The sequence below is a fragment of the Hyalella azteca genome, unplaced genomic scaffold (assembly GCF_000764305.2).
Source record: "Hyalella azteca isolate HAZT.00-mixed unplaced genomic scaffold, Hazt_2.0.2 contig5628, whole genome shotgun sequence".
Lineage (NCBI taxonomy): Eukaryota > Metazoa > Arthropoda > Malacostraca > Amphipoda > Hyalellidae > Hyalella > Hyalella azteca.
This window is the reverse complement of record NW_025935811.1, coordinates 169,420-241,508: the sequence shown is the minus strand read 5'-3', so window position 1 is coordinate 241,508 and position 72,089 is coordinate 169,420. Positions and strand designations below refer to the sequence as shown.

At 37.3% G+C, this 72,089-nt stretch overlaps 3 protein-coding genes across 3 annotated transcripts; all 3 read left to right on the top strand.

The window, feature by feature from the left end:
- The first annotated feature begins 11,741 nt into the window (after positions 1 to 11,741).
- On the top strand, positions 11,742 to 49,982 carry LOC108682024 (paired box protein Pax-9). Its single transcript, XM_018171112.2, has 4 exons — positions 11,742 to 12,353; positions 47,458 to 47,638; positions 48,229 to 48,426; positions 49,271 to 49,982. The coding sequence occupies exons 1-4, from the start codon at positions 12,275 to 12,277 to the stop codon at positions 49,980 to 49,982; spliced, it is 1,170 nt and encodes a 389-aa protein (XP_018026601.1). The 5' UTR covers positions 11,742 to 12,274.
- A 4,837-nt stretch (positions 49,983 to 54,819) lies between these two features.
- On the top strand, positions 54,820 to 60,460 carry LOC108682023 (the record flags this gene model as incomplete). The annotated part of the gene is made up of 9 exons (XM_047880578.1): positions 54,820 to 54,929; positions 55,343 to 55,397; positions 56,043 to 56,213; positions 57,049 to 57,144; positions 57,472 to 57,621; positions 57,806 to 57,943; positions 57,987 to 58,027; positions 58,815 to 59,012; positions 59,959 to 60,460. Coding segments are annotated over exons 1-9 (1,461 nt in total), but the record flags the coding sequence as incomplete, so codon positions are not given.
- Positions 60,461 to 62,439: 1,979 nt separating this feature from the next.
- On the top strand, positions 62,440 to 66,443 carry LOC125177916 (galactose-3-O-sulfotransferase 3-like). Its single transcript, XM_047880583.1, has 5 exons — positions 62,440 to 62,535; positions 62,863 to 63,012; positions 63,197 to 63,334; positions 64,527 to 64,751; positions 66,103 to 66,443. Exons 1-5 carry the CDS (start codon positions 62,440 to 62,442, stop codon positions 66,292 to 66,294), a joined length of 801 nt encoding a protein of 266 aa, XP_047736539.1. The 3' UTR covers positions 66,295 to 66,443.
- Positions 66,444 to 72,089: the final 5,646 nt, after the last annotated feature.

The following is a 72,089-nucleotide window of genomic DNA, read 5'->3' as shown; positions in this document are numbered from 1 at the left end:
AGCGGTGTGGCTGAGTTGGGTGCATCTGTGTGACTGCGCCATGTGGCTGTTTTGAAGTTTGTGGCACGGATACTTTTTCATACATATGTATTTAATTTCGGTAATACAAAGAATTCCATACATGTATGCATAATTTATATGAATAATCCACATCTTCTCTGATATACGAATAAGAAAATTCGTAACTATCATCATTATGTTATTTACCTTTACACTGGAAGAATTCTTGAGACCGTCGACAGGCGTCGTATATCAGGGCCATATATAATTATATCGTACAATAATTATTTACTCCAAACTATGGAACTGGTGCGAACAATTTTTTTCCCCTTTTACTGGGGATGATAGTCTCAGAGAAGCGAATTAGAATCATAATATAGAAGTTCCGATGATAGTCACAGTTGTGCAGGTATGACAATCCTACTATGTAACAATCTTCAATATTTTTGATCTGTGGGTGGCGCGAAGTGACACTACACAATCAAAGATTAATGCATATGATCATCAGTCTAGTAGGAAATACCACTTTCAGGTCAGGGAAACCATGACAGTAACGTAGGGCATGAAATTACCATTCAATGTTGCTTATCCCTTCACGAACGCAACGAATACATTTTATATTTTTATAAATAAATTTTAGATTTTTTATCAATCTACGGTTGTTTATAAAAGTTGCAAATAACACAGGGCATTTTCTTTAACCATCAGTCATAAGATCTACCAGTTCCAGGATACTTTTCATTCCAGGAGAGTTCAAATTTAATTTAAAATTTCGCTATTTAAAATTGCAGTGCACAGATACTTGTTGACTTTGTGAGTGAGTGAGTGAGTATTTAGTCAATAGTACCAATTAAACAAATTAATAATAATTAATTTGAATAATAATAATATAATAATAATAAAATAAATAATAAATGAATAAAATAAATAATAAAATGAATAATACTTAATTAATAATAAAATTTGAACACTAACAAAGAGTTGTTCGTCAAATGTGATTGCCCAGAGAAATGACTGTTTGAGGTTAAATTTCTTGTATTATAATATATAATTTGACTTGCTTATAATTTATTAATATTTACGAATGAAATATTCAGAAATTATGGAATGAAAGTTGTCATATATTATTTTTTTAGGTGCGCTTTGCAGGTTAGAATCCAACCAGACCTTCTCAACCAGCGAGTGTTCAATCCACTGTTGGGAAAATTTACCAACCTGTCTACTTGTAAATTCCTACGAAGAAGCAGAGCTTACTCTGTCTATATAAGACAGAGGCGCAGCGCTCAACACTAGCTGCCTTTAATGTTCACATTTATTATAAAGTTTTCCGCTGTTGTAACTGTTCCCATTGTTCTTGGTTTTGCGCCATATTATCCTTGTCTTCTGTCGATGGTCTTATTTTGTTGTGCACAGCCCTTGCCGAGTTATTGTTTAATTTTGGGTGCATGCTCTTGTCACCTCCTTTCGAACACTTTGGCTGGCCCGTCAGGCTTTGTGACAATTACCTCTGAAAGAATTATCTGCTACACTCACAGCTAAAATTGACCAATATATTAAATTCCTACCTATTAAACTTTGCTTGGCGGGGTTCCGTTTAAATCTTTAACTTGACTCTAAGCTTTACTTTGATTGAAATACCAAAATGTTCACTCCTCGTGGTGCATATTAACTTGTGGAACAGGGGCTACCATTAAAATGGTTACCTCTTGCGGTTTGCGACCATTAATGCAGCCGCGTTTAAACTTACGAAGGCAAACAGCATGCTACTATTAAAACTGCACTTCTAAAATCACTCTACAAGTGCCCCAATTTTTGATTTAATAAGGTGAGCTATACCTTGAAATAAAATTCTTACATTGAATTTTATAAATGTTCAGAGCGACGTTCTAGAGTCAGCGAAGTTTAACCTTATGCGTTTCTCCTCCCAGTATAACTTCATCAAACTTCAAGTCCCGGCCCAATAAGCTGACCTGGACTCTACTTTTTCGGTGTGAATTACGTCCCCAGAAATAAATACCTGTTCTTTGAGAAGAAACTACAATAAATCTGTTTCAACGTAAATTGTCATTACTTGCTCAATCCTTGAAAATCTATTTCGATAGATTTCTAGAAAAGGGTTTACTCTGGCGTGGGGAGAAAAATTTCCCTACACCAAACTTGCTGGACATAGAAAAAAATTTTACTTTCGAACTTCATATAGAAGACACATATAAACATTACACATTTTCGATGAATTACATAATAATATCATATATTATCTTATAATATTCTGTGTGAAACCGTCTTGTTATATGCGAACAGAAACCATCACCGTCTCTTCCGTTGAACCCGAAGCCGCGGTCCGCCAGCGCGCTCGTCGTGCGAGTCAAGTTATCGGATCAAGATCTCAAATTATTCCAACGAAACCTAAATAAAATAAATGGAAAGTTACTACAAAATCCCGAAACATTGTTCCCGTCAGTCGGGAATTGGATCAGAAGCAGGAAGTCGGTGTTCATTTCTGCAGTGGGAATTGCCTCTGGGAATGGCTTTTAGGAACGGGTGTACGATTAGGAATGGGGACCACCGAGAGGGTTGCTCAGCAACCCGATAGATGAGAGGTCGGGTGTCGGGTGAGTTCGGGATGTCGGAGTCGTATACTGACCACGATTCATAGAAAATATCTGCGAATTTATTTGTTCTCTCGGTATTTGTGAACAGTTATTAATAGGATAGGACGTCGCAAATAGGATTTGGTTATAAATTGTGTGGTAAATTCATTTATAACGTAAATTTTGAACATTTTCAGTTTTCAAATCGCTGAATAAATTCGGAAATTTGCTTCGCGCTAGGTTAACACAAATACAGTTTATGTTCTCGCATTGGAGTTGTTTAATTAATTATTCATTGCATTTAAGAAGCGTTGTGTGTGAACTTTTATGCGGAATATTATTTTGAGTGGTAATATCATAATTCATCGCTGAGTTTGGTTTGATTTGCAATTCTACATAGCTTGAAATTTTAGTTGAATCCAACTCTGCTCAAAAATTCAATTAAAAAAAATAAAGTGCATCTCTCTTTCGACAAAGTATCACTCATATCTCTGAGTTCATTATATATTTTGATTTTTAATTATTTCTAATCTTCCCAAGTACGACCGCTGTTTGAAAAAACACCAAACTTCATTTTTGTAATTAAACATTCCAAAAATTATTACGCAGCCGATCGCACTCCAAATTATCTTTTTACTATATAAATTACGCAAAGTAAAAATTTTGTTCTTGTATATAATTCAGCCAAGTTTTGCACTATTGAGAGGCTAGAATCTCGATATGTACGTATTTTCTTATCCTGCACTGAATTATTCGTTTATCTCCATGGCGGCGAGCAAGGATGCTGAGATGCATTCTCAATCATGCGAAATGGACTCTAAGAAATCCATCTTAAATTCAACGAACAATCTCTATCATTTGATACTCTGACCTTAAACTGGTTAAAATTGTCGAAACATTGGAATAAGTCCAGAGCTGTAAGGTAACATTGCAACACGAGTGTTGGTAAAACTAGTGTCAGCGAGTGACACACGCGGACGTCAGTGTCAGGGAGTGACACACGCGGACGTTAGTGTCAGCGAGTGACACACGCGGACGTCATTGTCAGCAAGTGACACACGCGGACGTCATTGTCAGCAAGTGACACACGCGGACGTCAGTGTCAGCTCTATTTTGACAAAGTATCACTCATTTCTCTGAGTTCATTATGAACTTGCGATTTTGAGTTCATTATGAAATTATTAGGCAGCCGGTCGCACTCCAAATTATCTTTGTACTATAGAAATTCCGGAAAAAATTTCGCTCTTGTATATAATTGAACAAAGTTTTACATTAAACTATTGAGGGGCTAGAATATTGATGAATACTATTCATTTCTGCTGCATTTAATTATTCATTTTTCTTCATGGCGGCGAGAAAGGAAGCTGAAATAAATTTTCAATCACAAGGATGGCCTCTAAGAAATCCTTATTAAATTCAACGGACATTCGTCATCCAATTAATTTTCCGAATTTCCATCATGGTATCAAACGTAAGCTGACACACCGCCAGTCTTTGATATCTGTTTAGCATGCATAATAAGATAGGTTATATTAAGTCATGTATTTAATAACCAGACCTTAAATTGTTTAAAATTGTCGCAACATTGTAGTGGGAATTACCTCTGGGAATGGCTTTTAGGAACGGGTGTACGATTAGGTACCAACACTTGCATCGGTACCAACACACGAGTGTTGGTAAAATCAATGTCAGCGAGTGACACACGCGGACGTCAGTGTCAGCGAGTGACGCACGCGGACGTCAGTGTCGGCAAGTGACACACGCGTCACTCAAACGTCGTGTCCTGACTTGCCGCTGCCGTCATGTGTCGGCTCCGCGGTTGTGCTTCTCAGGTTGCAGGGACAGAAGAATTGGCCACACAAACCTGGAAATAATCCTATCTAGAGATTGCGGCAGGATTTTAGGTGGCCATCCGTCGGTTATCAAGAGGTCGCCGATATGGCGGAAAAGATTATGAATATTGAAAGGCATTAATGCTACCTTTGTCAACACTTCCGGGTCTGCTAGCTCATAGATAGGCTCTTGTTGCCTCCATATGTCAAAAGTTATGAAGTTTTTTCAAAATATTTATTTCTTAATATGCCATTTACAGTGACTGTACATTTGATCATTGTAATAGAAAGATAACTCGGAGATTAGCTGTTTAAGACCTGACAAAATTTCATAGGGATTTTGTTGGATGAAGATGATGGTATCAGAAAATTCGAGATTCTTACTTCCTATGCATTAAATTTATTTTTGTACACCACACATTTTGTAAAATTTGTGATTATAAGCAAGCATATTTTTCGAACTTGAATTATTCCGGTTGTTTTATGATTCCGAAATATATACTATTATTAATTTAATTTTAGCGTTCAAATCAACTGATTTATGATGTTAGTTTGATAAGTTCGCGGAGTTGGCAGGCTGAAAACCTACTGTCTAAACTGCACAAGTAGTCTCTGCAAAAATAAAAAAAGGCCAAAAACTCGTTTCAACAAAATTCACGCTGACTTTGGCTTGAGCTCACGCTTGTTCCATCTCATTCAATTAGACATCTTATAAATACCAACAAAGCTTACTGTTGAGATAATACACGTATTTTACAATCATTAATGAAAATTTCAGCTATAGTTTACTACACTCAATACTAATTAATATAATACTATTTGCTTTAACTTTCTCAGGTTATTAATCACATTTTGAAATTATATTGGATTGTTTGATACGTGAGAAAGAGCGAGTGGATGTTGAGAAGGAAGGCTGAGAGGAGTCTGAGACATCGAGGGTAGAGGGGGAAGCGGAAGGGAAGTGAGAGGGATACGAGATTGAGCCGAGAGGGTAAAGAGGGAAGCGGGAGGGAGGTGAGAGGGCTGAGTAACGAGGCTCTACATCACCACTCGACCATTAAATCTATTGACACAAAAACACCCTTCGTGACCGACCATCTCTGATCTCTAGCATGGGCAATATAAACGAAAAATCTCTGCCTTCTATCTGAAATAATCTCTAGCTTTTCTTCATCGAATAACGTACCACTAAAAGCTGTTATTTTCTCCTAGTAAAATACAATTGTACGTTGTTGCAAGCATGCGGAAATAGTTGATCCATCACCAATTATTCTAAAGAAATACTGGCTGGTAAATTTGCTGCTGCCGGGAAACGCTATATATTTTTTGCAGAGATACTCGTGCATCACATGAAATGGGGCGATGAGGGTGATGAATGAATGCTACACCACACCCACATCCTGCAGCTCTATAAACTCAGAAATATTGATGGGTCATCTCGTCCAAATAGTGACACACTTTCCGGTCGTAGCATTGATACGTCTTTTTGAAGAGCCAAAGTAGGTTAGGATGACCCACTTATGAGCAAAAAATTAGATCAGTGATCACTGCAGTAAGTGACAGAGAGTGCATTTTCTCACGTCCGTCCGTCCGTCACGGACGGACGGACGGACGGATATGACGAGCACAATAGTGCTTTTGTTACATAAAAAAGAAAATGCTCTAAAAATGCATCGGTATTTGGACACAGCCTTACTCATTTCTCTAACTGTAACCTTATTGACTCACCTTTATAACTAATCTTGATTGTCGTTTTGTTGGTCACTATAGTTGACTGATTGTTGGCCGTCGATCATTCTGCAAAAATATTTTACTGGTACCGATGCTTGTGATTGCTTCTTATAATAAATTACGAGACTGGCGGGGAAGTCACTAGGAATACAATTTTTCTTTTCAATAGCCATGAAAAAACTTTATGGTTTTTACTTAAAAAGAAATTTCGTGCATTGATGCTTGTGGAAAACGTACCCGAGAGATGAATGTGCATCTTCGTCTCTATGATATCAACATCATATTCCAACATTGCATCCGGGTTATTAGTTTACTTTGCAATAATACATTCTAAATGTCAACGTATATCCACCAAAATTTCGGTATTGAATGCTTCCTTTAACTTGAAAAGGAATGTTGTTGCATGCGAAGCGTTATTCATAAATTTAAATCTAAACTTTCTTAAACCTGCCTTTCGATCAGCTAACTTCATCTGAATAATTGTTCAACCCTGAAAATTAAATCAGTGAATTCTCTGGTCATTAATCGCACGTGTTTAAAATATTTAATGTTATTCGAAATTAAAATAATATACTAATACAATGAAAAATATTGCAATAATATGAAAAAATAACAATGAAATAGGTGCATAACATCATGAAAAATCGCCTGTAAGAACCAACGACCAATATCAATACAAATCAAGCCTCGAGCAGAATCACATCAACGAGTGAATTGAACTCGAGCAAGTCTGTACCCCTATGGCATAATAACGAATCCTAAAATAATTTTTTCAAAGTCACGTTCAAGATTACTTGAAGCTCCAAAAAGTGTTATAAATTGAGTCATCTGAACTGATTGCTGATGTTGCAATTTGAACCATCACAGTGTTTTCTCTCGAAACAAGCAGTGCGATTCCAATTCTTGTAGAGTTTCATTCTTTCCAAATAAGGGCCTTGCATACATTTGAACCATTATTTGTACGCGGATGAACCATTATTTGTACGGAACCACTGGGCAGGGTGGCCCAGTGGTTACATGCAGTTCAGAGTACCAGGATTGGCGCAGAGAGGCGCGGGTTCGATCCCAGCTCTGTGCGCCAGTTTCTGGTCAGAATCGGCAATGAGGCCGGGCGGTTAAACACAGCAAAATTGTAGCAGTGAGTTGCAAGTTCGAGACCGCAAAATGCTGTAAATGTTCTGCGATGTTAAGAATCGACGACAGGCCTATACGGCCTAATAAACGCTGCAACCTCTATTATATATTATATTATATACGCAGACGAATCTCTGAGAACCTACGGTCTTACCTGGAAAATAATTTGAAAACGTTTGACTTTTCCAAGCCAATCGCTTCATAAAATAAAAATTAAAGTCCCCCCCCCCTCCAAAAAAAAATTACTAGAATTAATAATAATCTTGTAAGACTTTCGAAGAGCTTCATTTTCGATTCTTTTCGAAACGTTATGCTAACTTTCATTCAAGTTAACCAGAATTTGCAAAAAAAGAGTCCGGATGATGTTGGGCACAAGTCGACGAAATTTGACGTCAATTAACGTCACAAGGCACTTAAATCATTAAATGATTAGGGATAATTGTAAAAATTCACAAGCAACAAAGGTTAAGTTGAAAGTTGGAAATCATATTATTGCTTGAATATTCCATGGAAAGTTGAGACAATACTATTATTGCTTAGTAAAAATCCAGGAATAAAGTGATCCGGCGCGATTGAAAGTGTCTACGTTAATAGTGAAAAGGTTTCTTAAACTTGGGGGTTAAAAAAAAGAGGTAGCTCCAAAACTGTTCAGAATGCTAAAATTGTTCCGGTCGCCAGCGTCCCAGCATAATCATGCAGGATTACTTAAGTTACACAATTTCTCATAAATCTCATATATATCAGAAAGTTTATTCATATATGTATATTGTAAATTTATGATACCCAAGGCCGGAAAACTTGTAATTGCCCAAGTTTTACGTAAGCTAAACAAATGTCTGGGCCGCACTACACAACGCGTCTCGTCAGTTCCGTCTGATGATTGATATTCATCATTAGTTTCGAGTGTGTTGCGATGCTCGTTAATTCTATCTAGAATGAAGGAACGCCTTCACATACATGATGAATTGCTACATCACCGACACCCTGCGAATAATTCATCTCAGGTACTCGGAAGGAGTAAGGAGTTTTATTTATCCAAAGCAATAATTGAAATTTCTTGGGGTCTGCCATCGCAACCTCAAAAGTTATAAATTAACAATTTGTGAAACTTTTGAAAATTATTTGATATATCTCAATTAAATACATCACCATTTAATTAGGTTTAGGTCGTAATTAGGGTACTAGAAAAAACGGAAAGACATGAAGCAAACCTTGAACTGGCATGGTGACAATTTAAATTGCAAGAAAGATGAAACAGCGGGAGTTTTATTTCTGTTTATCAACGTAAATATTGGTGAATGCGCAAACACACGGAAATATGAAATAGGTACTAACGCTGAACTCCTGAGTAGAATTGGAACCTGAAATGAAAAAATTTATAAAATTCCCTATAACAGTACAATATTTTGCCATTGTAAAATTTTTCAGAGATATTAATAAATTATCCATGCTTGTCATTATCAAACTACATTTAATCACAAAATTTTATAGTGGATCAGCTAAAAATAGTCTAATTATAAAAGTTAAAGGCTGATATTGTGGTTCAGCCTGTACATATTCTGGAGCCCAAATATTGTATAGTCTTCAACATTAAATTATTCATGTCCCTGTTGCTAATCCATTACTCGAGGCAGGAGTGGCAGTGATGAAGATATTATTATAGTTTGTGATAGCGTCCGTTTGTGCAAATTCTATTCAGCATGAAGGAAAAAATATGTAAAAAAAATTGGCGTTACGACATCCATTACACCTGAACTTTCAGAGACAACTCAATGCCAACACTCCGCAGATGAATAACACTCCTTCATGCCTTTCCCAACTGCCAAATGAACAGATTGAAGGCGACGACATCAAGCATGATACTGAAATATGAGGAATGAAACCCGGAGATTTCAGGCGAAATGACATAAATGACACAGTATATACGTGATTGCAAGTTATGTTCTCGTATATCTGGAGTCTGTTGTTTGTTGGAGTCTGTCATTTCATTTCTTTAAATTCCTGTAATGATGTTTGCTGGCTGATACAGTGTGACATCACAAATGCTGAGAAAATTGCTATGAGATTCTTGCTGTCTCATTTTCACATATTGCGTGGTCTGTCGTCAAGTAAATTCATATTCACCTATATTGCGGTGCTTCTTTATAAAGTGGGATAAAAGATTATCGCAATCATAAATAGTCAGACTAAGGTTTTTGTTTGACGATTCACTAATTTCATTTGATCCACGGTAAAAGGATTTAATGGGCAAGAGAGAAACTAAAACTTTTCGCCTTGACAGCAAATCATAGTCGGTGAATTTTTGCATATATATATATTGTTTTAAGTCGGTTTTCTATTACTAAAAGATTTATTACGTTATATCATAAAATTATAATTTACCGTTTAGTAAAATTATAAATTTTGAATAAATTACCGAATTTTCTTTAATATTCCCACATAAACCGCCTACCTATTGACGAAATCCACATGCATGCTGGACTGCATGCATGGCTTCTTCATTGAATTTTTTTTCGAATTTTCGTAACATTAGTAAATAATTTTGAAACCTGCGGCTTTGATTAGACCACCTCTGCGCATCTACGCCCATATTGAATTAAACTTCTTAAATGTACAAATTTTTATTTCCCCGAATAATTGTAGTTATGTGCCTTCTATAGATAGCAGTGTGCACGCGTGCATGTAATGCTTCTATAGCAGCATGGATGTGTAGCGATTCCTATGGCAGCTTATACAAATATATTTAACAGCTCACTAATGATCAATAATGATTATATCAGAAGCTAGAATAACATTAGAGCAAACTGACAAGATGTGAGGTCTAGGTAGAAGATAATATTAAAAAATTAAACTTGAAAGTTCGTTTCAATGTATGTGTACCCGATCGTTATCAAGCGTGCATAGCGCTTCATTTGAAAACCCTCATTAACTTTGATAAAAAAATACGAGATTTCAACATACGCTTCATTTCTGTTGAAGCTGCGATTCTCGTTCCTGATTGAGATAATTACCGAGGTCTCTATCTTATAAGAAGTTTATAAACTCGCACTTTTAGCCTCTACGCTCCGCCCTCATCTGGGCCGCAGCCCTCGGCTGAATGCCTGCGAGGGTCCCTCCTGTTAATAGAATCTGTGACCCTCTTAATTATTAGTAAATTACATGCGTTAAATTAAAAAAATGGAGTTTAAAACAATGCGTGTTGCATTAGAACTCTGAAAATATTCTAGGCAGTGCGGTTGGACATGAGTTCTTGTATATAAAATTAGTCAGATGAAATCAAATTGGTGTTTGTTATTCCGTCGACAGAAAACATGTTTTGATATTCATGTTTGGATGTAACCAACCAGACCGTGCTTTGGAAATGTTGATGTTTCTATAACATTCTTCATTTACACAGTTTCGCAGCTGCGTTTTTGAGCTTATAACACAAAAAATCAAAATCAAAACGATATGCATTGAAATGTATTATAACGTATTTATAGTAGTTTTGTGAACCCAAGGCTCGAATTTCCCCTAGACTGTGCAAGCGCAGGCGGTTGCTCTCAATACGACCATGCTCCGCCCCCTCGCATGGCGTCCGCTTCCCTCATGGGCTCCACTTCGGTTTCCGAGGGATTTCAGCTTCTATACTTGATACCTAATCCAGACGTGGGGTAAAGACTTAGTTTAATTAACCATAAAAACGTTCAATTCTAAACCAGGATTTTAATTTTGAGTTTTGAAACATTATGCAATTAATGGTTCTGGGATGAGGACGCTGCTATGACACCCGACTTCCCGCTGCTATGGGAGTTCCCCTCGCTTGCGGTGGCGGGTTGCCCGCGTCTACCCTCGGCGCTAGGCTCCTCCCCCGCGCGGTGTGGCGCGGGCGTGGCATGCGTGGCGTGAGTGTCAGCGGAGCGTTGTGGCGCAACGAGCACCAGTTGCGTGTCGAGCAGCGTGTCACGATCTGCCGCCACATCCTCGATCGCTTCCCAATCACCCATGATAATCTCCTCTGAATCTCCTACACTTGCGTTGCTAATGTCAGTTCGAAGCCCTGACAGTCTTGGCGAAACTGAAGGACGATTATCAATTAATAGATGAGATTAAAATTGACTGCGAACGCGATGTTTGGTTTTATCGTTGTGTAGGATTAAGTTTTTTTGGAGTATTTTCAATGCTCTAATGAGAGATCATTAGATCGTATTAGACTTGCAGGCAATTGTAAGGACAACAAAAAATCGCCTTAAGATGATATTGATTAATTTGAAATAGTGCAATGATCAGCTACTATCATGAACTATGATGTTGAAAATAAAAATTAGGACAAGCGTGTAAGTCGTGAATGAAATACCGTTACCAAAAAAATGTGAGCGACTGAATCTTTTATGAAGAAGAATTAATCTGGTCGGAAAAATATGTGACAAACTATTTTTTGTATATTCTGAACTGTGGAAAAATTTTCATTAATTTTTCTTTTTTAGAATTGATGTTCGGTGAGACAGTCAAGAATGTTTGTTACATAAAACTTTTTTAACATATTTATCTAGATATTATTGCAGCATAAAAAATTACTGTAGAAACATAGTAAACTCGTTAGTAAACAATGTGCATCTAGCTACGTCGGTAAAACTCGTTACAAGTGTTAATTGAAAACTTCTATATAGCGTTTGGCAATCAGTCGCGTGATCGAATTGTGCTAATCTCTCTCTTTTCCATTCTCTGAATATCACCTTATTAATTTTCGCGATTGAGATCTCCTGTAAAATTTATCCTTGATCCTCTATTTATTTTCTCCTTTACAATTTGTCCTACACATGTTGTCAAGATTTCTTAACGCACCTATTTCTATATCGCAAGCAAGCTCTCATAGCAGGTGCTGCTGGCCTCACCCACATAATTTATTAGTATCATATACTTGGATATTCAACTAGTACGTTCCTCCCTAGTCACAGTACCTATACCTAGATATTCCCCCAGCAAGTTTCTCACCATATCCTCAAGATGGGTCCAATCAAGAGCGAGAAATCCATCGACATGCTCAGCTCCCTGCCCTACACTGATCCTAGTCTCACCGCCATGGGTGAGTCGCAAGTCTGAAATATTTAATCTGATTTAAAGAAAAATTTTAGCTTATTATTTTTTATCGCTATTTAATTTATTTAAATGACACTTATTTTAGGAAATTATCAAGACACTTAATAAGATTTTTATAAGCCTTTATTTTATTGCTAAGAATTTATTATGAATTTGAACGCATTCATATATACTCGTAAGTAACCACGAGTCTATGAGAATCATAATATTTAGATATAAAGTTCTTGGAGCGGTAAGTTTAATGCGACTTCAAACTTTTCGCAAGCTTTTCAAATTTTGTAATCTTTAATCTATTAAGGATTTATTTATTTCGGAATGAACGACCGTAGTTATTTTCAATGGGGAGACATTTTTCCTATCATCAAATACCCCGGCCAAAGATTAAAGACCCAAACGTAAAATGCTACGCTGTTTTCGTGTTGCTAGCAATTTGACGGCAAATATTCCTAACAATAAGGAGTTTTATTGGTATATAAAATATTGAATAATTGTTTGAAAATGCGGAAATAATGATAAGTTGTGCTTGAAAAGAATATATTGCATAAAAAGGGAGAAAAACTTCTTAAATTATTCAGTTCAAATCAAATACACTCCTTGATATTGGATGAACACATTTTCATCCTAAATTTTTATTGCAACTATAAAATGATTCCTAATTCAAGGTTTCGAATTTTTTTCATTTATTCGTTCATATACTCATTTTTTCAACTAATATATGCTATGGCGAAATTTTTCATTCATTAATCTAATCCTATTCGTTAAACCTATAATTAATCCGACTCGTGCACCATTGCCGAAACTGTGCTTATTCTGAATTTATTATTACAAGCATTGATAAGTATAATATGTCTTGATGAATAATCACAATTTTATATAGGATAATTAAATACTTTTTTAGACAGTGTACATTTTGGGGAGTAAAACCTTCTCAAGGTGAATACATTGGGATTATAAGCACCATATCTTGAAGTTTGTGCTGTCTCTTCCTGAGCTGAGATAAACATATCTAAGAAATATTTGTATTAGCTTTGATTCGTAAGTGCTTTGAGCCAATCATGGCAAAGCTGAAATAGCTGGAAACATAACATCTCTTCATGCCGAACAATGTTTAAAATTTGGCATCCTGTAAGACATACCATAATTTTTTAATGAAATCAAAATTAGGAAATGGCTTTTGATCTATGGTGCTGAAAATAGAATATGGGAAAAATTTGAAATGTACAAAATAAAAATTAATAAATTTAAAGTGCCCATATAAGAAATTTATTAAGGCATTCAATCTATATATGCCTTTTCAACAAAAATAATCATCTACAGCTGTAGGAAATATTTCAACTCACCAGCGATTCCATTCGTTGGATTTAAGACGAAATCTGCGTTTGGACGTCGCTAATTTTAACATAATCTTCATTTGTACCTCGGCTTGGTTTTAAATATTCAACAATTCATTTTGGATTTGCCACTATAATTATTGCTTAATGATTGAAAACAATACGAACGTTACATGTAAACTTGCTCACCGTACTCGAATATGAAACGATAAAGAAATCAATAAAATGAAGCTGGGATACCTAGGAAGCGTAAATATTTCCCATTTGAACTAAAAAGAAGGTAAAATTATCTTAAATTGTATAGTCCTTAGTATTCCTTTCCTTAATATTTGTTTGGGACATAGCAGTCCCAGGCCACGATGGATCGCCGTCTATGTGAAACAACAGAAATTCATCACCAAATAACGTTCATCAAAGTTTCATTTATCCATGCACATGCATTCCGCATGCTGCACTCCCGTTGTACACCGCTACTGCCGTACTTGGTGGCCATTGGTCGGCCGGCGACAATCCGACTCTTATTCTCCATACATTTGGAGCTCTGGAAGCGAAGTAGTCCTCGACGTGCCCGGTATAAGTGGCCCTTGCCATTGTTTGGTTTCGATGTGGCCGAGCAGCGAAGTGTCTTCCTGACATCCTAAACCTACCAGCCCACGTAACCTGACCTCAAGTGTCGAGCCCTCAGCCTGTCAACACGCAACGTATAAACCGAAATGGCTTAAATTCTTTCAGTCAGACTTAATATCGGGAACCTGAATTATTGTCATAGAGAAGATTTAATTTAAACCATTATAATAATGATTTAATATTATTAATTTTAACCAACATTAGTAGGATGCTGTATAAAAAAAAAATTAATGCCGTCTCCCTATTTGTTATAAAGCCAAATTTGGGATTATACTTTAAAATTTAATTCAAGATCCGTTTTCTATTGGTAAGTTGAAAATTATGTGCACACAACTAACACATTTTATGTGTGCGAGTGTGAATTAAAAATTTGAAATAATTGAATACAGACAATTTTTCTTCATGGAAGCAGAATTTTTTATTAATTTTTTTCTGAAAATTATTCCTTAAACAAGAAAGTTTGCAGGCAAAATATGCAGTTGTTATTTCTTTTGATGTGAATGCTGAATACGATGAGTTCAACAGTTTCGTTCTTTTTTTACATTTGTACGCATAAATTACATTCTCGAAAGACGTGAGTCACGCATGTAAAATTTCAACGTTTGAATTTTCGAATATGTAAACATGAAGTTAAAGTGTCTAATAATCCAATATCGAATGGCACCATGCAGTGACTCCGCAATTTATAAATTAAATTTTGGTAAAAAATGAAAGCCTTGAAATATGTCGACTTTACTTATGAACTTACCCTTTCAAATGTCGATTACGTACAAGGTTTGAGGAGTCGTTTTTCAAAACTTGCTCTATTCTTGTTGATCGTCAAATATTTGGATATTAAACAGCAGTAAATGCCAAATGAATTTTTTATGATCAAGAACGTCATTAAATTTTAAATTGCCTGACGAATTTCATGAATGTAAATGTAAAAAGAAAAACTATATATACTTGTATTTTTCAATCATCTAGCCACGAGCTATGTTTGTGTTGAGGCTCGAACGGAGCAACAGAGCAATAATATACTGACACAGCGGGCCAGTATAAAATTATTACTCTGTTCAGCACTCTCCCTACGTCAGGATAATTACGTTTTTCAGCACCTCCCCTTATGTCAGTGTTATTACGTTAATCAACACCACTGTCTACGTCAGTATAATTACGTTATTCACCATCATCCCCTATGTCATGCAGTAAAATTACGTTAGTCACCACCACTCCCTACGTCAGTATAATTACGTTATTCACCTTCACCCCCTACGTTAATATAATTACATCATTCACTATCACTCTCTGCGTCAGTATAATTCAGTATTCTCTGCGGTATTCTCTGCGTCAGTATAGTATAATTTATTCAGCATCATCCCCTACGTCAGTATAATCACGTTAGTCACCATCATCCCTACGTCAGTATAATTAAATTATTCAGCACCACTTTCTACGTCAGTATAATTACTTTATTCAGCCCCACTACCTATGTAAGTATAATGACGGTATTTCCTACTATTCGCTACTATCTATACCTTTACTACAGAGCCAAGGCACCGAACCATCAATCAGTCTGGCTGCTGCTGCCCATAAGCCCTCATTAACATCTCGGTGGTTTCCGTGAGCGGGTTTTGTCACAATAGTCAGAGGACGTGTGTTCATCAGTCGTGCTTGAGATGTTCACACAAACACCAACACAACTAAACGGTCAGCACGTGCGACGTTGTGGCCAGCATCTCAGGCCGTCCCCTCGCGTGTAATGGTCTCAGGTGCTGACAGTGAAAGATTTCCCTTGAAAGATTTCCACCACTCACTGATTTCTCTTGACTTCCGCAAGAATTGTGTCCCGAGAACTCCTCAAGACGATGGGGACTTCAAAAAATTAATGTATTGCTGAAAATGGTGTATGTCATTGTCATTATTTTGTTTTGGAATGGTTGTAAAATAATTAAGCATAATGCAATTGACAAGCATTAGTGAAATTCACGTGAATTGTAATATTATTTATTTTACTGTCGCTTTGGGCAAATTCTTACGAATGTTGTAATTTCAAAATTGTAACGGTAATTTTTAAATAAAATAGAATTATATATATTATTATGAGTAACAGGCTTTTCAATTCATATTAGATAATTTTTTAACATGGTTAACTGAATAAGAATCTGGCCTTTACTCGTATCAAAACTAAATCAATAATGAATATAATTTAATTTTTTATTAAACTAAACATACACGAAATGTATTACTAGGGTTTTGGTTTGGAGCCGCTGCCATTATCATGGTGGCCTATATGCCGGCTAATTCCATTAAAGCCACGAAGTTAAAGTGTCAAATGGATAAATATAATGTTTTGATGAATAATCACAATTTTCGTAATCACAATCGTAATAAGCATCAATATGCGTAATAAATAAGTGATCTATCCTGTTCCCCATCCTAAGCATGAAGCCAGGCATTAACCTTTTACTTACATAAGTTTGATAATATGTCAATCATTATCTTTAAATTTTTTGTTATATCATTCCTTGTCTCAAAGTTATTACGAATTTTCAAAGCGTACGATAAGCCTACGTTATACTGTAAATCACGAGAGTTTACATATTATTGCAATCGAGCAAAAATGTTTCTAGTTCTTCTCGATAATTATTTATTACTTATTTGTCTATTATTTCTACTACATCAAGTGAAAAATTTGATGAATGAATTTTTTGACCGTTGTCAAATAAATGCGATATTTTCCCGTAGTCTGAATGAAAGAATTTAGCTTGTAATACGTGCCGGTTGCGCGTAACAACGTCAAAAATGCTCTGTCGCTAAATTCAAGTTAATATATACGGTGACTGAGTTAATATGCATGATTTAATCATACAGATTTGATCAGATAATGATCATAATTAGGAGATTTGATTATGATGTAAGATTAACGGTCTTATCAAAGCGCCTACCAACATTCGTACAAAAATATTAGATTTAGTCAGAATTATAATATTAATTGATTAATTGCCCGAGATAATAAAAAGCAAGTTTTACACTGAAAGGGTTTGCTATAAAGGGTGACTCTTTTTCAAATAAAAAATCGAGCTTAGTGCAGAGCAGACAATTGTGCTAAGGTTATTGAATAAAATAGATCATACGTGAACATTAGTTCATTAATGGCAATCGCAATTAATTTATCTTCATTGTGCTTTATGAACAGTTCCTGTACAGCACGAAAGATATTGCACACGAGGAATAGTTCCTGTAACACACGAAAGATCCTTCAGCCGAAGATTAGTTCCTGTAACACCCTGAATATCTCATACACGAGGAACAGTTCCTGTAAAGCACGCAAAAAATTGCACCAGAGCAACAGTTCCCGTAACGCGCGAAAAATCTTGCACTCAAAAAACGGTTCCTGTGACGCACTAAAGATATTGCGCGAAGGAAACAGTTCCTGTAACACACGAAAGATCTTGCACCCAAGGAGTAGTTCCTGTTACGCACTAAAGATCTTGCACCCGATCGGAACAGTTCCTGCAACGCACTAAAGATCTTGCACCGGAGGAACAGTTCTTGTAACACACTAAAGATCTTGCACCGGAGGAACATTTCCTGCAACACACTAAAGATCTTGCACCCGAGGAACAGTTCCTGAAACACACTAAAGATCTTGCACCCGAGGAACAGTTCCTGTAACTGTTCCTGCAACGCACAAAAGATCTTGCACCCGAGAAACAGTTCCTGCAACGCACTGAAGATCTTGCACCCGAGGAACAGTTCCTGCCACACGCAGGACCCTGGTATAATTACTGCTCTTTAGAGAGCCCGGCAAATGGTTACATGAGAGCTCATCTCAGATGGCCATTTGAGGAGCTATCCTCTGACTCAAGAGCTCGACATGAACACTCAACTCTTGCACATTAATATAACTCTTCATCATATACATACTCAGGAAATATATTACCCAGTGTTTACTTGTATCTCTATGTCTCATTCATGAAAATAATCTGAAACATTGCTAATGAAACCAATGGTGTTTGAACCTTAATGAGACATGTAGTTAAAATTTTTTCAATTTGTTTATATGATTTATAAAAAAATAAAAAGAGCAAAAAAAAAGTAAAATTTTTTCCTCTACACGAATTTAAGTTGAACTTGAGTAAATGTTTTGTAATATTATATGTTTAAAAACTCAGTTGCAGCGGTAATTATTCTACGTGCTTCACTCAATTACAATTTTGCACAATATCGCACCGGAACTAGAATTTGCAATCAAATTTGAATGTTGATAGTTTTCTTAATTCAGAAAACGCTCAGTGATTGGAATAATTTATAAGTGCACAAGTATTTCCAATCCGATAAGTTTTTTATAAGTGCACAATTGAATACAAATTTTATATTCCTAATTCTTCTAGTTTGAATTAGCTTACTTTTTTTCCTGTCTTTAAAAACGTTATATCATCGATTGTATATAATTTGTAATCAAATAAAACACCTAATTGTAATTATCTATGTTAAATTATTAATACTTAGTGTAATGTATGATTCGTTTCACTCGAGTTACTCGCACAAAAATAATGAGAACTCTGAACCTGTAATTAAATTTCCATTGACACTCGGGTGTAACAGACGAGGCACTCGAATAAATATTCAATTCAATTAAAGCAGGCATCCACTGAAATAAATGTCTCTTTGTTATGTCTAATCAATGTCGAAAATAAATGAAATAAATGTCTCAAAAAGTTCATATTTGAATCGCGACTTTCTAAATGTAGAGCATAAAGTTCGCCCAAAGATTAAGTTTGGACTTGCACGAACATCGTATTCGATTCGCTATGGGAAGTTTCAACAAAGGTCACCGAAAGTCGTAACATCAGGTGCGGTAACGACGTAACTAAACCGTGCCACTGTAGCGTGACCGTAACATAACCGTGACACGACTGTAACGAAGCACCGCAATCAATATCAGTTGAAGTTCATACCTTCAGGATTTGGCGCCAACAAGTAGGTTTCCGAGTATTTTATTTACAAAGCCTTAGGGTAGTTTCCTTTGTATACATAAATCATAAAAAGAATTCCCCTTATTAGGACATTTCGTTAATATACATATTGTTAATTCCTTTCTATACATTCTCATTCGCATATGATGTAAGAGCGGTCTACCATCACCTGCTGATTCTTGCGTATGTATTAACAAATAATTGTTGCAATCTTATTCAAATACTGATAACCGTTGACGTGAATTATGATTGATGAAAATGGGTCAGTATTGTGATTCCTTCACCAAATCAATACAGATCGTATGAAATTCAATCTTTTTCAAAATTGGGTGGGAGATTTATACTCATCAGTATTTTTATTCTTACATAATTTTTTTTGAATCGCGTGAGATATTCAATCTCGATTGAAAGACGATCGACGCTAAGGATTTCGTTTTGGTTATTCTTCAGTCGTTCCTGCATGTATTAGCAATCTGAGATTAATGTTTTCAAATTGACAACCCAATTATTTAGGACTATAAGTTCATATACAAACAATGTACATAAATAAAGTGTGATTATACGCTGTACTATTAAAAATTGCCACATCTATTATGATTTCGTCTCATTATGAAAGACCCGCTCCAAGTATGAACACGTTCAAGAACAGACTAGATAAAGCTATGGAAAATATATGTTCAGATTTGAAATGCCTAGCACCATATCGAACCCGGTGGAAGTCGAGTAGCTACTTCAAACTATCGCCAGTCATAAAAAAATACGGTCAAATGACACGATTTTAAATCTTCTGTGAACAAGGCACGAAAAGGAAAGGAATCGGCCACAGGCCACATCAGGCCTACACTTCAGCGCTGACATCACTATATTATGTTATGTAAAAAATAAAGATATATACGATTACTTCAAATACTAGGAGATTAAGAAAAATGTCTGAAATTTTTGGTTCTTTAACAACAGCTTTTTATGAAAACCCTCATTGTAGTCTTACTTCTAATATTGATCAAAATTAGTACAATTTCTGTAGCATTTATTTTCAAGTGTTATTATTCCCACGTTTCCCGTATTTTTGGGAAATTTTTTCCCGTATTATTCAGGTATAATCCCGTATTATTGTTTTGAAAAAGAATTTCAATTACGTGTAGAATTAATAACCCCCTGTAAATTTAGCACTAATATCATTATAAAAACTAGGTGATAGGATATGAAGTCTAGATCTTGATACAGTTTGATGTGGATGTTATAACAAACCCTGTTTTTTCTCATTTGATCCCCAGGCAATGCGAAGCAATTGGATGCAGCATGGTAACCGTGCATCTGATATTAGTTTGCGTCTAGTGAGTGCAATAATAATATGGTACCAACAAACTAATATGATATGTGATCTTTCCAGTTTATTTATTGTACGTTTGGACGTAGAAGACCTTTATATATCCAATATAATATGGCCTGAGGTATGCTTGTCGTTAATTTGCACCGAATTTTATTAGCAATTTGCTGCGCTGCGCTAAACAACGAGAGCTTGTGTACTGCTAATGCCTGACGTACGTAGTGATTGTTTACTAACTAAGATTTAATATTATTAAAATACGGTTTCGCACTGCGATTCTTTGTAATTCGAATGTTGTAACTCACGATATCAAAAATAAATAGATCCATGCGGGTTTATAGGTGGCGCGTTTACTCGAAAGCAGCGAAATTAATCCATAGTCTATGAAATAATTAACTACCTCCAATGCAATGAAAATATAGAAGATTCGTAAGCATTAATAGAGTCACTAGACAAAGAGTTAATAGAGGGTTTAGTTAGAGTTAATATAAAGGGGTCAAATCTATTTACGCAATTTCGAAAAGCGTGAATTTGAAATCTGCATAGAAATTATTATACAACCTCATATTTTGTATTTTTTCATATATAAGATATTTTAAACTCCAAATCATCTCTCGTATTAATCTTAAAGATGTTAAGAGGACAAACACGCGTGCCAGCAGTGATCGGAAAAATGCAATGTAAAATTTAAAATTCTGAGAGAATATATAGGCAATCCTTCAACCTTTGATTCAGTGATTAATGATCATCAACTAATGGGCGGGCTTAAAAATATTTCATTGCCTTCGAAAATTCAGAAAACCGAAACCATAGGATGCCAGAAAATAGAGAACTCAAATCAGTTATTGTGATACATATTTTTTCTCATGAATTATACTGTGAGGTGAATCTTATAGACCACTGCATATATGTTCGCCTCCAAATAAGTTCTGCGCATTTCCTTATTCCTTCTACGTAAATATCGATTTGAAGACGAGCCTAAGAAATGTACGAGGAAGAAATAAGAGTGTGCATGGAGGCCATTTTGTTTGTGTGGCTTGTATATACAGAGGGGCTGTGCTAGCTCATCCCGCTTGATTGAAGGCTCCTAACAAGCAACGATCGAGGCCCAAGCTTGTGTCAAGCCGGCCGAAATTTCCTACAACCTGCCTAAAGCAACATTCAGAAAAATTAATGCGTGATATTGTCCAAATTGTGACACGTTTTCTGTTCGTAGCATTTGCTGTTCCAAAAAGTGTCAGGATGATCCACGCATGGGCAAAATTGTGAATTGTTATTTGGACCAAGTCAAACTTATGTTTCAGAGTGAAGATCCCACACCAAATTTGTTTAGGCAGACAGTAGGCCTATATAGGGCAAGAACTGCAAGTATCATATTTGCCTGCTGCAACAATTGTCACGTAGGCCCATATACTATTCAGGCGTGATAATTAATTATTGTTATGGGATCATATTTAACATATTTTAAAGGAGACACCCGTCTCATCTACCATGCACAGCAGTCATGGTAATAAATTGGTTATAACTTTTATCTAACAACTTCAGTACAATATATAAAATCGTTGTTGCTAAATTATTATCCACGTCCTACTTTTTTGCCCCGATTAAAATGATGTTTTTCTGGGATTCACACTCTGCAGCGTAAAACTAACTCCTTATCGTTCCTGACAGTTCAAAATAATTGAGCTTTTTGATCATTTCATATAGAAATGTTAAATAACTTTCAAAATTTAGAAGTTTGCTTGAACCAATCATCTTGAATGTGTACAAATTAAACTTTCGCGCACTTTTATCAATAAATATCTACCAAGCTACATAAAATACGCTGGTTTAAAGTCAGGAACTTTTATTTTTTAAATGATAAATTGTCATACCATTACAGCTAATAACTTTTAGAGCCCAAATACTGCAAAAGACCAACGATCCCAGGATCCGTTAAGCGGCTACAATATTTGTTTCACCAGTGCGACACTAACCTGCTTTTCTTGTAGCAGCACGGCTATGATTTACTGCGAGTCATACCAGCTCTGCTAATACCTGCACTCGAGTTAAAATATCGAGTAATTCGAGGCTCTTCGCCGCGCGGCTGTCAAGCTTTTGATGTACGGAAGTTCAGCCTGGCGGGATGGGCGACTTCTGGAGGGGGGCTTCAGGCTCCCGAACCTAGGGTAGACTGACTCGAGAGGGTACCACACACTCAGAAAATGAATGGGTCATACAGTTCAAAAGTGCATCATAATTTGAACAAAGTCTAACTCATTTTTCTGAGGGCAACAGACTAGTTCCAGTCATCATGGGAATATTTTTTTCAGATCAAGCAAGCATTAAACTTATTGGAATTATCCACGTATTAGCCCTTCACTCGTATACAGACTTGTTGGAAACTACTTAAGTTAAATAAATCATTAATTAATTTATCGTTAGTAAATTAATTACCTGCTGAAGAGACGCAAGCAATTGAACAAATTGTATAGATTTTTTAGTTCATCCAAAATTTAATTTTAATCAATTCCCTACTAATAAAGGTTGGTTCAACGTATAATATCAATTTCTAGGTCACAACAGTTATTTTATGAAAGCAAATTTCTAATTAACCTGACTTGTATATCTAATGCATCAGTATATATGGCGTAGTGCGGTTTGCGTAATGTGTGCGTTTTGTATTTTAACCGTGTACATGAAAGTTTATCCAAGTTAAAAATTGTAGTTGCAGTGTTTCTTTTTGCATTACAAATTTAAAGAGATATTTCTCAGAAACTCTCCACATATATAGAAAAAAAAACAGTTCATATTAAATGAAGATGGACTTCAAAACGCTTTTCATGAAGATATGGTGAACATTGTGAAATTTTCTTTGCTTTTAATTTTATAGTGCATTTCTGATTCAAGCAATCGAGTGACATCGATCCTTCTTTGCATGATTAGAGCAAGATCGTGCGATGGGAGACGCACGCGATGGATCGATATACATGTCGTTATTATAAATCTTCACTCAGATTACGATAGATAAATTCGGAAACCAAACATAGATAAATATATTAGATACCCGTAGATAAATTCAGATAAATTCAGGTCGCCCCCACAAGTTCGCAGCGAGGTTTGCAGGAGTCGCGTTCTCTCTTATTACTTCCGTCAGTTTCCTCTAAAAATGTCAGAAGTTGAAGGCGGCAAATTCTTTTCGGAAGCCATAAAATTTGGACTCTTGGTTAAGGTACACAAGTTCTTGAGTTCACTCTGAGCTTCCTACTTATCTTGATAACATGAATCATGGAGACTTTCTCTACCGCTTACAAGAGACTAGAATGCATTTTTGGAATTCTTTTAAATGGACTATATGAGACAGTAAAAAATGTCACAAGAAAAAAGCTTGCATTACAATAAATATGGTAAAATGGCTATACAAACACTATATTTTACCATTCACGTGTGCACTAATTATGCAGGTAATAAAAATTGAGGTCGAAATTATGTTGTTTCAAAGAAAAACATTATGATTCAACTGGATTATGCCACGTCACACGCGTTTTCGCAATCACGGATCCTCGGTTAGTACAACACAGGCATGGCTTAATGGTACAGGCAGGTTGGTACCTCGACTCCTCATCTGCATGGTAAATACCGTGACAAAATAAACAACCGCCACCCGTGTTCAACGACCAGCTTTGTTTGTGGGCGACCAGCGTTGTGTTATGGACTTGCGCGTGCGCATTAGTAGGCTCTAACAAGCTCATTCTGATAAGGCGAGGCTGAGCTGTGCTTGCATTGTCCACGTCATTGTGATGATAAGATGGCTGGGCTGTGCTTGCATTGNCTGTCTCTTATACACATCTAGATGTGTATAAGAGACAGGTCTACGTCATTGTGATGATAAGATGGCTGGGCTGTGCTTGCATTGTCTACGTCATTGTGATGATAAGATGGCCGGGCTGTGCTTGCATTGTCCACGTCATTGTGATGATAAGATGTAGCTGTGCTTGCATTGTCTACGCCATTGTGATGATAAGGCGAGGCTGTACTGTCACCACCTGGTCTACGACACCATCACCTCAACATAACCACCACATCACCACACCACCACCACCACAACACCACCACAACACCACCACAACACCACCACAACATCACGACAACATGTCACTACCAGAACTCCACCAAAAGCAAGGTAGCAGGGGAAGAGCTTCATGTTTACTAAGTGGATTCCTCGCGGGCGTCTCAAGAGACTTGCCCAGCGTCTGGAGTACATCGTCAGGCCGCGTGTGTATGGCAGCGGTATACACTATACACTATACATACACGCAGCTACTGCTTCTCTGCCGGCCTATGCCAGTCTTCACTCACCAAAATCTAACCAATTCTGAAAACTGATATACAATTAAAAATTATGTTCGTTTTTCCACGTCCTGACATTACATGCTCGACATGTAATGTCAAGTATTTTCTGAATCGTATTTTTGGGATGACATCCTTCATTAGGATATTTTAAAAAAGTATACCGTTCATTTGGAAACTTCTTATAATTCAGTTTCTCCACGTGCGTAATGATTCTACACTAATAAGGGCGATGAGTATTAAAATTTATAATTTGAAAAGGATGGTATTATCATCATAAGATTTATTTAATCACCCTAATCTTTAAATAAAATTGAAGATTCATCAACCTAACTTATCTAGGAACAATTTGACACCTGTAGCGACACAATGAACTGCAAACATATAATTTTGTTGCTCACCATTTATATCTGTTTATAGCTTATCCATAACTAACGCATTGCACGAGAAGCATGACCCATTATATATTTTTCTTCACATAAACTAATCATTCCATGATGGCCTCCACTAAAATCTATTGGATCCGAGTATAGACATGCATAGAGCGCTGAGATAAAATAATCTCTCCGAAAATCTCGACTAGCAACGATTGACCATTTGAGAACTTACCTCCATCAGCTGCATTGAAGCACGTGCATGTAGGCCTCAGCCGCCCACAACAGCCCTCAGCAGCCCACATGCAGCATTCCTCGCAGCCTCAACGGAATTCAGCAGCTCTCAGCAGCCTTAACAGAATTCAGCAGCTCTCAGCAGCCTTAACAGAATTCAGCCGCTCTCAGCAGCCTTAACAGCCCTCAGAAGCCCTCAGAAGCCCTCAGAAGCCCTCAGCCGCCCACATGCAGCATTCCTCGCAGCCTCCGCAGCCTCAACAGTCTTCAGCAGCCCTCAGCAGCCCTCAGAAGCCCTCAGCAGCCCAGCCGCCTGGTTTGTTTGCAGGCAGTCATTGGAGCATGGAGCTTCTACCGCGAAAGGCGAGTCCGAACGCACGTTCTCACGCACCTGAGAATTTGCGATGTCTTCCATAGAGATGCAGGTCATGTGCGAGATATGAAAATACACAATATTTTGTGTTCAGTTCTGGAGTTAGAACAACATTCTGCGGTGTGTGACGTTAAGATACATGTGAGAAATAACAGGAATATAATTAGTAAATAGCAATACAGTTAATTTTCACAATGTATCGCGCAGGATATTGTTCGCACTTATTGATCAAGCTAATAGGAGCATTGTAAGGTATTGGTCAAATCTTGGCTATCATTTGTTTACGAACTCCACGAAAAAACCGTAAACATGTGATTGAGATTTTGGAATAGTTGAAGAAAAATTCAACAGTTCTCGGGAATTTACTATGTTCAATTTTGATAACTTTAATGCCAATCGCCAACACCTTTTTTCCCACAGCATGATCTCTAAATTTCATGCCATTCCTAAAAAATTACCGTGATGTTACGCACCGCACTTGTTGATGACGTCGAGAATTTCTTTGCCCATGGATATACTAACGGAATTTTGGTACATCATTGGTCAAATTACTAAAGACAATGATGATAAAAATCATCACTATAATAATATTTCATAGTGTAGAATCATTTTCTTCAACTGCAAATAGAAGTTGGATATTTTCCTGGGTGAGTATCACTCGAATTGAAAAAAAACTATGACCTATTTTTGCGCGTATTTGTGTAATGATCGATTACGACCATTACACGAATGATTCATCTTATGGATGAAGACCACTTACCCAACAGGACATAATTGCTACTCAAATTCAAACTAAAAAAGACGATTCGTAATGGACATGGTGATTTACGTGAGGGATTGGAAAGTATTTAGATGCGCGAACAAAAATGAGACTGCAGCGGTCTTGATGATTTAAAAATACGATCGGTTTTGGCGAGTAGTAGATTACAACCGTATAATTTTTAGACGGCTAATAATTATTGAATTTTTTTGACAAACATTCAATAGAGCATTCAATATGTAGCATGCAGTCTAGAGCATTCAATATGTAGCATGAAGTCTAGAGCATTCAATATGTAGCATGAAGTCTAGAGCATTCAATATGTAGCATGTAGTCTAGAGCATTCAATATGTATGCCATATCTCATTTGTCTGGAATCATTCTAATGCTATAGCTGAATATTTTAAATATTAAATGACGTGAATGATAGTCGCAATGTCGATATATAATCCAGTTCAAAACCCAGAATTTAATCAGAGAATTAGGTTTAAATGCTAAATTTGAAAGGCAATTGGCAGTTCATGCGCATTTTAATACACAAACGAACGTTAATACATTACATATTCCTTTATTATATTTTTAAGCGCATGAACTCACTCTTTATAGAAAATTTTACATGCACAACATGTGGATGCACTTCATGACATGCAAAGTTTAACAATACAATGAATCTAGATCACTCTTGCTTGACTTTTAAAAGTGACCGCGCGCTTGCCGTGTTTTGTTCTCTAAAATATAGGGTTTGAGTCCGCTTTTCTAGTGCAGAATTGAAGGATGTTTACGAGGAGCTTAAGGCACTTCACGTCAGTCGCTTTAACGCGTCACAAATGCACGCGACGAAGACAAAAAGTCGCGAACATTCAATATAAGTAGACGCAAAGCGCTCGTCTACTTATAGTTCGCTATACACATACGGGCAGGGGAAGTTTATAGCAATTTATGAACTTAAATACTAAAATTTAATATACAGTATGATTAGATGTAATTATTGCCACTATATTACACGAGCTAAAAACTTGGATAGGAACGTATTCAATATATAAATAATTCTGCATGTGTGACCAATGCTCTATCAACTAATTCCGTCGGCATTTACTGAAAATGATCCGCTTGCCTATCTCGTTATCTGGGTTGATAAGTTAACCATTTGAGAGTTAAACATTGAAAAGTGTAAAAAATAATATTTATCATTCAATAAGAATGTGTCATGAATGATTAAATTTAGCATTGAAATCAATGTCCTGACCAGCTACGACATTTTGATATGAGCCTCTCCACGACCTTCAGATGAGAATTTTTAAATTGCTGCCTATCCATTATAAGTTATTCATATGAGGATCTTCTTGTGAGTGTATCAGTTTATGGATAGCTTCTTATGATTGCTTGAGCTAGCTTATATACTCAGCTCATGACATTGAATAAATTAAACGAACAATTGTTCATCAGAATCAAGCGTCTCGAGTAGAACGTCATTCTATTACTGAAAGAAGCTGCTTAGAAGAGACGAGCGGGCTGGCCGTTCTTTGGTCGTTATCAGGGCCGTGATGTCCGTAACGGCGGTCGTATCTCTAGCAGGGGCACTTGGCTCCTAATTAAAGCCACCGTACGCTTGAACGAAGTCATTTTGCACCTGAACTTTCCTCAGTAAACTTGACTAGCTCTTTGCGATCGGCATCGAAGCATTAACGTTTTCCTTGGATCTTGTAGACTGAAGACTACGCTTGGCCAGATACAAGAGAATTACTGAGAGTTATATTCTTGAAACTTGGGTAATTTGATATTAAATTTCATCATGGCAATGATGTTGGGTTGGATTTTTGACATTGAATGGATTCCTTAAAAGTTCGTGGTTTCGGATGTCGTAATTGATCTGGCATCTGATCGAGCGGTTCTGTCTTTACTGGCTCGAGCACATCAATAAAATCTTTGAGTATTTCATTTGATATACTGTGAGCAATTTTAGGGAAAGCATCGTATTGCCAGCTGTAATGAAAAAATTAATATTGATAATTATAATAATAGATGTAACAATAAAATGAAGAGCAGCCTACGTCAAGTAATCACAATGTTCGTTGTTTTCTTGTAGGAGCAAATTAAAATGAACATTTCATATTATTCTTATTACACATATATATTGGAAAATTATAATGAATATTTTAATATAAAAGAATGAAATATTCATCCTATTAAATACGCATTCATTAATTTCGTAAATGCAACTGCATTAAATTAAATGTAACTGCATCTTCAAGCACTCATATTGCGTGGCCACTGAAATACCCACATTCGTAGTAATACCCTGTAGATCTATTTAAGTTTTATACTGCTAATTCCACTCTTATTGCATAGAAAACTATAGCTCAAAGCTCAGTCGGTATACCTCCTCAACTTCTTTTCCCTGGGTTAAACGAGTGGGTTGAGTGCAAGACAAACCATCAGGAGTGGTTGTGTAGTGTGGGCCACTTCAGATGGAGCCTCCAGCGCGAAGACTCTTAGTATAGACCTGTTGACTCTGCTTTTCCTGCGCATGGACCGACCACCGGAAAATCTCAACCAGGAAAAATTATTTGACACTCGCTTGCTCAAATGCAGGTTTAACTTTCGACAAGGATGCTTTCACAAACAAGGCGAACTTTGCGCACTAAAATTTTTATTAGTGCCCGGTTTCGCTGTCGCTATTTCGTGCGTTGGTATCTTTAGTTAATAGGAATCTATCCCAGTATATTAGGCGAGAGTAAAGATGAGGAATGAAGCGTCAGTTATTTGATTAATTGAACTCAAGGTGCACTTGAGAATAACAAGTTGATCCACTATTCAGTGGGTGTCGAATAAAATTGTCCTAATCGAGCTTGAGAGCATAAGTATTTCTGAAACTGAAATACACGGTGTAATGTTATCAGCCTTTCAATGCATAGCTCTCTTCGGATTAGATGTTACTATGATTTTTTGATTATTCAGCAACTCTTATTTATGAGCGTATTGTTACACTTAGCAACTTCTACTCAGGGACGTTGATTTGAAATCAATATTCCGTCTTTGAACAGATGATTTGCCAACACATAATGAGAGGACATTCAACAAGACTATGGTAATTCCGCCGTAATTGCCACGGTAAACCTTGTACGGAAATTTGGCCCGAACAATGGATAAATGAATTGTTGTGTAACAAAAATTTGAATATAACGAAACGTATAATTATAAGCCCCGACCTAGATACTGAATGTTTTAATTTAGAATGAAGCACAATATGAAGTTTGATGCTAAATAATTTATACCTATTACCGTACTCAATATATCTTATTAGCTGTTACGCATTTCATTATAAAATTAACCAAGATGAGTTATTTAGTAAAATGAAGATGAATCATTCATCTGCTAAACAATTATTATTCCTGACTGACTTCTTACTCCTTAATGCGCGGGTAATATTGCTGGTGGATTAAAATGTAATTGACTAGAAATAATATATTGAATTCCATTTTCTGGCATAGGAATGTCATTAAGAATTTTCCCGTCCAAACCTTACTTAATTTTGTTTGTCGCATAAATTTTATCCATGGAACTCTGTATTGATTGAATTCAGGATTAATCCGGATTTTATGTTTTCTAGCATAGATCACCTTAACTTATTCACCTAAATTGTAGTTAAAAAATGAAATAACAAAATATTAAAGGTTTCTTCCGTTGAAGAAGCCTTTTACAATTCAAGATAATAATTTATAATTACAAGGAAACATGGTGATTGTGTAGGATAAAAAAAAGTTTCTTCCGTTGAAGAAGCCTTTTACAATTCAAGATAATAATTAATAATTTCAAGGAACATGGTGATTGTGAAGGATAAAAAAAAGGTTTCTTCCGTTGAAGAAGTCTTTTTTAATTCAAGATAATAATTTAACAAGGAAACATGGTGCTGGCGCAGGATAAGCAGCATGAAACTCTAGATTGTTTTGAGTGTGGTGCAATAGTCACGGCAGTGGCACCGTACATCGCGCGTGTTGTGACGTCTGTTGCGCGCACTCATCTCGCGCACAGCGGGGCGCCGCTCCTATTGCACTACAGCGCCGCTGAGCTAGGACCATGCGCAGGCTTTCCTTCACAGCGCGTATTGCTGATACATGTCAAGTTTAGTCACTCAGTACTACTTTATTATCGCCTCTGATTCGTACTGGCTACTTTAGAGTGCACAATAAGGGAATAAGGGTATATTTCAGATTTTGTGTCGCATTTTCTGTTAATAAATTTTTTTCGTATTTCATTATTGTAGACATTTATATGATTTTTGTTAATAAATTCTATCTAGTGAGTGAATTGATTGTGACTTTCGTGTGTGTGGAATCAATTGTAGAATTTTATCATTTTATGTGATCAATAAGTCAACAAGGAACGTTATCAATTTTATATTAATAGAGCGTTGATATTGAGCTAGGGAATACAGCAGTTAATTGCTCGCTTAAAATTATCATAAACGATAAACAAGAAAATATACTCATACGCCAGCTTTCAATTTAGGGCATTGGAAAGCTTGCAATTCTACTTCAAAATTACAATGTTAGCTTCATTAAAATTGCAAATAAAAATTTTAAAATCAGTTTAATATAAGCTTGATTTGATTTTAAAGACCAGGCGCAGGGACACCATTTAAACTCAAAACTTTCCTTCTAGCGTACCGTTTAAAGCAAGTTCAGCGGCAATCATACGCTGGTTCTGTTACATATTGCGCCCTTCTTCAAGAAAATAATTAGTGTCGTGTAGCTCGGATCGTTCTTTAAGACCACATCAGGGCCATGTGAAAGAATCAGTAGCGGTTCAGAGACGTTAAATCAGCGGCTGAACTGAGTTCGGAGACGTTAAATCAGCGGCTGAACTGAGTATCTAGCGGTAAAGCTTAGGGCGACACCGCAAGTAATGGTACAGTCGAGTCATAAATTGGAGCGCTACCCAGGCTCGCTTTACCGTACGTAAAACTATTCAATAACTCGCGTCCAATCGGAACGAAATTAAGAGCCAGGCGCAGGCCATTAGAAGCTCGAAGAAGCAGCGCCCGCACCCGCAATACTCGCGGCGTATGATTTGCGTCTATGACAGTAATTTGTTATAATTTAACAGCGTATTGTTGCGCACAGCGACACTCACTCTAGGAGGTATGGTGGCAGGAAGCAGCAACCCTATCTGACGGGCGTATTGTTGCGCGCAGGAGCCATAATTCGACTTTGGACATATTGCTGCTTGTTTTGTGAAACTAGGTCGCCTTTAAAATAGGTTTCATTCGATTCTGTCTTCCTCGCGGCACCTCGATCATTTATTCGAAAATTATTTGCTTCTTAAAGGACGCTCTACAGCGCAAAAAAGTCATATTCATTTTATTACAACGCAGATTTTCGTTCCTGTAATAAGAATTACACCTAATGCACGTCGGTTCTTGCCGAATAAAATTTTTAATAAACATAAAATAAAACCTAATCCAGCTTAGCAGCCCTCCTTCCTCCTCTTCAAGCATCGTCAAGTCGTCGTCGAAGACGAGAAGTTAAGCAAGTTTTTTGATGTTGTTCGCACCCTCGTCTCGATGACCGATCGCTCAGTGCACGTCACTTGGATTGTCACAGCAGATGTTCGTGTTTCTGTTGCGGTAGCTTTTTGTGCACGTCAGTTGTTTGTAGTCCGCGTTCTGTTCTTCCTACTCGATTGCCTTGTTGTTTTAATTAGCTGTCTCATTCATGACGTTACTGTGTTGAATCTCAGTTGTGAAAGTCAGTGAAGATAAATCGTTCTTCATCACGATGTCTTCGTGTTGGAAATCTCTCAACGCAGATATTTACTTTTTATATATACGTTTTTTTGCATAATTTTTTTAATCACCCCACAGCGATACACTTGCAGTTCTATATACTGAAAACATGTAAATTAAGGTAATTTTAGACGAGAACTTGATCAGATAGTATTCATGAACTATTTTTAACAGAATTGATACGATTTAAAGGTGCACACTTTTTGTCTGGCAAAAATATCATACTTCAGAAAACTTGGATAAATATAAAATGGGACGCTGATCAAAGGGTTTTCAGATTAAAGACGCTTAATATTCAATACGTTCAGCTAGAATAAGGGCAAGGCTTTACAGGGGGACTGACATTGGATGGATAATCTTCTTGTTTTTATTTTTTTCTAGCCTGAAGGTATTAAGTGAGATTATGATAATTAGATTAGATTATGAGATGTAACACGATTAAATATATTTTATTTCGTATACTACCAAATCAATGTATTGTTTGAATGTTTACGTTCGAGAATCAAACGACATGGTCCTCGAAAGCGGGCCCTGTTTGTGTCGGTGCTCTTAGGAACTGCAAATAAATGTGTTCTACCTGGCCATAAAATCTGCAGTGTTGGCTTTTGCCGCCGCTTGATTGGCATTCCTGTTCTCTAGAGTCGGCGCGCACAACGAAAGTACAGCTTGAATTATTTCCACGCAAAAAAATGCTTTACTAATGGAAAAAGTATAGAAACCAATCTATAGTATGTCAGAAATATTATAGATTGGTTTCTATACTATAGATTGGTTTCTATACTAACACTATACTTATACGATCGATAAATAAGAGTCAGATATTTTTTGTCTATTAATATATACTTTATTTGCACGATTATATTTAAATTTAAAGGAAAAAAATGTGCAGAAGATTCATCATGTTTTCATACTAAACTAGCTTAATTCATCTTCGGTTAATAATTCTATTATACATGCATAATCAATTTGAGGTCTAAATTTTGGTTTTTACCTTTACTACCTGAATTCATTAATAAAATTTGAGCTGATGATGAAGCTGGTCTTCAAAACGTTCTCAATGAAATTTTGCAAATTTTTTGGGGGAAGCACTTACTATCTGAATTATTCTTTTTGAATTTACGTTATTTTTTTGAATTCTTAGCGTCCTTGGACGTTAACCAATGAACGGTGGAGCGTCTGCGACAAAAGGTGATCACTGGATTCTCAGACGTGATGCTTCACAACATCACTTTGGTAGTAGACTTTAATAAATTTCTCTTCGACTAAGAAAAACGGATGGTATTTTTGCCAATTTATGTGATAATTGCAATGGATATGCAATCGATCACTTCATTTTATGCGCTTATCTTATACTTGGACTGTAATCATAGAAGTAGTATATTCTTGGTACACTAACGCTTCTAGTACATCAATGATACTAATACTTCGATGCCCTTGTGCTGCAGTTCTTCTAGAAATGTTATTTCCCTACTGCCTGCTTGTTACTGGATTCGCATTATATAGCGGCATAGCGGTTTCAGCGTATATTAGGCCGTAGGCCTGTCGCCGATTCTTAACATTGCAGAACATCAATAGCTTGTTGCCAGCTTGAACTCGCAATTCACTGCTTCAATTTTGCTTTGCTTAACCGCCCGGCCTCCTCGCCGATTCTGACAGGAAACTGGCGCACAGAGCTGGGATCGAACCCGCGCCTCTCTGCTCCAATTATGGTACTTTGAACTTTAACCACTCCCAGAACTACTTCACACACCGCACATTGCAACGCTCCTACCGCATATATACTCATAAGAAACTCTCACAGAGCTAAGGCACTCAGGACCTTTCATAACTAGAACTCTTACAGAGCTAAGGGACTCGGGAGCTTTCATTACTAGAACTCTTATGATACTAATACTTCGATGCCCTTGTGCTGCAGTTCTTCTAGAAATGTTATTTCCCTACTTCCTGCTTGTTACTGGATTCGCATTATATAGCGGTTTAGCGGTTTCAGCGTATATTAGGCCGTAGGCCTGTCGCCGATTCTTAACATTGCAGAACATCCACAGCTTGTTGCCAGCTTGAACTCGCAATTCGCTGCTTCAATTTTGCTTTGCTTAACCGCCCGGCCTCCTTGCCGATTCTGACCAGAAACTGGCGCACAGAGCTGGGATCGAACCCGCGCCTCTCATCTCCAATTATGGTACTCTGAACTGTAACCACTCCCCGAACTACTTTACACACCGCACATTGCAACGCTCCTACCGCATATATACTCATAAGAAACTCTTACAGAGCTAAGGGACTGAGGAACTTTCATTACTATAACTCTCACAGAGCTAAAGCACTCAGGACCTTTCATAACTAGAATTCTTACAGAGCTAAGGGACTCAGGAGATTTCATTACTAGAACTCTTACAGAGCTAAGGGACTCGGGAGCTGCCATAACTAGAACTCTCACAGAGCTAAGGGACTCGGGAGCTGCCATTACTAGAACTCTCACAGAGCTAAGGGACTCGGGAGCTGCCATTACTAGAACTTTAACAGAGCTAAGGCACTCAGGATCTTTCATAACTAAAATTCTTACAGAGCTAAGGAACTCAGGAGCGTTCATTACTAGAACTCAAACGCTGCTGAAGCACTCTGGAGTTGTCATTACTTTAAGCCATTAATGAGCTGAATAAATGGTCTATAACCTCCCCACACCCACACATGCCCCTCCCCTATATAGCCTCCTATACGCCTCCCCCACATCGTCACATTTTCAGGGCTTCGCGCTGCTTTAGTAGCGCCAATTACCAGGCCTTCTCCTTCAAGCCGTCAGGCGTCTATATTTTTTTCACCATTTTACTGATTTTTTTTTCAGTGCGTCTTATGGTATTTTATAATTGGTCCTCTCACTACCAACAACCAAATGATATCAGCTAGTATCTTATTTATTGTTCGTTTAAAGGTGTTATTATTCTTTATTTTATTTTATTCGTGTTATAATTATTATTATGCGTGTAATTATTATTTTTTAGCAACCGAGCTACTTGGTATTCTTTAGGCGAAACAAGACGAACAAAAAAACTTATTGCAAGTGCAATCTTTTCACGAATTGTATTCTATGTATGAGGAATGAAAATTTGTAAAATAAATTGTTTGGAGTAAATTTAGCATTTAGTTTAATACTAATAAATTATATGTAAATTTATAAATACCATAATTAGGTTTTAAGTTCATTCAGAACCAGAAAAGTAAATGAATGGATAATATTTTTAATCAACAATGAGGTAGCCTAAGTACGAGTGAAATGGAATTTTATGCAAATTAGCTTTAATTTATATGAGATGCGCAAATTTGCACTCATGACGAAAAATGAGCATGCACACAAAGTCAAATCTGCCGGCAGGTTGATCAATTAATCATGTATTCCGTTCAAGTTAAAAGAAAGCTCGTTCTGATGTAGCTCCCGACTTTAGGCGCTGTTTATCTAGTTTTTAGCAATGCACTTTATCTATCGTCATATTGATGCAGTAGAAATTTGGAGCTTGCATTCAGATTTATGATATAATTCAATGCATCACCATAATTGAGATACGGTTTCTATCAGCAGTTTAGTAAGTAGATTAGTACACGTGGTAGTAGCATTAGTACACGTGGCATCTATAAGTTAAAATTTCCAATAACAAAACGATCAAAACTTAAATTAAAAAAAGTGTGTGTAAGTAAGCCAAGCGGGTTTCTGAGTTCTTCAAAAAACAAAATTAGATTAATAATGTGAAACATATCCGGGAAATTCAAGAAGATATGGAAGATTCAATTTGACAAATTAAAAATAAATATGAGCCTTACACGGCTGACACAAGTGAAAGTCGTAGGAAGTTACACGCCGTATTTCACTTACCTAGCGAGACTCCTGGAACTGACATCCTATTGAATCTGACGTGGCAATGAAACTGACTTGCTTCTGAAACTGACTTGCGCTTGAGACTGACTTGCTTCAGAAACTGACTTGCTTCTGAAACTGACTTGCTTCTGAGACTGACTTGCTCAGAAACTGACTTGCTCCTGAAACTGACTTGCTTCAGAAACTGACATGCTTCTGAAACTGACTTGCTTTTGAAATTACTTACTTATGAAACGGACTTAGTTTCCGAAACTGACATATTCCTGACACATAGTACTGTGAATAGCATGACTTGCATACCAGCATACCAAAATTATTTGCAAATTAAAAAATGCAATACAGTTGCATGGTTTCTGCACAATAATTCCGGTATGAAGTCTCAATTATGGCGGTTACATTTGAAAAACCAAAATGTTTGCTAAATATCTTTCTGATATGAACAGCTGTTGAAGCACAATTCATTATAGGTATAATTCGTCAGTAATTATCAAATTACGTTGCAGATATGTCTTGATGACAAGAATATTTTCGATTGATCAAAGAACTTAGTCGTTTTCTTTTCGGCTGTGAAAATTGTCAAGTAAAAGATATGCATGTACAGTGGATAAGATATCTACTGGCATAAGAATTATCAAACGTTTTTCTTAGCAATCATGTTGAAAATACTTCCTTTACAATCAGGATGCCTGAACTTATTATTTGCGGTTGTGATTTCTTACCCTGTGTATTGCATCTCTCACGATGTAGCACGGCACTTCTAAGAGACTGGCTGAAACTCAATGTTTCTCGTCTCACGTAAAAAGAGCCTCTCTTCAGTCGGCACTTTTTAGTCTTCAGTGTCGGTAGTTTCTAAGCTGCCGCTCTTTATGGCCTCTCACTGTCGCTCTCGTACTCGCGTAGATTGTCTCCAATAATTAAATCATCGAAACCTCAATTCCGATTGCCAGTTTGTGAACATTTACTCGAAATTCTACTGAATTACAAACCATTTCTTTGCGAGCGTATACTGAACATATGCGTTGTAATGCTTTCATGTTTTTTACAACAATTCTAGAACAGATTTGTTATCCCCACTTCCAGAACAGATTTGTTATCCCCCACTTATAGAACAAATTTGTTATCCCCACTTCTAGAACTGATTTGTTATCCCCACTTCTAGAACAAATTTCAGTCCCCACTTACAGAACAGATTTTTGTCTCCATATCTAGAACAAATTATTCGTCCCCACTTCTAGCACAGATTTCATTCCCAACTTCTAGAGCAGATTGTTATCCTCACTTCTTTAAGAAATATTGGTCCTCATTTATTGAACAGATTTTTTTGTCCCACTTCTAGAAACAGATTTTTTCCCCACGTCTATAAGAGATTTATGTCCTCATAAAAACAACTTTTCTCCACACTTCTAGAAAGGTCTGTTATCCCTACTTCTAGAGCAGATTTTTGTAACCACTTATAGAACAATATGGGGCGCAATACTGAGTGGAATCAATTGTACTCGCTTGCCCATGAAGCTCAATATCGTTCGTTTTTTCAACTCCAATAAAAATAACAAAGATTTTCAATTTTTTTCCATCCTGTATTTATAGTTGCCGGTATTAAGGTTCTTTTTCTTCAAAGCAAAATCACATTAAGCGGCTTTACAAAGACAGGAACAACTGTAAATCAGGTAATGTTCTCCCCATGGAAACGACAAAAACCATCAGTATGACATTCATGTACGGGACAAGATCCATTAATTACCTATATGTGATAATACATTACATTGATCATTCATTACAACTTTTTTCACACAATCAAGCAAACAATTTCTTGCCTCCCTGTCAGCGGCGGGATCTTCACAGCCAGGAACCAAAGACATGTTCGAGCATCACTGCGGTGTAATAATTCTATTCTCATAAAAATTTACGGTCATATTGTCCAGATAGCGAGACACTTTCTTACTCACAGCACGAATAACGAATGAACGTAACGTTGGTACGCCATTTTTTGGGCCAAACTGAGTCAGGATGACCCACACAAGTGCAAAAAAAATGCATCACTACTTGGACAATGCCTCACTTATTCCTCGGTGTGTATGGTGTCGACCACGATATATATAGACAGCGAGCATCGGCCTGACGAGAAGTCGTAACTCAGATCGTAGGCTACGATACGAGGTGATCGGTGACTTGACGTAGAACCTAAGCCACCTGTGCCTGTGTGCTCTGCTCTTCACTTCAAGTTATTTTCTTACTGTGAACCAAAACCTGTGAATGCTTCATTCTGATTCCCATATCTTCTGTTTTTAGCTCGTAGTTCATGCTTTCCTTACTAAGGAAGCTATTTATTTAACTGTATTTTATTTCCATCAACATAGTACATTGTTCTGAAAATACAAATGAAAAGCCACACTGAAAATTATATTTCAGTGAACTGTGGATTTATGATAAGGGCATAAATCCGAAATTTACGAACCATTTTTCAGGTTTTGAATAATTTTTAAAATATCAAATCCGCTAAAGTTGCACGATTAGAAGAAAGTATTGCCTGTTGTCGCAGGCAATCGACATCATTTTTGATAAAAAATTTTCGGTCCAACAGCTGGCGCACAGATCTGCTATGTATCCCAACTAAAATGAATGGAATATAACACGACAATATGAATAAAATTCAAACAGTTTCTGCGAATTGTCTATCTAGATGAATAAGAATTAATTTGATGCTTTAATATCAAAAATCACATCGGTCAAACACGTAACTAATTAATCTACGCAAAGCACTATTCCAAGGAACTAATTGCTATTACGTGACATTTAATATTGTATTTAATTGGCCAATAATTTAACTCAAGAAATTAATGTTTATTATGTGTTTTTTTATTTATTTATTCAAGTCGCTAATTTTTTATTTAAGTCTCTAATGAGTTCAGTTGAAATACGACCTACTAAATCTCCTGCAAGTGATAATTTTTTGATGATGGAGCTTACAAGAGTCAATTATCTGTTAACTCGAAGCCTGAATTTTATTTGGAGCATATTTTGCTAGTTAATTGAGCTCAAATGTTTGCCTCACATACCAATTTAATCATGAGAATTAATTTGTTGGATGTGATGTGTGGATGCAGCTGTTGCTTGTAAAGTTTATTCCCATTTAATGATCTGAATAGCTTGTGAATACTATTGTAACTTGATGTTGGATTGGCCGTATATCATACATTGTTAATTAGTGTCGAGCCAGTTTTTACAGCTGATCACTTGTGATGAATGTGAACGATTATCAGCTTCTCTACTATCTTAGCGCCAGTTTTAGTTTATACGCACGTTGATGAAATAAATTATTGATTTTAAATGATGATTTCGCCCTGAGGGTAGGATGCTTGGGCGGGCATCAAAAACGTCAGCATTTGGTGGATAAGTTTTTGTTGTTAAAAAGGAGTCGCTACGATTGTAGACAAGGTCTTCTTAACGAAAAATGATTTATACTCGTAGAAACGACCATTGTTGGCGAGAATATAAACATGTGAGGAATTGTAGCCAACATGAAATAAAAAACGACTTTTATCATGAATTGTCTAAAGACAAGAGACAGATAAAAATCAATGAATAAATCTAATAGAATATTTATGGAAAAAATAATTGCCGCTCATTTTACTTCTTCGTAGAAAATCGCAACACGACGACTTTAAATTTCAAAATGACACTCAAACAAGACCACTCGATTTATACAGGAGAGATGTTCAAAAATGAATATTGAATTTCACCAACTGACCAATAGTTTATCATAGCACTGAATTTTTCTTCGTATTTATGAAAATATCCATAAATCTCCCGCACGTCAGTAAATCTACATCATAGCAATGATGGAGGAGGCTCTCGACATCTAAATGTGCTTGTGAATTTTAAAAATAATTTCAGCGAGGCGTTTGCATAAGTTAATGTCCATGGAACTGATTGATTTTTTGTCGGTGTATTCCAAGCTAACTTATTGGATGAGTATCGAGCTAATGTAATGCAAAAATTTGAAACTTTATGTTGTGAATATGATTGTCAAAATTTATCTTATTAAATAAGGTGAATGGAAACTTAATTACACAATTTAAACAAAATTTTAAAACGCTAGGTAAGAATACTCACATTATAAGAAAATTTAAAAAATAACAATGAAAAATGTAAGCATTTTGCAGATTTAATGCCGATTACTTTCAAATTATTTTGATCTATGAATTCACAATCAAATCTCATACAAAACGTAAAAAAACATTTGAGATCATCTTTTAGCAAAGGAAGTAGATCACGATGAAAATTATGGAATAAGTTCAAGAAAAACGTGCGGTTGAAGGATAAAATTGCTTAAATTAAATACTAAACTACAGAATCTGTACTGAAAGGTTTAAATTCACTCATCGATCTACGTTTTAATTAAAAAGATTCACATATCTGATTGCACGCAAATAAGGTAATCATGTTTTCAAATAAAGTCGGAATAATATCGTATATATTTATGGAGCAATTTCGCATGGTCGGTTCTGTAGGAGCAATATTAGTGCAGGTGCTTGTCAGTACCCTGCCCATTGCACAGTCTATAGTCAACAGTCCACATTTAACAGTGCACAGTCTACAGCAAGAAGTACACAGTCTGTAGTCAACAGTGCACAGTCTACAGCCAGCAGTGCACAGTCTGTAGTCAAAAGTGCACAGTCTACAGCCAGCAGTGCACAGTCTGTATAATTTAATAAAATATCGCATTCAATTAGGCTTTTTAGAATCATATCTGGAGATTTTACGTAAGTGATAGCTTTTTCATTGCGAGCCTGACTATGCATGGATCGACACAAATACCGCACTGCATGTTTATCTCTTTGTTAAAATAATTTTTCGCGCTATGCGAAGCCTGAAAAAAAATTATTTCACATTATCTTGTTAAACACGATGTTGTCAAGCATGGATAATCACATTAATTTGAAAATATTGTTAACCCGAATCTTATCATTCTGGTCTCCGTTCATTCTGAATCACGTCATCCTGAATCCGTTTTCCAGGACCCTGTCATTTCGTATTTATTTAATAAGTTCGCAACAATGGTATGTTATTCGCGAAATATATATCTAGTCCAACCAAAATTTAGCATTGAACTCTTTAACAACTTCCAGCCCAAAAGAAAATAATGGTGATTATTTTATTGAATAGAATATAAATTGCAGAATATCATAAATCAAATTTAAATTACCCCACTTCCCTTTAATTAATGCAGAGCCGGTTGATCCAGTCACAAAGAAATAATGTCATGTTCATGAATATTATCCCTATAATTCATCTTCAACGTAATTCGAAAAAAAGACGATCTTTTCCAATGCTTCAGTCTAAGTATTGAACCCTGCATAAATAATAGATCGTTACAAGGTATATATGTATAAATTCAAAGAAAACAATGGTAAATAGTCCAAATCATTTCAGCTAAAGAACAAAAGTAATTATAACGCGGGATGGTAATTCGTACACATGAGTACTTACTGTAATAACAGGTTCTGGTGCAATGAAAAAAATATAACTCCGTATACACTGCAGTGAGTGACAGAGCGCGCATTTTCTCGTCGACGAAAACGTGAAGTCACGGACGGACAGACGGACGGACAGACGTACGGACAGACGGACGGACAGACGGACGGACAGATGGACGGACGGACAGACGGACATGGCGAGCACAATAGTGCATTTTTTCATAAATGTGAAAATGCGCTAAAAATATAACTCAGTACTCACTGCAGAGAGTGACAGAGAACGCATTTTCTCGTTGACGAAAACGTGAAGTGATGGACGGACAGACAGATGGACAGACAGACGGACAGACGGACATGGCAGCACAATAGTGCATTTTTTTCCATAAATGAGGCAATGCGCTAAAACTAGAAGCTGGAAAGACATCAACTATTGTCGTGTTCAGGGTGGTTGTAGACGAGCCTCGCGCGTCAATAATTTTTGTACTATGATTTTCCTTGTAATTTTTTCACAATCATTCATACAGCTTTTTCTTATATTTGTTTTGTTAAATTTGTACTCATATTTTTCATAAGTGTTTTTGTCTTTCGATTTTACCAGCATTTTCATTTAGAGAAAAAGCCCGTCCACATGACCATCCGATGCTCGTCACTTTCATTCTGTCAGTCGTGAAGCACTTTGATTTGCACTGTTGGTGAACCTTCGTTGACCTTATTTATTGTGACATTTAAATTTGTTTGTGATATTTGCGAATTACAATTTTGTTAGTAGTAACTAGAGTCAGGTATTATTGCCGCATCTTGTTACCATTGCCTTTGTTACCATTGTTCATGAATTGTCTAAAGACAAGAGACAGATAAAAATCAATGAATAAATCTAATAGAATATTTATGGAAAAAATAATTGCCGCTCATTTTACTTCTCCATAGAAAATCGTAACACGACGACCGCAAACTTCAACATGACACTCAAACAAGATCCTCGATTTATAAAGGAGAGATGTTCAAAAATGAATGTTGACTCTCGTGCACCAACTGACTTATAGTTTATCAGAGAACATAATTTTTCGTGATTATGAAAATATTCGTAAATCTTCCGCACGTCAGTAAATCTACACTATAGCCATGATAGAGGAGGCTTCCGACATCTAAATAGCTTGAAAATTGTTAAAATGATTTCAGAGAGGCGTTTGCTTCAGTTCCAGTCCCTGTAACCTAATTGATTTTTTTGTCGGTGCCTTCCAAGCTAACTTATTTGATGGCTATCGAGGTAATGGCATTCAAAAATATAAAACTTTGCGATGTGAATATGATTGTCAAAAATTGTTTTATTAAATAAGATGAATGGAAACTTATGAACACAATTTAAACAAAATTTATAAAACGCTAGGTGAGCATTCTCGTATTTTAAGAAGATTTCCAAAAAATACGAAAACAATAAAAAATGCACGCATTTCGCAGATTCAATGCCTCTCTGGCTGAAGAGAGGCACATATATATATCTTATCAATAAATTCATAATCACATCTCATACAAAACGTAAAATGAAATTTGCAATCATCTCTTTGAAAAGTGTTGAGCACGATGGAAATTATTGAATAAGTTCAAGAAAAACGTGCTGTAAAAAGAATAGAAGTGCTCAAATCAAATACAAAATTATTGAATCTGTACTGAAAAGTTTAAATTCACTCACTAGTCTACGTTTTAATTAGAAGGTTACACGTATCTCATTGCATGCAAATAAGGTAATCATGATTTCAAATAAATTCGTAATAAAATCATATATATTTATGGAGCAATTTCGCATGATCGGTGCTGTAGGGGCTATATTAGGGCTGGTGCTTGTCTGTACCCTGCACAATGCACAGTCTACAGTGCACAATGCACAGTCCGCAGTCAACAGTGCTCAGTAAACAGTCACCAGTGAACAGTCTGTAGTCAACAGTGCACAGTCTACAGTCTACAGTGCACAGTCTACAGCCAACAGTGCACACTCTGCAGTGCACAGTAGTGACAGTTGAGATAGCGCTCTCTTTGCTGGCTGAGATCTAATCCTCCGTGAGCGATGGTCTCATAGAGACTGTGACGCTTACCTAATTTAATAACTTGCGGCATCTCTCGACGGTGACTCGTCCCTGATAAAAATTAGAGTCGTACCTGCGCCAGTAGGCCGGCCGTCAGTCATACGTCGACCAGCCTAAAACAAAGTGAGATTTTGAAGACTAATTTGTACATCATTCGAGTATTGGATGCTTAGGAGCGCAGCACGTATACGCTCAATATTACGGGACATTTATAATTAATTACACTTCCTCATATACTACGGGTTAATTTCTGGAATTCGTAATATGACTAACTCTCATCTCACTAACTCTAAGTGTTTGCAAAAAAGATGTAGGTTTTTAGTTCTCTGGAGTTAAAATAAAAGGATTTATGCTGAATTTAGAATTCATATCAATCTTCGCGCATATATTATCAATTAAAACCTATTTAAATTTCTAAAATGACAATGAACAACACAGGAGGATTGGCAAATAAACTTCTATGAGCTTCTGGCTGCTGTGAATTAAACAAATATATCATTTGATATATAATATATCATGCACATTATTGCATATTGAAGAATAACAGCACAACTTCTTTTAATTTACAGATCGAAACTTGACCCTACGTCTAACATGATGGCCATAATTAGTGAGGCTTCTTCCATTAGTTAAAGGGATACAATTATATTATTAGTTAAAGGGACTAATATAGTATGAGAAACAAGTTTCTATAAACACGGGAGCTACAGTACCCTGCTATCTATTTCAACTTCTTGTAATAATAATTTTATTTTGAAACGGTCCTTACTGCGAATACAGCTATTATTTTGAGAACTGCATGATATATTTGAATGTGACTAATTTGTTCTTGGCTTCAGTTTATCCTAGATTTCATTTGCTAGGCTGAAATTCTAGTGATACGTAACTGCGTGGCTCAATCTAATAAAATATCGCATTCAATTGGGCTTTTTAGAATCATCCTTGGATATTTTACGTAGCGATAGCTTTTTCATCGCGATCCCTGACTATGCCTGGATCGACACAAATACTGCACTGCATGTTTATCTTTTTGCTAAATAATTTTTGCGCTATGCTAAGCTTGAAAAAAAATTATTTCAAACTATCTGGTTAAACACAATGAAGCCAAGGATGGATACTCACAGTAATTTGAAAATAACGTTAACCCGAATCTTATCATTCTGGTCTTTGGTCATTCCGAATCACGTCATCCAGAATCCGTTTTCCAGAACCCTGTCATCTCGGATTTATTTAATAAGTTCACAACAATGGTACATTATTCACGGAATGTTTAACTCGTCCAACCGAAATTTAGCATTGAATTCTCCATAAACTCCCAGCCTTAAAGAGAATATTGGTGATTATTTTATTTAATAGAATATAAATTGCAGAAAATAAAAAATCAAATTTCAATTACCCAGCTCTCCTTTAATTGCTTCTGCCTGCTCGGCTTGCAGAGCCGGTTGATCTAGTCACAAAGAAAAAATGTCCTGTTTATGAATTATCCCTATAAATAATCTTCAACTTAATTTGGAAAAAAGACGTTTTTCCAATTCTTCGGTCTAAGTATTGAACCCTGCATAAATAACAGATCGTTTCAAGTTACATAAGTATAAATTCAAAGAAAACAATTGTAAGCAGTCTAAATTATTTCAGCTCTCGAACAAAAGTAATTAGAACGGGATGGCAATTCCTACACATGAACATTTACTCTAATAATTAAGAGTAACAAGAGGTTCTGGTGCAATGAATAAAATTTTACAAGTTTGTGTGACGTCAACTTTTGTCGTGTTCAGGGTGGTTGTAGAAGGGCCTCGTGCGTAAATAATTTTTGTGCCGCGATTTTCCTTGTCAGTTTTTTGAGATCATTCAAACAGCAATTTCTTATATTTGTTTTGTTGAATTTGTACTCAGTTTTTTTTCATTAGTGTTTTTGTCTTTCGATTTTACTAGCATTTTCATTAAGAGAAGAAGCCTGTTAACCTGATCATCGATACTCGGCACTTTCATTCTGTCATTCGTGAAGGACTGCACTTCACTGTTGGTGAACCTTCCTTGACTTTATTTATTGTGACATTTAAATTTGTGTGTGATATTTGCGAATTACAATATTGTTAGTAGTAACTAGAGTCAGGTATTATTGCCGCATCTTGTTACCATTGCCTTTGTTACCATTGATTGAAGTGTCAAAAATCCAAGCTCACTTCCCTGCACGGTTTAAAGTTTCGTTGTCTGGCTGGCGCTGACGAAAGAGCGTTTGGAAGTCACCGTCGCACTTACATTGTAACTTCCACATTCAGACAAATCTAATTTTTCAGTTAAATGTAATTCGAAATATTTAGATTTTATTTATTCAGAATCTAAACGTAGACGCCACACCGATAAGGTGGGCTTTATATATAAATACGTATACGTGTATCAGTACGTCTACGTATATGAGCGTTACAAAATACGTAGACGAAAATATAATCAATATGGAACAGGATGTCACCAAACAAAATAACGGATTCTAGAACACCAAATTTCAATTCAGCAATTTATTTGCTCAAGTTTGCCATCAACTGATGCACGCATGGAATGAACATTAATCTTAGAGACATGATTACTGGGTTAACACCTGGGGTGCATATTGTTATCGTATACGGTGAAATGAAACTAGTAGACAAATTTCTAAGCAAATGATACCCGCCGGAAAAAAGTAAGCAGCTTAAAAAAAGTAATTTTTAAATGGCAATATTTGAAATTTTTTAAAGGTTGCTGCTTGAAAGAGATTAAATTGCAATGGAAAAGGTCTTAAAGTCTGAGGATGCTAGCTATTTTAGTTTTGTATCGCTCGCTCTTTGGCATAACCACAGTTGGCGTTTTTCAATCACCGTCATTTATGTCATTTGATCTTGCCGCGGATATGCGATTCTGTTACGTTAGAGTTGTCATGTCGTTCAATATTGATTATTCCGGTGTTTCAATTCCGTTATGATATACTCACGTTCATACTTTAATCAAGGCATTTTCTTCCTTTTTTCTTACTTTTTTTGGTTCATTTAAAAAATGATTGGATTCTCGATTCGACTGAAAGCCGAACCTCGTATATCGACTGTACGTGAAACTAACGGAAACTAATGTGCTTATCGTCATGATCTTGTATGAAGGGGAGGTAGCAGCATGTGGCTGAAATTGTTCGACCTAATTGAAATGATTCAGAAAATTTCTTGCCGCGGGAAAAAATGTATTTTGTTTTCGAAAGTTGCTCAACGAAGGAAGTAAATCAAAGAATAAGGCTCACAATCTAGTTGAAGTTCTTTGCCAAGCCGGCAAATTTTGCCGCTTGAAAAGTGAAGAAAAATCCTTACTATCGGTACCAATTTTAGCAGCATCACTACCGATGCCAATCTCGCTTCACGGGGTAGTATACCAAAAACCAGGCTAAGTGTGTAAAATTTTCCCACAGATCCACAGACCTCGCAATACTATAAGAAGAAAACTAAAATCAGGCTTGCAGCATGAAATTTCTTACAGATCCACAGATCTCGCAGTAGTATAAGAAGTAAATTAAAATTAGGCTTGCAGCATGAAATTTCTTACAGATCCACAGATCTCTCAGTACGGGGAAGTGAACCAGCTGGGCGGAGTGTTTGTGAACGGTCGTCCTCTGCCAGACCCGATCCGCTTCCGCATCATCGAACTCGCGAACCTCGGCATCCGCGCCTGCGACATCTCGCGCCAGCTCCGAGTGTCTCATGGCTGCGTCTCCAAGATCCTGGCCAGGTACTGTCACACTACTCATGGTATTCGTGGTATTCATAATATACAGGCTATACGAGTTATTCACAATATTCATGTATTTAATGCGTCGCCCCCATCTACTGTCTCTGCCCTGTCTTAAATTTGCTCACCGTAAATGTTTACAATCAGCATTTAACATTTTTTAACGTGGTAGCTATCATTCAGCAATATCCTTCCCGAAATCCTGCAATAATGATAAAAAATTCCGATCACTGAATAATGATAATTAAGAAATAATCCGTCTATTTTTGCCACTGTTTTTCGTCTTAAATATAGAAATCAACTTGCTATGAAAAGGGAAGATGAAAAACATTGGCTCGGATACTTTCAGAATCTGTTAATGTTCAAAAAATGGTCATTCGCCATTGAAAAACATATTAATCTCCGGTTTGGGTTACAAAAATTACATGGACATTTTATATTATTTTTTTATATTATTATATTATTATTATATTATAATAATATTATATTTTTATTGATCAATGAGGAAGTTAAGAGGGAAAATTAAGTAATTAAACAAATAATAATTATTCTGTATTACTTTATAACCTAATCGAAATTCTGGAGAGCAGGTACAACGAAACAGGATCCTACCGACCGGGCGCTATAGGCGGCAGCAAGCCTCGCGTCACAACACCCAAAGTCGTTAACTACATCAAGAACATCAAGCAGAAAGACCCTGGCATCTTTGCTTGGGAGATCCGAGAGAAGCTACTGAAGGACAACGTGTGTGACAAGTACAACGTACCCAGCGTGTCATCCATCTCCAGGTGCGTATCTAGATTGTTAATTAGCTTTGGAGATCCGAGAGAAGCTACTGAAAGACAAAGTGTGCAACAAGTACAACGTACCCAGCGTGTCATCCATCTCAAGGTGCGTATCAAGATTGTTAATCAGCTTTGGAGGTCCGAGAGAAGCTACTAAAGGATAACGTGTGCGACAAGAACAGCGTACCCAGCGTATCATCCATCTCCAGGTGGGTATCAAGATTTTCAAAGCAAATAAAAACCAAGTAAATTCACTATATCGTTATTGAAAACGTGTTCAATAAAGATATAGGGAATTTAACTGACGTTTTATTTGCCTTTAAATTATTGGTGAACTTCCGATTTAAGAAAACTAATTATATAAGGTGGGTATCTATTCATAGTCAGCCGCTCGTAGCATTAACATTATGGAATGGATGTAGTATTCATTTTCCTGTACAGCTGGTAATTTGAGATTCATATCCGCCATCAAACTGTCATGTTATAAATTATCAATAGTTGTCTTTATTTATAGGAAGAAGAACGTTCTACTAAGTTATTTACCTACAGTATGTATGAGGCATAATTATCGTCACCGATAAATGGATAAATAGTTGAATTAACTGATCGATCATTAAAATTGGGTCTATGCTCACTGACCTCAGTTTATTTCAAGTCAAGGCTCCCGAGTAGTGCATTGTTCATCACTTTGAGTGGTAAAATGATATAATGATGGTAAAAGTAAAACAAAAAAAGTGAGTGCGCTAACATTCAAATTTATGTGTTCATAGTATCATGCTGTTATGTAAAACCCAACAATCGAACAGTGAATAATTGTGCAATAAGCTCACGAATATTTTCCCTACAGGATAATTCGTAACAGGATGGGCAGTTCTCTTCACCAGATGGCTCCGTCTGGCCCGTACGATGTGAAGCCTTCCTCAAGCATCTACCAGAACCTCTACCCTGCCTATTCCAATCCGTCCACTCCATCGTCAGATACTCCGCCAATAGCAGTTACTCCGATCCCCTCAACGGCTACTCACCCAGACCATCGAGGCAACCATCATCAAAACACCTCTAGCAACAACAATCCTGTAAATAATAATAACATTGGACACACCAATCAAGTTTCTGAGAAGGCAGGATCTCCGGCATCAGCTCCTGCACACCAAAGAAGTCCATCTCCGTCCTCCTGCTCGCTGCGCCAGACAAGTTGGCCGTCTTCGCACAGCGTCACAGATTTGCTTGGCTCGTTCAGCAGCATGTCAACAGCTGCTGCTGCTTTTCCTCGTCATCCTTACCACAGTCAGTACCAGTACAACCACACAGAGCCTACCAATAACTACAATTACTATATGTACTTTCAGTCTTGCGGTGCAGCACAAACTGCTGTCCCGCCGCTAGCCCACAATCCTCTAGCGAACCAACTCTCGCCTGCTTTTCCAAATCCTTTTTCGAACGGACTACACAATTCTAGTTTCGGCAACACTTTCCCAGGTCACTTGCAGAATGGCTTTGCCAATCCGTTAAGCATGATGAGCAGCATGAGTGTGCCTGGGCAGCCTTCCAGCCTATGACCAATTTAATAATGAATTATCTTCACTGCCATATTCGGATTCACACTAAATCAGTTTGCCGAGGAAAGTTTAACTTAAGCATTCTTCAAAAGAAATGGAGAAGATTCTATCTTACACTCGATGATCTAAAAGATCTTGCTCCAGCTGCATAAATGACTGTATTCATGAATATTATTTGTTCAGTATACACGTTTATCGATTATTAAGTATGTACATTTTTAGGCGTTTAAATAAAACTCGTCTAGTATTTCGCTGTCACTCGATCCTATATTTGTACACGTGACATAGGGATAAAACCCTCTACATTTTCAATTACTGAAGATGATCATACTAATTATACTGCAGCCGGAAATATATTGATGAAAATTTGGTAAAATATTGTCAATTAATGTTAATATTATAGTAGTGTAGAATTATTACAGTAAAATTACGAATAATGAGGCATGTTTATCTTTTTTCCTCGATGAACATCATCTTTGAATTAGACCACAATGATATAATTTTTTAATAGACAATGTTACTCGTGTAGCATTGACAACTTGCTATAAGTGCAAGCAAGAGGCATGCTAACATCTGCAAATTTTACACAATATTTTTTAAAGCTAACAATTATTGTGTATTCGGTAGCAAACATTTTTGAAAATCGAAATAATTTCTCAAATGACGAATTAAACCCAAAATCAGCGAATAAAATTTTCTGCAAAAAGTGAATGACAACTTTTCTCATTGTTGTTGTGCAGTGTCGAAAATCTCAAAGTTTAGAGCAGTTATTCAGACGGCTAATGTGAAGCTAATTAGAGTTCACAATTTACTTGTGAGCTAAAATATGGCTTATTGTGCGCTGCAGCACTTGACTAAAGAAGGTCTCATTTCAATCAAACTTTGGCAAAAATGTTGCGGATGTTTTACTAGACTCGATAAGACAAATTATCACTTAACGATCACGTTTATTTTTCAGTTGCCTCAAAAAAATACAGTATTGAATTACCAATAATTATTGAAAAATTTCCCACTGTCTACAAGAAGGAATGAGTTAATCAGCTGACTATTTAAATTCTTGGCACACGTAGCCCGTAAACATCGATGTCCAATTATATCATCACTTACAAATAACGTAAAGCTGTGATCAATACAATTATTTACATAGTTTACATTTTAATTACTGATGAAACATGTCATCATCCGTTATCTTTACCGAATCTATTAAATTATTAAATCAAAATTCGTATTCATGTTAAACTTTAGCAATGAATTATGCTAGAATGCTCGTTGAGATGCTCGTTATATGGTGCTGGTGAGTGTAAAACGTGAAGTATATTGCGATGTTTAATGTAACGGAAGATGAATTGTAGATGACGTACGACTCCAATAACCGTTTTTGTTAGAAACTATCAACTAATTTACTCATTATATAGTGCGAAATTATGTGTGAACAAATCATCATTTTTGGTTGACTAATACTTTTTAAAAATACTTGATATTAACTTTGTCAGCTGCAATGAATGTTACATGTGGAAGTAAAACTTGGATTACAATGAAAGACTGCGCCTTGGACTGTGCTTTTGAAAACACCACATGTATGTTAACTTTATTCAAGATGTGCTTAGGTTTTTGAAAAATTTATCATTATTGTCAGAATAAGTTTGTATTTTGTTCTTACTGCCTTCAAAATTATGGGTGTGGAATTCAGCAGTGACTATGAAACGGTTTTAATTTTGGGTTGGCATGTGAAGAACGTTAACTTCAAACTGTATATACGAGGACACAATTTTTTACACGCGGATGACCATAAAATTTTGCCCTGACCAGAATTCCACGACGAACTCCACGAACTCGTGCGTCTGGTCTTCGTCAGCCGCGCTGAGCGAGGTCCTCTAACGCCCTCTTGTTTGCCTCACATATTTTTGCATTAACTAAAATAGGAAAAATGTTATGGGGAAATTGAATTTAATAGGCAGAAATTGACTTATTTATGCCGGTTCATTATACCTTCAGAGAAATAACTGTAAGAATAGAAAGGAATTTTTAGAGCTCGTCATCCTTACCCAGTTTTGCCCGTCAAGAGAGGGAACGTGTGCCTCTCTAGTGCTGTGGACAAGAGAGTTTGTCATTATTAGGACTACATGAACCATACATTCTTTTGAGTGTGTAAAGTGAGTCAGCAGCAAATCATATGAGTCAGCTAGGGCTACACTGGCCTCGCTCTACATTCAATTAATTTATTGACGAACACTTTACTCTCATGGAAGTCCACGCACTACCTTACAGAATTTGTTTGTGGAATCTAGGACTAAGAACCGTGTTCCAGAATTGTTTTGTAAGTGGTCACCCTTGTTTTTTAATAGCCACAGAAATTACGTATACGCAGGCGAGTAGAAAACAGGTGGTGCCTGACTTGTTCATTGATTATTATATATTCAAAACAACTAAATTCAAACTTTAACACGTTGAGTGCGGCAAGACACACCGGTACGTTGCAGAGTTTTCTTTCCGGACAAATTTCGCAATTAAGTTTCTCTTCAATAGCGTTTGTCGACAAAAATTTCTAATGACAGGACTACATCATTAAATGTAAAAATGTACGGAAAAAGCAAAATATAATTTATGCACTGGAACCTACAAATTTACGAGTATATTTTAAATTATAGGCCTTTTTATAAGCGGACTTCACTGCTTTTAGGCCATATGGTTTAATTAAAGTAACTGTCAATCAACAATCTATCGATGCTAAATAATTTGAAAGTTTCTGAAAGTGTTTGAATGAAATCAGGAATAGTGGAATTAGAACTGGATCTTACGTGCGTATGAAAATGAGAATTCTTGATAAAACCTAAAAAATAGTGACTTTATATCACACACTTACGAAACATTTTCTAACTTATATGATAGAAGTCGCATGAGAAGGCCACATAAGAGTTAAGACTTCTGAGGATAATCACAAGCATGTATGATGTATGGTTTCTCACCTTACTTCGCCAGGCAACTACAAACAATTAAAGGTTTGGAACTAATTGGTTACTGTGAAATTTCGACCTAGCGAAAGTGAAATTTCGATTTCGGTTGAAACAATAAATGCTACCCACGAGACCAATACAGCATTGACCATCAGAGGTAAAAAAATTCACCACATGAATCATGATGAGGAAGTGTTTTAATTGGGTCACCCCTTCACAATTTTCTACAGAGTTACAATCGCTAAAAAACGCATTTTCTTGATGGACTACCCCAAAATAATTGCAGCTCTCTTTTTCTGATCGAATTATCGAATATGTTGAAAAAGCAGAGACATTTTTGTTTAAAGCACAGTACTTTCAAATATTTGATGAAATTTTAAATTAAATATTTCAATCAGTATTTTAGTCACCGGTAAACTACCGTTAAATTATTAGTAAATTCTTAGTGATTCAGTTATTCTTATTTTATTACTGCTTGTTTCCTTACACCCTTGACCTTCCGGCCACCATTCTCGCCAACCTCCTCTACCTCTTCCTCATTCTCCATGCCATCTCTAAATATTGCTTTCCACTCTCAGTTATGGCAGCAGTCACCCTTGCAGATAGACCCACTGTCATCGCAATCCATTCATCCCCCGTTCGCTCATACATCACACCATCACACTCACTTCTCTCATCAACTATCACTCTCATTTCTAGTCTCTCCCTCTCAGGCTCTCATATACATCACACTCCATCATCAGATGCTCCACGGTTTCCCTCTCACCTCTGAGAGGCACAAAAAACAAATACCCTCTCACACACAAAACAACACAACACACAAAACAAATACCCTCTCTTTTTTCACTCCGCCTGTATGTCCGTGCATTCACACTCAAAGCATTTACTCTCACGCAGAACATTAGTTCTCCACCTCTACTGCAATCATATATGTACTCATACTTTGGCATCTCTTTCATCCTGTACCAACATCCCATTCGATCCCTGTTGCACACTGTATTAGCCATTCCTCTCCTTGTCCATTATTCCCAGGGCGAGCCCATGTTCCATGTAACTCACGATTGTGTACAAGCGTACAAGCGTACAAGCCTGAGGCGAACAGGATAAATTAAGAGTGTATTTGAAAACTACGAATTAAATTAAGTGCATACCTAGCTCTTCATGAGATCTGTCAGGGAGATCTTCATAGCTACGACTTGCCTAGTAAACTGCACACTGCAGTGTTGACTTTCACTCGCCCGGTGAGGCAGGGTCGGAGGAGAGGGTGACAGTCTTGCGGTTGTGCCGGCAGGAGTAGGAGTGCAGCTTGTGTTGAGATAAGGCGATGAGGTCCCTACACTCCTACAGTAAAACCTCATTGATGATCTAGGTGAAAATACCGCATTATTGATACAGTGTGACGCTTCTTTTCTAGGCAAGATTATTATTTGAATCAAGTGTTTTATGTGTTAATAATTTTCGTAAAGATCGAGGCAATGAAAGCGAAAACGTGGGATCTTGAACGTTGTGCCTTGTGTAATAAATGCTCATCTTATTTAGAGATAAAATTCGACGGAAGCAAAAGCTGGTAAAACTGATGCCTGGCTTCTCTTCTGTGATTCATAATGATGAACTGCAAAGATTTATCTAATTTTAACCTCTTTACAACTTAATTTTGCTTGCCACAGATCTATAGCAAGAGATCTCTTCCATTGAGAGCAATTAATTCGCGTTATGCACTTGCCATCCTGACCTCATATAAAAACAACAACAACAAAAATTTCTTCGGCGAGCCTGCTTTCTCAACGTTCACGGTTATTCCCTGTAATATTTCTAAGTTTTACGTTAATCCATGCATAATATAGGGATAATTTTTGACATGGTATAAGCGGCTGAGAGCTGCCATGCTGCGGCGGAGGTGGTGGCAGCTGCCGGCGCTGGCCTGCGCGGCGCTGCTGGTCGTCTGCTGGACGCGACGATGGCAGCCTGACCAGCGGCACGACCACGCCATACTGTGAGTGCTGCGGTCCCTGCGAGTGCTGCGGACTCGAACATTCTCATATAATTTAATTAATTTTGTTGTAGATACTTCAGTTAAATTCTTACTCTGGGTGATAATTAATGAATAATTTAGTATTATTATGTTATTAATAAAATTAAATAACGAATAAAAATAATTAAACGGGTCGTACGCAAGCCGTTAACTTTCAACTGCGATAATTTATTACAACTTAGGTTCCCGAAGTGAACTTTTCAGTTTTCACCAGAAAATCGAGACAGGATAGCTTGCTGCTGGACGCTCACAGTTTAAATTTTGGGGCTAAACAAAACCATAAAAATGTTTAACTAAATCCAAATCCTGCTGAATTAATAATTTTTTACGAATATATTTGGATTATTTTTCTTACCATGACGTATTTTTTGCAGTATCAGCTTCTATCATAAAAAGCGAAAATACTGCGGAATCAACAATTTTGAAGTCGTATAATCAATTTAATATTTTCTCTCCCACACGCCTATTTCAACTTATAAAACGCATTTTCGATGTCTCAACTGAGTTCATCACTCAACCCATCAGGAGATAAGATGAAAATCTCACAATGCAAGTGTAGAAAACTTTTGACTTTGACCGTTTTGAAGCCGTACCTTAATTGTCGGGTTAAGGATTCGCATTACTTTACAAGAAATCATCCTTCATTAGCGGCTCCTCTCCCTCCATTATCGGCTCCCCTCCTTTCATTAACGGCTTCTTTCCCTTCATTAGCGGCTCCTTACCCTTCATTAGCGGCTCCTTTCCCTTCATTAGTGGCTTCTTTCCCTTCATTAGTGGCTCCTTACCCTTCATTAGCGGCTCCTTTCCCTCCATTAGCGGCTCCTTTCCCTTCATTAGTGGCTTCTTTCCCTTCATTAGTGGCTCCATTCTCTACCTTTAAGGGCTCCTTTCTCTTTATTAGTAGTTATCTTCTCTTCTTTAGTAGTTCCTTTCCCTTCGGCGGCCACGACGACCATTTTTAAAATTAAGTTTGTGCAAATTTTAAGTTTGAAACTTTGTATACATATGAATGGAGAGCACCTACGGAAATAATATGCTTAGTTCTCATATAATAACTGCATGTAATTTCCTCAGAATATCCTGCTGCGGTACGGCGAGAAACACAACTTGTTCTTCGCTCTGCCCTCGCACAACTACTTCGGTGGCGGCAGGTCCTACGTGAGAAAGGAAATGATCGACGCGCAGTTCGAGAACATCTTGGGCTACGACATCTACGCTATTCACTCCAGGTGGAATATCACTGAGGTTTGTAGTATAACTGTATAACATATATTTATCACTCTAAGTGGAATATCACTGAGGTTTGTAGTACAGATATCATGAGATATGTTTATCACTCCAGGGGGAATATCACTGAGGTTTGTAGTATAAGATATATTTGTATTGCATGATATCGGCTTTGGGCAGTTTGTTCCATCCACATCAAAAAGGTTTAGTTGAACTATAAGCATTTGAAATTTGATGACCGGAAACGTTTTTCCAAAGTAATCAAATTAAATACTTTAATACTCCGGTAGCCAAATCGGACGTGACTTATAATAGAGAGGAAGTGACGTGAAATACCTAATTCGCCTAAAATACCGGATGAACTAGACTGCGCACCTTGCTCAAAGTTTTAGCCTATGGCAAAAAAATATAACTCAGTACTCACTGAAGTGAGTGACAGAGAGCGCATTTTCTCGTCGACGAAAAATTGAGGTCACGGACGGACGGACAGACGGACGGACAGACAGACGGACATGGCGAGCACAATAGTGCATTTTTTTCCATAAATGGGAAAATGCGCTAAAAATGGAGAGAAATTCAGACAATTTGTTCATGACACGGCAGAAATCAGTTTCTCGGGACTCAGGTTTTAAAGACGTTCCAGTTACCGGGTATTTAATCATGTAGCTTCTTTTTTAAAATAAATCCGGTATTCAAACTTGTTAAAAACTATTCAATTATTTTCATTTCATTCAAATTATGAAATTAAATTGAAGATAAATCTTCAAAATTATTAGATATGTTACCCTAATAATATCAAAGTAGCAGGACACTCGTTTGCGAAAAGTGAACCAGCATTTTTTTTTCACCACAGATGAAGCGAATAATGCCGAACGATACAATATTCATCACGATTGTCAGGGAGCCTTCCGAGCAATTTATCTCCCTATTCGACTACACAAACATGGAGGTAAGTTATTCTTTGTATAAAATGAGTTCTGCATTATACTCAATACACGAGCTACTACATCCGAATGGTGTGTTTATCATTGTGGTAATGCAAAAATGAATCGTATCTGAATGTATATCAATATATGCTTTGACATTAGCGACCATAAGAACATTTAAATTATCTGGTACTCGACAGCATGCAAAGTGTTCTTAATAAATTATGCGCGGAGAAAATTGTTCCATTTTTCATAACCACCTGTGAATTTACTGTAACTCAAAAACAAACGGAATAATGATGGATAAAAGATAGCTAATTCGTGTTTGTATTATCGTCATCTCCAAGCAGGCGTTCCATAAAATGAACCTGACAACGTACGTCAAGACCGTCCATGCCAACGACGCGCGCATGTCAGGCTACATCGGCTACAATCAGATGACCTGGGACTTGGGCCTTCCTGCTGGCCAGTTCCAGAACATGACGGCCGTGCAGGAGCTGGTGAGATGCAAGATACGTTATAATAATTCAACTCAGATTTTAAATTCTAATCACTAGAAGATGGCTATACCGTGAACGGTTCTAAAACCTGAGAAAGTTCGAGCGTATAAATTGATAGAGTGACATGAGAAGATATCGATATCGCATGCAGATATGCAATATTACTAAAAATTACGCATTCCAGGTGGACGAGGCAGATAAACTCTTTGATTTGGTGATGGTGACCGAGCGCATGCCAGAGTCGCTGATGCTGCTCCGTCGGCTTCTCTGCTGCGAGCTGGACGATCTCTTCGTGCTTCAGGTCAACGCTCGCAAGCCCAAGGTGACGTTATTATTGATAGCCAAGGGGTTATTGATAACTCCAGCTCCGAGTGTCTCATGGCTGCGTCTCCAAGATCCTAGCCAGGTACCGCCGAACTACTCATGGTATTCGTGGTACTGTCACAATATTCATGGTATTCGTGGTATTTACAATATTCATGGTATTCGTGGTATTCACAATATTAGTGGTATTCACAATATTCGTGGTATTCACAATATTCGTGGTATTCACAATATTCGTGGTATTCACAATATTCGTGGTATTCACAATATTCGTGGTATTCACAATATTCATGGTATTCACAATATTTATGGTATTCGTGGTAGTTACAATATTCATGGTATTCGTAGGATTCACAATATTCATGGTATTCGCGGTACTGTCACAATATTCATGCTATTCGTGGTATTCACAATAATCATGGTATTCGTGGTATTCACAATATTTAGTTTACAATGAGCATTTAACCGTTCTTTAACATGGTAGCTATGATTCAGTAATACCCCTTCCTGTAATCCTTCAGTAATGATCAACAAATTCAGATCATTCATTAATGATAATTCGTATATTTTTGCCACTGTTTTATTCATAAACACAAAAATCAGATAAGTACTTGAATCGAAGTTAATAACTTCCTACTTATGAAAAAGGAAGATAAAAAAATGTTTGCTCGAATACTCAGAATATGCTACTGTTCAATAAATGGTCACTCGCCATTGGGGAACCATTTTAGTCTCCGGTTTGGACAACAAAAATCGCATGAATTTTTTATATCAATGATCAATGACGAAGTCAAGAGGGAAATTAAGTAATTAAACAAATAAAAATTTACTGTATTAATTTATAATCTCATCGACGTTCCTGAGTGCAGGTACAACGAAACAGGCTCCTACCGACCGGGCGCGATCGGCGGCAGCAAGCCTCGAGTCACAACACCCAAAGTCGTCAACTACATCAAGAACATCAAGCAGAAAGACCCTGGCATCTTCGCTTGGGAGATCCGAGAGAAGCTACTGAAGGATAACGTGTGCGACAAGTACAACGTACCCAGCGTGTCATCCATCTCAAGGTGGGTATCTAAATTGTTAATTACTTAGGAGATCCGAGAGAAGCTACTGAAGGATAACGTGTGCGACAAGTACAACGTACCCAGCGTGTCATCCATCTCAAAGTGGGTATCTAGATTGTTAATTAGCTTCGGAGGTCCGAGAGAAGCTACTGAAGGACAACGTTTGCGACAAGTACAACGTACCCAGCGTGTCATCCATCTCAAGGCGGGTATCAACTTCAAGATTGTTAATTAGCTTCGGAGGTCCCAGAGAAGCTACTGAAGGTTAATGTGTGCGATAAGTACAACCTACCTATAGCGTGTCATCCATCTCAAGGTGGGTATCAAGATTTTCGAAGCAAATAAAAGCCAAATAAATTCACTATATCGTTATTGAAAACGTGTTCAATAACGATATAGGGAATTTAACTGACGTTTTATTTGCCTTTAAATTTTGGTGAACTTGCGATTAAAAAAATTAATGATATAAGGTGGGTATCTATTCATAGTTAGCCGCTCGTAGTATTCACATTATGGAATGGATGTAGTATTCACTTTCCTGCACAGCTGGTAACTTGAGTTTCATATCTGCTATCAAACTATCATGTTATAAATTATTAATTGTTGACTTTATTTATAGGAAGAAGAACGATTTACTGAGGTTTTTACCCACAATATGAGGAATAATTATCGTTACCGATAAATAAAATAGAGTTGAATTAACTGATCGATCATTCAAATTGGGATTATGCTCACTGACCTCAATTTATGTCAAGTTAAGGCTCCTAAGTAGTGTTTTAATCATCACTTTGATTGGTAAAATAGTATAAAGATGGTAAAAGTAAAACGAAAAAATAAGTGGACAAACATTCAAATTTGCGTGGTTTTAGCATCATAGTTTAATGTAAAACCCAACAGTCGAACAGTGATTAATTTTGCAATGAGCTCACGAATAATTTCCCTACAGGATCATTCGAAACAGGATGGGCAGTTCTCTTCACCAGATGGCGCCGTCTGGCCCGTACGATGTGAAGCCTTCCTCAAGCATCTACCAGAACCTCTACCCTGCCTACACTGCTGCCGTCACGGGCTACATCGCCCCTGCCCATCAGCAACAGCAGCAGCAAACCCATCACCAGCAGCAAGCGTCTCATCATCCAAATCATCAGCAACAAATTGCACAAAATCCTTTACTTTTACAGAGCCAAGCGCATCATCAGCAGTCGTCACAGACTGGAAACTCTTCGTCCAATCCGTCCACTCCATCGTCAGATACTCCGCCAATAGCAGTCACTCCGATCCCCACAACGGCAACTCACCCAGACCATCGGGGCAACCATCATCAAAACGCCTCTAGCAACAACAATCCTGTAAATAATAATAACATTGGACACACCAATCAAGTTTCTGAGAAGGCAGGATCTCCGGCAACAGCTCCTGCGCACCAAAGAAGTCCATCTCCGTCCTCCTGCTCNTTTATTATTTTTTTAACCTCATGACAATTGGGTTTTTGTCTGCAACATACATTGTATACAAAGCTAGATATTTTTTTCTCTTCCGGGCAAGTTTATTCGCTTTTCGCTTAACTCTATGCAAAAATAAATAAATTTTAATTTCTTTGGCAAGTCGATTTCTCGACGTTCACGGTTATCCCCATATGATATTTCAAAATTAATGTTAGTCCCTGGATGGTACGAGAAGTTCTGACATGGTATGAGCGCCTGAGAGCTGCCATGCTGCGGCGGAGGTGGTGGCAGCTGCCGGCGCTGGCCTGCGGGGCGCTGCTGGTCGTCTGCTGGACGCGACGGGGGCAGCCTGGCCAGCGGCGCGACCACGCCATACTGTGAGGGCTGCGGTCCCTCGAACATTCTCGATTAATTTAATTTTGTTGTAGATACTTCTGTTAAATTACTCTGGGTTATACTTAATGAATAATTTAGTATCATTATGTTATTTATAAAATTAAATAACGAATAAAAATAATTAAACGGGTCGTACGCAAGCCGTTAACTTTCAACTGCGATAATTTATTACAACTTAGGTTCCCGAAGTGAACTTTTCAGTTTTCACCAGAAAATCGAGACAGGATAGCTTGCTGCTGGACGCTCACAGTTTAAATTTTGGGGCTAAACAAAACCATAAAAATGTTTAACTAAATCCAAATCCTGCTGAATTAATAATTTTTTACGAATATATTTGGATTATTTTTCTTACCATGACGTATTTTTTGCAGTATCAGCTTCTATCATAAAAAGCGAAAATACTGCGGAATCAACAATTTTGAAGTCGTATAATCAATTTAATATTTTCTCTCCCACACGCCTATTTCAACTTATAAAACGCATTTTCGATGTCTCAACTGAGTTCATCACTCAACCCATCAGGAGATAAGATGAAAATCTCACAATGCAAGTGTAGAAAACTTTTGACTTTGACCGTTTTGAAGCCGTACCTTAATTGTCGGGTTAAGGATTCGCATTACTTTACAAGAAATCAATCTATTTACGGAGCTCGGTTTGCAAAAGCTTGAGGGCAACGGCATAAAAGATGAGGCTCTTGTCACCTCACTAATAAAAATATTAACTCCTCTGTATTATATTATTTAATTAGTTTGATTCAAATACTTTACATTGCTAAAATAATGCAAATGTATTCCAGGATGCCACGGGCCGCGTGGCTCACGCCGAACTCGTCTTGTTCGCCTCAGCGCCACATTGCCTTCCTCAAAACCCACAAATGTGCCTCCAGTGCTGTGCAAGTATGAATTTCATACGAATACCATGTCGAAAAGCAACTCCACTCATATACAAAATTGAAATTATTTCTTCCAATTTCCTATGAAATTTTGTTGCCTTATCAACTTTAATCATTAATCTGTAATTTATGCTTACTTTATTTAACTTCCTTAGTTGTATAGAGTAGTAGTTCCTCAGTTCCGTTCCTTTTCTTACCTTAGTAGTTCATTTCACTTCATTAGTAGTTCCTTTCCCTCCCTTAGTGGCTCCTTTCCCATCATTAGCGGCACCTTTCCCTTCATTAGCGGCTCCTCTCCCTCCATTAGCGGCTCCTTTCCCTTTATTAGCGGCTCCTCTCCCTCCATTAGCAGCTCCTTTCCCTTCATTAGCGGCTCCTTTCCCTTTATTAGCGGCTACTTTCCCTTCATTAGCGGCTCCTCTCCCTCCATTAGCGGCTCCTTTCCCTTTAGTTTCTCGGGACTCAGGTTTTAAAGACGTTCCAGTTACCGGGTATTTAATCATGTAGCTTCTTTTTTAAAATAAATCCGGTATTCAAACTTGTTAAAAACTATTCAATTATTTTCATTTCATTCAAATTATGAAATTAAATTGAAGATAAATCTTCAAAATTATTAGATATGTTACCCTAATAATATCAAAGTAGCAGGACACTCGTTTGCGAAAAGTGAACCAGCATTTTTTTTTCACCACAGATGAAGCGAATAATGCCGAACGATACAATATTCATCACGATTGTCAGGGAGCCTTCCGAGCAATTTATCTCCCTATTCGACTACACAAACATGGAGGTAAGTTATTCTTTGTATAAAATGAGTTCTGCATTATACTCAATACACGAGCTACTACATCCGAATGGTGTGTTTATCATTGTGGTAATGCAAAAATGAATCGTATCTGAATGTATATCAATATATGCTTTGACATTAGCGACCATAAGAACATTTAAATTATCTGGTACTCGACAGCATGCAAAGTGTTCTTAATAAATTATGCGCGGAGAAAATTGTTCCATTTTTCATAACCACCTGTGAATTTACTGTAACTCAAAAACAAACGGAATAATGATGGATAAAAGATAGCTAATTCGTGTTTGTATTATCGTCATCTCCAAGCAGGCGTTCCATAAAATGAACCTGACAACGTACGTCAAGACCGTCCATGCCAACGACGCGCGCATGTCAGGCTACATCGGCTACAATCAGATGACCTGGGACTTGGGCCTTCCTGCTGGCCAGTTCCAGAACATGACGGCCGTGCAGGAGCTGGTGAGATGCAAGATACGTTATAATAATTCAACTCAGATTTTAAATTCTAATCACTAGAAGATGGCTATACCGTGAACGGTTCTAAAACCTGAGAAAGTTCGAGCGTATAAATTGATAGAGTGACATGAGAAGATATCGATATCGCATGCAGATATGCAATATTACTAAAAATTACGCATTCCAGGTGGACGAGGCAGATAAACTCTTTGATTTGGTGATGGTGACCGAGCGCATGCCAGAGTCGCTGATGCTGCTCCGTCGGCTCCTCTGCTGCGAGCTGGACGATCTCTTCGTGCTTCAGGTCAACGCTCGCAAGCCCAAGGTGACGTTATTATTGATAGCCAAGGGGTTATTGATAACCCATTATTGATAACCCGTTATTATTGATAACCCAGATAGTTACGTATATCAGTGAGAAGGTGATGCCAAACGTTTTCGTTGTGTTTTCCACTTTAGTATAGAATAGTTGGACATCGAATTCATTTGAGGTAACTGCTGAGTAATCTAATACATCAATGACGACGAAGTAAATCCTCACATCCCTAATAGAATTGTCAGCAACAGATTTTCGTTGTTATTTTCATGGGAATTCGTTCTAACTTCAATATGATTTACGGGCTGTTAAGTCCACATATGGTGGATGTCTGATATTTTTAAAGATTGATTATGACCATTTCCCAATCAGTAGTAAAATGAGAGAATGGACTAATAGTTTAAAGAATATTGTTCACGCAAGTAATGTGCGGAAGTTCGGGCGCTGTCTGCAATGGGGATGCATTCGCATTGTAATGCACCTGTAATATTAGTGACTATGACTAAAGACGACCTCTAATATAGATCAAATAATTTGACGCCTTTCGCCTTTCTTTCTGCCGATGTAAAGTTTACGCATCCAGGATGTAGAATACTTGTTCAGGTTTTCTCTTGATTCAACATATGGTTCCTGAAAACAGATTAAAAGCATTAAATTTAAGAAAAAATAGAATGATACAATTACACTTACTACACATCCATATTTCGATAGAAATATTCGAAAAAATTAATCAGTTGGTACTAGAGTTCAGGGAATAGTTTCTTACCAAAGAGTGTGAGTACGTTACAGGTTCTGTCGCTGTAAACAGTCGCAAGACATTTCAACTGAGAAACAGAAGCATTGCCTAATTTTCAATAGCAAATTTTTCCGTAGTTGGAACTGCACAAGACATGCCAAAATACGGCGGCTGCAATAACGTTTTCCCAAATCTGGCTTCCGCGCATCTTCGATTGAAAATATTTCTTTGTTAAGTCTTGAACGTTTGTTGCTGATATGCATCTATTATTATTGATTTTTATTATCGACATAAATTGATTTAAATGTTACCACAGACACTTAGATTTGCAGGTACAGTGTCAGCTAAGGTAAGTGGGCATATGTGTCATTAGGGGGTTAAAAAAGAGAGATTATAATTCATTTATTAATTAATATCATAATAAGCACGTTCGCTGATATTTTCACAACTTACATTTCATAGCAGACCAACAAAGAAGTCGTCTTAGATTCGTCCACCGAGAAGCTCTTACGGCAAAGGCTCGCCGCGGACTACAAACTTTATTCTCACTTCCTCCACAAGTTGGACGACTTGGTCGCCCTGTACGGCGAGGAGCAGATGGTGCAAGACATCGCCGAGTACAACTCCATGTCCCTTAGGAAACAAGAGTTCTGTGACTTTAAGCAGGTTCCCCATGAAATTAATAACAACGTAAGTAATGTGGAAACAGTTGCTTTGATTTATATGAGGGGCATCCGGAAAGTAGTACCCGTTTGGTAATTGAACACAAGGAAGTAAATATTAACAAATGTAAACATGTTTATTGAAAAGAACATGTATTACACTACTTCTCTACATATAATCGCAAGACAAATTTAAGCATTTGTCGTATCGTGTCACGAGTTTTTGTATACCAGTGTCTTATTCCTCCGCCGCCAGTGTTTCTGGGATCGGCAAGGTGTACTGCTCATTGATTTCATGACCCGTGGAGACACAATCAACGCCAATGCATATTGTGCAACATTAAAAAAATTACGGCGGGCAATTAAAAATCGACTGCGAGGTCTGTTGTCTACTGGCGTCATTCTCCTGCACGATGATGCCAGGCCGCATACGGCTCGAATAACACAACAACTTCTCCAAAAATTCAAGTGGGAAATTGTCGACCATCCACCCTACAGTCTGAACTTGGCACCTTCAGATTTTCATCTGTTTACGAAACTCAAGGACTTCGTGGCAGGGACAAAGTTTCAAAATGACGAAAAACTGAAAGAACACGTGACTGCGCATCTCAATACACTGGCGGCGGAGGAATATGACACTGGTATACAAAAATTTGTGATACGATACGACAAATGCTTAAATTTCTCCCGAGATTATGTAGAGAAGTAGTGTAATACATGTTCTTTTCAATAAACATGTTTATATTTGTTAATATTTACTTCCTTTTGTTCAATTCCCAAACGGGTACTACTTTCCGGATGCCCCTCGTATGTTGCAGGTTGTTGTGCTGTACTTGTAGAAATAATACAGCCTGAATTTAATGATATTATATCATACAATGTGAATTCAATAGTAATGAATTTCAGGTAGGAATAATTATGAGACTATAATTCGTTTACGTGTAGATGAGTTGGAGATTTTTTTTTGCTCCTCTGCGAGCAAAATAATGGATCCGTATTGCATTTATTTTATGGATCCCTTGCATTTATTTTATTTGTACAATCGTATGTAACCATATGCACATGTAAAGTAATCGGTTTTTGAAGGAAGTTAACAGAGCCAATTTCTAACTGCGATCTTGCAGTTAGTGAAGTTACCTCCATGAATATTATTGATAGTTTAATTTACAGTACATTTATTTTGTTTAGCCAATAAAATATTTGCGTTAACACTGACATCTCAGGTACCCTAGCCATAAGGAATTGTGTCTTTAATTGGAAAAATTAATAATATCGATTAATAAAACTTATGTGCATTAATAAAATAAATTTACAATGTACAATTCGTTCCAAAGCTACCTTTCCTTGGTCTCTATTAATTTTTTTATTGTTTTTTCTAGGCAATAGGCTACCAGAGTCAGTCAAACGACCAGCTGTGTGAAGACGTCACCAGAGGGGAGATCTTGTACCTGGACAAGCTCAGGCTGAGCCAGAAGAAGATGGTCATCAAGCGCATGACGGAAGCCAACAAACCCATCCCCAACCATCTATCTCTACAAGGAGGCTTCAAAATTGAACCATTAATCCCTTAAATTCCATGACGTATGTTTCCTTAATGTTATATTGTAGAATATTTGAAACGCTTTGCAAATACCTCGTTGCCTTTGTTGATTGCTGGACACGATAGTGATACAACAAAAATTTAGTCGAAAATATTCAAAGACGTGCAACAAAGATAATGCCGGGATTAAAAGGCAAGCCTTATGAAGAAAGGTTAGAGATTATGAAGCTTCCAAGCCTCTGTTATCGACGTCTGCGTGGTGACCTTATTGAAGTATACAAGTAAACCCACGGTTTATACAAGGTTCCAGAAAGATTACTAGAATTTGAAAAGGTAAGGGCCACGGCTATAAACTAAAAAAACTGCGTTGTAACACATCCATGCGACAACATTTCTTCTCGCTTCGAGTCAGCGACATGTGGAGCAGCCTCCCTGATAGCATCGTTGACGCTCCGAGTATGAACGCCTTCAAGAACAGACTAGACGAAGCTATTCAGGAGCATATGTACAGTCTTAAAATGCCTAGCAAATTACGGACCTGGACAATAAGTCCAGCAGCTATCTCAATCAATCATCAGTTATGGAAAGATCGGGTTCAAAAGGCCGGATCCCTTGTGGGATGTAGTCACGAAAAGTTCAAGAATCGGCAACAGGCCATGGGCCTATTTCTTCAGTGCCGACACTTATATTCTATTATAGTGAGGTCATTGTAGAAGATTGGGTCATCACGCCTGTCGCCGATACCGAACGTCGCACAACTTTTCACAGCTTGTTGTGGTTCTCGAACACGCAACACACTGCCCCCATATATCAACTGTGCTTAATTGACCACCTCGCCAACTTTGACAAGAACTGTCAAATAAAGTTGGGATCAAACCCACAATCTTGGGACTCTGAACTTCAAACACAAGGACGCCCTACACAGTGCTAACAAGTGCTCTGTTTCTCTGAGAGGGTGGCACGAGAGAGGGGATATTAGTGCTGTCTACGACGAGCTGAAGGAATGAACCAACTACTGCATAAAAATTGAATACTTGCAAAACGTGATTTACTTTTATTTGAAGGCTAGTGCTACTATGGGAGCGAATTTTTGATTTCGCTTTTTTGACCCAATATCCGGGTTTTATTTCGCGGAGGGCCTGATTTAGTAAAGATAGTTTCGACATTAAAATTTTCTATTGTTATATTTTATAATTGTTTTTAGTCAAATCAAAAGCTATAGTTATCGTATATATGAATCGTTTGATCGTAGCTGCATTATAAATGTACTAACAGAAATGAACGTCATTCTTCTTTCTTTTCACATGAATTGACGTTTATCTACTGTGCAGGTCAGCATTCAGCTGCAGAAAAATCAATATCAATGTAGGTTTTAATCCAAATTGCGTGCCCTAAAACTAGTATTTCTTTAAGGGCATACAATTAGCATACGAAGCCTTGTACGCTTTTTAATTAATTATCATGGGCCATGCCCATGATCATATCTCAATTTTCCGTCCGTAAAAGTGCAGTTGAAATTCTGTATTATGTATTTGATGCTTGGGTATATTGTACTCCTAGTCACCCACAAAAAGGAAAGCTTGAAATGAAAATATTTCTTCAAATCATTATTTAACGAGCCGGAATATTGAGCTCGTTATCAGCTTTTCAGTAATGGAAAGCTTACAACTGGTATCTGTAAGCTTCCATTAGTTTGACTGCCCTTTTCCGCGTTGTCATTAATTTGTCTGCTCACTGTCAGTTATATGTCCGCTCTCTAAACCAGATTTGTCAGTAACTCATCTGCTGTTTGTCAGTGATTTTTCTGATGTGCCTTTAATTTGTTTAATCTGTCTTCATTGTCGTTAATTCGTCTGCTCTCTATTATAAAACCTATGAAAGTGCCGCTTCATTTTCAATCCCATTCTTTCCAATGTTAAACTTGTGCAACCATTTCTCGACCAGGATATAAAAAAAACTTTAATTAGAGGGCGAACTTCACAGTTGCATGCGCAGGTATAAGTGCTTGAGTAATTAATCCGCTGACGAACAGAATTTGACTGAAAAAATCAACATGACCCTTATTAGTAGAAGCTAGGATTGAACGTGGCAATTAGACTTTGCTTACGAATGGTGTGAAAGGTGATGAAACATTCTGTATAGACGGAGTATTCAATGCCAGTATTCATGCATACTCAATACTCAGTCATGGAGCGTGGTTATATTTTAACGTGAAGCTCACAAACAAAAAACGGCCAACTGAACGTTACTCCATTTGTGCTTATGGCCGCTATAATCCAACGTAGGAACAATAACCGATTCATGGCCGTGCTTCGATAATATCAAAAGCGTGAAATTTTAGATGGACATTGTCTTCAGAAACGAAAGCAAGATATATTGACTATACGAGTAGTTCGTGTTTGACGTTTGACTCAGAAATATTCGACACTGAAAATCTTTGAAAATATTTCATTAGATAATATCAAGGAAATTTTTCTGGCTCCCCTTAACATAAAATGCATGCAAATTGAAGATTGCATTCGCTATAGCCGTGACTTATAATTAAGAATTTGATAAAATATCTTGCTTAGCAAAGTCAAGTGAAAGCTGTGCCATCCTGCTAGACCATTATAGAAACGGCCGAACACAAAAGGATGTGTAAGATGAATTCACAACAAATTTAATTGCGTCACCATAAAAATACTCAAAGTATAACCGAGCTAATACTCATCATAGGGTGCTGATCATTCATGTAATTTCACAAAATTCACTTTCCGATTGCGCAATGGCTGCATGAATTGCACAGATTCAGCCGTTTTATTATTGCATTTTAGTTTATTATTGCACGATTATACACCGAAAATCACCTTACTCAAGATATTCCTTTATTTTCCAACTGCAACAAGGATCTATGAGTTTTGTAGAAAATACTTAATCCGTTTCGAAATTTTTACTCGAGGAAGTCATTCACTTTTCAAATGCGCAGTGGCTACATTAATTGCATTGATATCAATTAGGACATTCAAAATAGGGTTATAAAATTTTCAGTGTTTCAGCCGTTCCAGAATTTCATTTTCGGTAATACCATCTTCCATGATTTAGCACCAAATGAATGAATTGTTTTAGTTTAGAAATTTGTACTTGTACAATTTTTTTAACGAAACAAAACTTTACATAATTTGCGTAGTTGGAAAGTTAATTGCTTGATTTTTGAGATGTAAGAGTCTAACGTCGCGTGTAGTTCTAGCCAGTAATACAGTATAAAGCGGATGGCCAGTCTAGCTTCCATAGGTTACAAAAACGCAACCTCGGCATTTCCCTCCATGCTCGACAAAACAATATTGCACTAAAGGCTTCAGCAGCTCAGTCATGTATAGCTTATTCCTAAAACAGAACAAAAATATCGTGAAACAATATTGCAGAACATTATGCGTGCCGGCAAACATTAACCAAGTGCTTTAGCGGAGTCATGGGTCAATCTTTTTCTCAGTCTTCAGCCGTCTTCTTGGACAAACAATATTTTGTATCTTTTCCGTAGTATCTTGATTTGCTTTCTGCATTCATTTAAGACATTTTGTAAAGCAACGTAAGTTGATACAGTTTATTGGCGATTCGATTGTTATAAATGAATAATATATTTATTGTTCATCATATTTATATATATTTCTATATTGATCTTTGTTTGCCATTAGTCAAAAAAATATTTTACACCAATTTCACACCAATTTAAATAGTTTTTTCCTGTTCTGTGGGAAGGTCCACTCGAATTTTGTAAATTCCGTGAGACGCAAACGTTGTTGGTTTAATACAGCGCGAGCGACATATTCAATGATTCGGCATTGACAACATGCAAGTACAACAAAAAATATTTAAAGTTGGACGGACTTGTCAAGAAGCGTTAAGTATTAAATTGTCATGTAGCAGACACAAAGATTATATTGAACACGGAAGAATACGTTAAGAGATCGACGAGGTTGCACAGAGCGTTCGACTCTTGCAAAGCACATTTATTCTGGCGAATGACAAAATTTATTAGAACACATTGCACATTTTTCATGGTAAATTTTATGAAAATTTAATAACAAAGCCTAATTCTTTGGGTGAGGCCAGGACAGTTTCGTCAAGGTGAAAGGTGAAGTGTAGTTTGAAGACTTAAGAACTGATGATAAAGTACATATTATCAATTGTCGTGGAAATAATAAATATATGGTGACACTAGAAATATTTTAGTACAGCAGAATTATCATCTGACTAACGCATACTTTTGTAAAATGGCTTGAAACCCTAGCCATGCAAGTCCCCTGGTGCCCGTGTGGCCCGTCCCCCCAGCCATGCAAGACCCCTGGTTCCCGTGTGGCCCGTCCCCCTAGCCATGTAAGTCCCCTGATGCCCGTGTGGTCCGTCCCCTTACCCATGTAAGTCCCCTGGCGCCCGTGTTGTTCGTCTCCCAGTCCAGTATCCCACATTTCGTCGCAAGAAACACGTAACAGGCATCGTAGAACATCGCTTGATGAGCGTCATCGAAAGGTCCTCAGAACTTGCTTGCATCAGACAGGATTTGCCAGCGCTCAGCAGTTCTCTGTTGGCATAGCAAGGAAGCAGCCGGGCGGCAGCGCTGCCTGTGACGTCCGCTCTCGTTTCTTGGAACGCGGCTTCCAACTCCGATGTATTCTTTGTTGCAGGTTTTATCGCTATCACGAAATATGATCAGAATGCCAGGCAATTCTTGTAAGTAATTACGGGAGAGCAGCGGTCGTTTTGAGTGAATTACAGTTGTTTCCGAGAGCTAGCATGGGTTCTAAACTGTCCTGAATTGATACGGCGGCTACTGAAGATTTCTGGTTGAACAGCGCTTAAAATGAACGTTGAATGATTTGCCGCCTGTTGAAGCGTGTTTATTGGACGTAACGTAATATTCCATTATGCAACAGTTGATGGGTGGCCCAGTGGTTTCAGTTCAGAGTACCAAGATTGGCGCAGTGAGGCGCGGGTTCGATCCCAGCGACAGTTTCTGGTCAGATTCGGCGAGGAGGCCGGGCGGTTAAGCAGAGCAGAATTGGACCAGTGAGTTGTGAGTTCGAGACCGCAACAAGTTGTGAATGTTCTGCTATGTTAAGAATCGGCGACAGACCTACGGCCTCATAAACGCTGAAACCGCTATACTAATTCTCCATCTGGATGCGCAGCCATGCAGTGAAGATCGCGCAATATTGGCGCCACGCGTTCGAATTTTCGCTAATTGAACACGAGTCGCGCAGCAGCGTTCATTACGGATTTCAATTTATTTAGTGCTATAGTCGGAAATTCATAAAGTGTGGCATTCCCATGGTCCAATCTATTCTTTGATACTATGCTACCATAGTCCAATCTGGACTATAGTGCAAACAGTAGTGTCTTTGGCAATGTGATTTTTCATAGAAAGTTCCGAGTCCAGCAGAATGCGCAGGTTAGGAACTGATAATGCAGGCATGACAACCTCGTTGCCCACGTGAACAGAGTTGGCCGGAAGCTGATGCTGGCACCGAGCAGTCGCAAACCAAATAAAGTTGTTTTTTGCTGCATTGAGCGGGAGCCGGTTGGAGCGCATCCAGCCTGAAACGGCGTTCATGCAGAAATACATCCGGTTTTGCAACGCTGCAGCGTCAGTCGGCGCACAATTACCATAAATTTGGGTGTCGTCGGCGAACACATGCGGATTCAAACCATGAGAATCAACCATGTCCAACACGTCAGCATTATATAACAGGAAGAGGATCGGGCCACAAAACTGATCTCTTGGCACGCCGCAAGTGACCAACGATGGCGTAGAAGAATAGTTCCCGCATCGAACGCATTGGAAGCTATTGC

Bases quoted from the DNA above. Each gene is read 5' to 3' on its own strand.
- LOC108682024 (XM_018171112.2), top strand. From the start codon at position 12,275: ATGGGTCCAATCAAGAGCGAGAAATCCATCGACATGCTCAGCTCCCTG. The intron at 47,639-48,228 runs GTACTGTCACAC...TCTGGAGAGCAG, and splicing joins GTCTCCAAGATCCTGGCCAG to GTACAACGAAACAGGATCCT. The intron at 48,427-49,270 runs GTGCGTATCTAG...TTTTCCCTACAG, and splicing joins AGCGTGTCATCCATCTCCAG to GATAATTCGTAACAGGATGG.
- LOC125177916 (XM_047880583.1), top strand. From the start codon at position 62,440: ATGAAGCGAATAATGCCGAACGATACAATATTCATCACGATTGTCAGG. The intron at 62,536-62,862 runs GTAAGTTATTCT...ATCTCCAAGCAG, and splicing joins TCGACTACACAAACATGGAG to GCGTTCCATAAAATGAACCT. The intron at 63,335-64,526 runs GTGACGTTATTA...ATTTCATAGCAG, and splicing joins TCAACGCTCGCAAGCCCAAG to ACCAACAAAGAAGTCGTCTT.